At 46.2% G+C, this 72,089-nt stretch overlaps 1 protein-coding gene across 3 annotated transcripts; it reads right to left on the bottom strand.

The window, feature by feature from the left end:
* Positions 1–14,354: 14,354 nt before the first annotated feature.
* Positions 14,355–51,146, bottom strand: Rubcnl (rubicon like autophagy enhancer). 3 transcript variants are annotated; one of them, XM_052732745.1, is made up of 15 exons: positions 50,961–51,146; positions 45,542–45,575; positions 39,666–40,301; positions 36,280–36,362; positions 35,232–35,442; positions 29,973–30,074; positions 29,512–29,572; positions 26,788–26,920; positions 25,241–25,386; positions 23,727–23,791; positions 19,026–19,264; positions 18,129–18,190; positions 17,315–17,468; positions 16,814–16,904; positions 14,355–14,950 (listed from the first exon to the last, which is right to left on the bottom strand). In XM_052732745.1, the coding sequence occupies exons 1-15, from the start codon at positions 51,003–51,005 to the stop codon at positions 14,838–14,840; spliced, it is 2,175 nt and encodes a 724-aa protein (XP_052588705.1). In that variant the 5' UTR covers positions 51,006–51,146; the 3' UTR covers positions 14,355–14,837. The 3 variants fall into 3 exon arrangements, with proteins under 3 accessions (XP_052588705.1, XP_052588708.1, XP_052588706.1); XM_052732748.1 differs by lacking the exon at positions 45,542–45,575 and having other exon boundaries at positions 50,961–51,091; XM_052732746.1 differs by lacking the exons at positions 45,542–45,575; positions 50,961–51,146 and adding an exon at positions 41,980–42,143.
* Positions 51,147–72,089: the final 20,943 nt, after the last annotated feature.

Below are 72,089 nucleotides of genomic sequence, written 5' to 3' on the forward strand. Positions count from 1 at the left end.
CTGGCCCTCCGTCCAGCAAATGTCCCTCTGTTGGCAGCCCGTGCGCCTTCCCACGGCCTCTCCTGTCTCTTTGTCTTTGAAGTTACAGAGGGGCATGTCTGGTGTGAAGTTGGAGTTACTAAGCTTGGGAATTCAGTACGAATCCTCAAACTGAAGCTGTGCACTATTCTTTTCTAGAAACTTCTCAGCCATTGGCTCTCCTTGCTTTTCTGTATGTTCTAGAACTCCTGTTGTGATGTGAAGCCTCTTTGATCTTCTTCCATCCATTTGTCTTGGTGGACCACACTCTAGGATTTCCTCACGTTTGTCTCCCTCTATCCCAGCTGTGTCTAAGATGGCAGTTATCCCACACGGTCAATTTTTAGAGTGGCCCTTTGGATTCTGTTTGATTCTTGTTGACTTTGTTTTTCACATCATCCATTCTCTTGTTATGATCTATTAAACTAGCCTCCATAAACGTGCTCACTCTGGAGATTCGGTTGTCTTGGTTTTCACGTTCTCCTCAAGCTAATCTTCTCTGTTGACTCTTTCTTAGGGATGACTTCCTCTTTGTACTATTCATTTCTTTTAGTTGTAATTATTTTGGATGGACAATGCTTTTTCCCAGGATAACCCCAGGAGCCCTGGGTTCTGGAAAGCTTCCATTTGCTCTGGTGAGAACGGTAGTGTTTTCAGTGGCTCTGGGTAAAGCCTCTGCTTTATTCCTTGGCTTGAGTTTCCCAGTCTTTGTAAATAAGATACATTCAGACACCATGTACGAGGTTTGTATTTGCATGGGTGATTTTTCCCATGTGTTCATAAATATGATAATGTCTCTCCCAACTTCCTCAAGCAAGTGGACATTTATTTATTTATTTTTATTTTTTATTTTTGGTTTTTTGAGACAGGATTTCTCTGTGTAGTTTTGGTGCCTGTTCCCGGATCTTACTCTGTAGACCAGGCTGGCCTCGAACTCACAGAGATTCACCTGACTCTGCCTCCGGAGTGCTGGGGTTAAGGGTGTGCACCACCACCACCACCACCACCACCACCACCACCACCACCGCCGCCGCCGCCGCCGCCTGGCCTGCAAGTGGACATATTTTTAAAATATGTGTCAGACCCCCACCCTAGATTTCCTATCTTAATGTAAAATTCAGATAAAGATCTTGAGGTGTAAAATGCTGTTATTCCATGAGCTTCACCTCCATCCTCCAGGCACCTCCTTCACTGTTCTAAAGTTTGATTAGAGCCAAAGACTTTAACTATAATTCCTGGTCTTTAGTGCCTTGGAAATGTCATGAGGTACAAGATCCTCTAATTAAATTCAGTTTGTCACACACCATAGGAAAACGGGGAAGCAGGACAGGGACTAGCATCCCTGAGGTGATTTTATGTGTCAACATGGCTAACCTGGATCGAGTTTTCCAGAACAGTTCTAGTCAGGGTTTGCCTGTAGGAGAAGCTTCCATGAATACTGTTGGAGGTCAGACCCAGGGCAGCCAGAGCTACATAGTGAGATCCTGTCTCAGAAAACAACAACAACAACAAAATCAAAACAAACAAGCAAGCAAAAGACCACACCAAACTTTCTCCCTCTGAAGTTTAATTGCTAGATATTTGACATCTCAGCCAGTTGCTCCAACAAGGTGGTGAGGGGTGGGTTGGGAGGGGGCTGCCTCCCCAGCTCTTTCCTGGGGTAGGTGACCTTTGCCTCTCAGCCTTCCTGCTCCTTGAGTGGGCTGATTCCTCTGTGGCCTGCTGGGCCGGTTTTTATGTGGCAACAAGTGTTACCAGCGTCTCCCCTTCATTTCAGCCATAGACTAATATTAGTACATTTGGTGGCTTTTTCTTTGTAGAGATGGAGCTGCCCTCCCCCACCCCCAGCCCCACCCCAGACACTGTTGCTAGGGTTGTTTTTCCTGTAGCTCTGTTGTTCTGAGAGCCACTTAGCTCAGGTCCATATCTGACCTCCTGAACGGACTACTACTCTCTTCCAGCTCGAAAATTCCAGGGTTGCAGCAGTTTACAAAAGATCAGCAAAAGGCCACCTGCTAAGCTTTGCAATGGACGGTTAGGAACATCCAAGACAAGTCTGTGTCACTGGTGCCCTCTTCTGGACACATCCGATGTTTACAGTAGTCACAATGGGGAAATGACAGAAACCACACTTGGAAGCTGACTAGGGTTCAATTGAGGATTGCTAGGGGTGGCTGCTGCTCTCCAGGCTTCAGACATTTGACCCTCAAAAGATCCATATGTGTAGATGGTTGCTACCACCAGCCAAAATAAGGCTCCTGAGGAACCAGAGGCCTAAGGGACTTGCCCACAGTCATAGGTCTGAGGCCACTGAGTGAGCCTGAACTCAGCCATGGAGATTTGGAGCATAGAACCACTCTGCTGTTTTATCGAGGGTAATACTTTTTAAAAGATGTTTAAAGTGAAATTATCTGACCACCATGTCTCAATAATGGTTCACCATCAAGAGACAGCTGCAGAGACTGGAGCTGGCTCACTTGATAAAGGGGACCTGAGTTCAGGTCCCCAGACACCCACTTTGAAAGCCACATGCCTGTGATCCCAGCCCTAGGGAGGCACCAAGAGGAGGATCCCTGAAGCTTGCTCACCAGTCAGCCTAACCAAACCAGTGAGGACCAGATTCAGTGAGAGACCCTGTCACAAAATATAAAGTGAAAAGTGATACAGAATGACTCCTGAAGTCATGTCATCCTCTGGCCTCCATGCACACACATGTGCAAACACACACACACACACACACACACACACACACACACACACACACACACACACTCAGTGTAGCTCCGTGTGATGTCAAGATTATAAGTATGTGCCAGGGAGGCGTTCTGGGAGGCAAGACGTTTGAGAGATGCTCGACTAAAAATAATTTACTAAGCTGGGCAGTGGTGGCACATGACTTTAACCCCAGCACTCGGGAGGCAGAGCCAAGCAGATCTCTGTGAGTTTGAGGCTCAGCTGTAGCTGGAGTTTTCCAGTCCTGCCTGGCCCACGGTCAGGACAAATCTCTCTCACCCGCCAGTCCCACAGCCGCTCAGACCCAACTGAGTAAACACACAGAGACTTATATTGCTTACAAACTGTATGACCATGGCTCAGGCTTCTTTTTATCTAGTTCTTATATCTTAAATTAACCCATTTCTATTAGTCTATAAGTTGCCACGTGGCTTGTGGCTTACCAGTACCTTACATCTTACTTGTCATGGCACCAGCTGGCAGCATCTCTCTCCTCAGCCTTCCACTTCCCAGAATTCTCTTCTCTGCTTGTCCCGCCTATACTTCCTGCCTGGCTACTGGCCGATCAGCATTTTATTTATACAGAGTGATATCCACAGCACTCAGCCTGGTCTACAGAGCGAGATCCAGGACAGGCACCAAAGCTACACAGATAAATCCTGTCGCAAAAAAACAAAACAAAATTACTAATGATAGCTCTCCATTTATTATGCTAATGTTAATTAAGAAAGAGTATTCAAATAAGCAGGAAGCCATTGACCTGAGGCTGTCTTCATAATTTGAGTTCTACATAACAATCTGTAGCCTCAATATGTAAACATCCTAAATGTAAATTATGAATTATATATAATTAGTAGGTCAGCCGATCATAAGCTGCAAGCTTCAGCCACAGAAAGTCCCCAGATGAAACCATGCTAAATCAGCAAGCTTCAGCCAATCACAGAAAGTCCCCAGATGAAACCATGCTAAATCAGGCAAGCATGGAGTCACATCCAACCAGGCCATTTCTCACCTTTGACGCTGGCTGCCCATGCTGCCCAGTGGCCCGCTGAACCAGTTCAGGCTCCGAGTGCTGCCTGAGGCATGAACTGCTCAACACGTTTATTTTCCTAGAAGTTTTAATGGACCTGTATTAGCCAAAGCTACTGGCTGAGGGCTTCTCCCTGCACCCGCTGTTTAGCACACTAGTATTTCGAATCAGAGCATCTGCTGTGGGAGCATTGGACAGCACCCGTGTCCTCCACTTGCCAGAAGCCAGCAGCAGCCTCCGTGGTTGAAAACCCTGCTTTACCCCATGGAGCTCTGCTCTTCGTGAGCCAACTGACAGGCAGATGTGTGTCACAGGGGACTCACATCTGCACAGACTGGTCATGCCTTCCTCCTCTAGGTGAGGAAATAGTCCCATGAAACAACAGCCCTGAGTGATGCAAGCCATGCTTTCCAAATCACCTCTGGCCTTCGGCCTTTGGCCCTGCCCTAGCTGCTTTGGTAACACTGAGGCTGGAGGAGGGAACAGCTCTGCAGACAGTCAGCTCCACAAAGCCTGTCTTTAGTCAGTGATGTTCTTCACAGATAGTCAGACGCATCCTTTCTTTCTCTGTCTCTCCGCCACTCCCACTGAAGACACTTTGACACCCATTAAAGACACTGGCACACACGTGGAGCTCAGAGGCCAGCCTGTGGGAGTTGAATCTCTCCTGGCATGGGGGCCTAGAGGTCATGCTGAGGTCATCGGGATGGGTGCTCTCTCTTTGGCTGTCAGGGGAGAGTCAGACTGAGGTGGGCAGGATGGGGCCACCAAGGCAGGAGAAAAAACAACTACTATAGAGACTCTTTCCCAAATGCTCGCACTTCGAGGACACAACGGGCAACTTTTAAGACATGCTATGTCTCTTGGTCTCTCTATTAGTTAACTTTCTATCACTGTTTAAAATTAAAAAAAAAAAAACCTGGGTTAAGTCACTCTAAAAGAGAAAGGTTGCAGCCGGGCGGTGGTGGCGCACGCCTTTAATCCCAGCACTCGGGAGGCAGAGGCAGGAGGATGTTAGTGAGTTCGAGGCCAGCCTGGTCTACAGAACGAGATCCAGGAAAGGCACCAAAACTACACAGAGAAACCCTATCTTGAAACCCCCCCCACCGAGAGAGAGAGAGAGAGAGAGAGAGAGAGAGAGAGAGAGAGAGAGAGAGAGAGAGAGAGATTGAAGGTGGCTTTGGGTCCATACCTTGTGACTTCAGTCCACAATTCATCAGTCATTGGGGGACTTGGAGAGAAGCAATACATCATGGTGACAGAGGCATGTGGTCCCAGTAGTCAGGAAGCAGAGAGAGAGAGAGAGAGAGAGAGAGAGAGAGAGAGAGAGAGAGAGAGAGAATTGACTGCCTTCAAGGGAGAGCCCCTAATGATACAGTTCCCTTTTGTAAGGGCCTGCTGCCTGGCGACTCTCTACCACCTCTCAACTGTACCACAGGCTGGCAATCAAGCCTTTAGCACATAGGCTTTGGGAGACATTTAAGATCCAAATCATAACACTCTCCCAAGATTTTAGAATTGCTTTCAGAGAGAGCAGTTGATTACAGAAAACCCACACATAAAGATATTTGTATAACGTTAACTTTCTGCTGATACTAACTAGCCTTTAATGGCGGGCCTTCAAATTTTGGAAAGGGGAGGTTTAAAGGTCATATTTGGGGTGCTTTTCTCTGTGCCTCAGATCTTTATAACATGCAGGGACTCGTGACTCTCTGGTAGGAAAGTGGGGAGGGTGAAGGTTTCTGGCCCCGTTCTCCACACTGAAATGTAATGGTCAAATATATAACCTGTACGGAACGGTCCCAAACAAGGAAGAAAAGATGGCACCAGCCACTGTTGTTGGAGTGTCGCAGGGTTCCAGGAAGAGGGGCTGACGGGAATGGTTTTCACAGGCTGCGTGGAAGTACCTCAGAATGGTAACCGCCAGCACACCTGTCCCGTGCTGGAGGCTGCCCCAAAAGGAACTTGCCACTGGGGAAAAGGTGGGTACCTGAGCCCCCAACAACCATCCCAGGCTTCCTCTCTGAGTCTGCTTGCCTCTCTCTTCTACACTTCGCAGGCTCCTGGGCAGCTGCACAATGAAGCAGTGGCTATCAGAAGTCAGGCACTCAGCGAGTTCAAAGCCTTCACACTCCTTCTCAGCGTTATACTAGGAAAGGACCCCAATATTGCTGTTAGAGGACCCCCAGCCCCATTTACAGGAATGGTATTCTCTTCTGAGTCACCAGTTATCAATTTAGACACCATGGTAAAATGCCTGCTGCATTAGCGTGAGGATCCAATTACAGATCCTCAGCACACACCTATGAGGCGTGCACAAAAGTGTGTACCTCTAATCCCGGCACTGGAAAGGGTCCCTTGGTCTTGCTGGCCAGCCAGTCTAGTTAATTATCAAGCTCCAGGCTCTATGGCAGAACCTGTCTCCAAAAACAAGATAGAAAGAGTATAGGAAGATTCCCTATGTCAACCTCTGGCCTCTACATGCACACACATGTGTCGAAACACAACTGCATACACAGGCATACATCACACACACAGATACACACAGGCATAGACTCCACACAGAGACACACACAAGTTAATTGTGACCAGTACGAGGAGACATGCGAGACAGAGTGTGGTCCCACTGTGTGTACCACGTATCCTACTATGACCAGTGTCAGAGGTGGGGATCAGGGGCCCACGGCAGAAGAAGCTGACGCGCTCAGCGCCTGCCCCCATGGCCGACTTCTTCCATCTAGAACTCGCCTCTTGCAGGTCCAGCTGCTGTCTGTCAGCACCACCAGCTGGCTACCAAGTAGTCGAGCTCTGTGCCTACAGGAGCGCTTCACTTTCAAACCTTAACAGAGGTGATTTGCCCAGGGCCTTCAGAGGTCAGGGGACGCACCCTCGTGTCACAGTCCTGGAGTCCGTAACGAGCAAAGAGAACAGGAAAAGAGTTCAGATCCAGTAACTGGCGGCTGCTGTCAACCCTTCCCCCAAAGGCCTCTTTAGGTGCCTGGCAATAGTACTTGCTCAATAAACTTCATTAATTCCTTCTTCGTGTTAAAATGTACTTCAGGTGAGTGGGACTGGGGACCAGAAAATGATAATAGGGACAGGGTGGCAAAAGGGACACTTTCCTCAGTGAACAGCTGGAAGCTCTCTGAGGTCCCGGAATACGGCAGGGAAGTTACAGGGTGGAAGACCGTTTTGTAGGGTTGGCGATTGAATGCACCTCCCCCCCCCCCCCCCCCCCCCGGTTGTTTTAGCATCTCTGGGCCCCAGCTTCCTGTTCCGGCTGAAGAGAACATTGTAGACACATCCACAGGCGTTTAGGATGTTAGTCCCTGCCCTTAGGTCTACCTACGCCTGTGTGCCTGCTGAACATCAGTCAGCCCGACACTGCCCACGGACAGCCTTATTGAGGTCATCGCCAGAGTGGGAGAAGGCAGAGAATCGCTGTTTCATTGTCAAAAAAAAATGAGGACCTGTGTTAAAAAGTAGTTTCTCAACTGGTTTGAAAGGGGAAATCACAGTTCCCTTTTCTTATCCCACTAGCAACCAGCGGAGTTCTTTTCTGAGTGGTGCTGTGGCATGCAGACACAAACAGAAATTGAGAACTCGGCATGCAGAGGAGACAGGGGCCCTGCGTCCTCAAGTGTGTGGGCAGCTCTCCTTGCTGGGAAGGGGTGCGGGATGCCCTGGTCCCTGCACTTCTTCATGCCTCTCTGTGTCTCCTCTCATCCCTAGATCTCTCCATCCTACCTCATCCCACCCGTTTCCTGCTGCTGTGGTCTGCAGGTCTGGCCTTGCGAGCCAGCAATCAGGCTTTTCCTGGGATCCAGAAAGCTGAGGCCTTTGCTATGGCCTTTCTCCTGCTAATCCCCTCCTCACAGGTGAGAGGCAAAGGTTATGGGGCCATGTTCGCCCACAACGCCACTCCTCTTTAGGATGCTATGGGTACCTGGGAACCCAGAATTCCCTGGAATATGGTTCCAAGCCTCCCTCTAAAGCCGTTCAAGACTTTTCCCCGGTCTAGTCTCCTAAAGGCAAGCTGTGCTGTCTCCCTGAGTCCCAAGGGGGACTGTGAGATAGAGCCAGTGTGCAAGGAGGAGGGAGCTAGTGTCAGCCCAGGGCAAGCTGTGCCTGGGTCATCGTTCCCGAGCAGAGCAGGAGAGTTTGAGACCCGAAGCTGCTCTCTCGGGTGCCAATGAAGGTATGTTCATAAAGTAGGAGGAGAATACTTCAGTTTTATACCTACAGTCTGTGGGCCCATGTTTGTTCTCTTTTTAAAAGAAATATATTTATGGGGGCTGGAGAGCTGGCTCAGCACTTAAGAATGCTTGCTGCTCTTAAAGAGCCTGGGTTTGGTTCCCAGCACTCATATAGTGACTCACAACCATCCTTTAACTTCAATTCCAGAGGATCTGATGCACCAGACATGCATATGGTACACACACACACACACACACACATGCAAGCAAGGCAGCCTGCCTCCACCTTCCCAGTGACGAGACTGTAAGTGTACGTAAGCAGTTTAGCAAGTGCGCCGTCTCCCCAGCCCCTAACATCACTTTTAAAAACACTGTTGACCTGTGGTTTGTCTTTTTGCTGCGTTTTAGGGGGTCCCTTCAGCTTTACACTAAAATGAAATGTCTCATTTACCTGGCCCTGGTTCTTCCTGCCTCTCCAAGGGTCCCCTCCTCTCCCTTTCTTAGCCCTACTGTATGTAGGCTTTCCTCATGTCAGCTGGTGTCCTCAATCCGCCCGGCGCCCAGTCCCTTCTCTGTCTTCCTGGAGCAAAGCTGTGTCCCTCAGAGGCCGTCATCTCATTGTGCCGTGTGGAGTGCAAACACACCCGTCACATCATCGTTCTGTGTGGCATGCAAACACCTCTCTGCCACTGCACTGCCTGCCTCGGGCTTTCCTTTGCAGCCCCCCCACCCACACACACACACCGTGTCCTTTGGCAAAGCAGACTGCCGTTCCCACCTCAAGGCATCTGGGTTGTTGGCCCTCTCGGGGAGCCTCGTCTCTTCACACCTCTCCAATATGGAGTCTGATTAGCCTTCGGGGATCACCCTCCACTCAAAAGTGGGAGGCATCGCTCTAGCAGCATTTTGACAGCACCTCGGTGTTAGACACGTCTGCAGATCTCTCGCCCCTGTTCTCCCCCTGTCAGCTCACCAGAAAACCCCAAGTGCTCTATGGCAGGGCCTGCACTTTACTCTCACCCAGGATTGGACAGCAGCTTAATGCCAGCGCCGGCCTCTCCAACCCTTCCCTAGTCCCCCATAGACATCTGGTTCACTCCACAGCCTCTGCCTCAGATCTGTCCTCACAGAGAATTCTCTCTCCTCTCTCTCTCCATTTGTTGGCTATCCCAGTGATGCCTCAGACTTGATTGAAAACAGCGTTCTCTTCTAGACTGGCTTATTTCCCAGGGTCACACAGAACAAACTCCTCGTCGATATCTCTATCCTGCATCTACAGAGTGGCCTGCTCAGTGCTGTTGATAGATAATGATGCCCAAGCATGGCATTCTGCCTTCTTCTCTTCTATCCCATCCCCCAGCTTCCTGGTGAGGCTAGGAGGGGAAGTATGGTTGGAATTCCGGCCAGTCTCTCAGACTGCAGTCCAGGGTTCACTCTGGGGCAGCCTGGGGAAGTCCTGGGCTTTTAATGTCCTCTCCAGAACTCATGTGGAGCTTTAGCTGCCATTGTGGACCTTGCTGAGAGGAGGGAGCTCTGAGAGGTTACGTATGTCCTGAGGGCTCTACTTCATGAAGGGACATGTTACTGAGAGACCAGGAGGTAGGTAGACAGATAGGGAGAGAGGCCATGGGTTGGTGATAAAGGTGGCTTCTTCCTCACCATCCTGACTTGAGACAAAAGCCTGGCAGCTTCTGCTTCCCACCAGCAGGCCCCAGCTGATGGACTGGCTCAACAAGTTCAAGGCCTAGTCCAGGACATGTCAACAACAGTGTGGGCCCATCAGCCATCCTATTTTCAAATTGACTAACCTTAAAGTAGGGGAGGGAGACTCTTCAGATACTTCAAAACCCCCAGGCCTTGAGAGGAGACTGGGTTTTCTGCTTCGGAGTCCAGCGCAGAGGGTCTTTCTCTGTGTGTCTGCTGTGTGCATGTTTCCTAACCCCAATAAATGCCTTCCTGTAACTGTTGATTCTGTTGGCAGTGCTCAAGATTTCTCTGCTGCTGCCTGCTGCATTTCAGAGTTCTCCTACCTTTTAATTCTTTAACTGGCAGAGACAATGAACCCGACCAGGAGCCCTTGACTGTATTATTTCTAGACTGTATGACGATTCTCACAGGAGTGGATTGGTCGTCCCAGGAGTGCATTCCTGATAAAAGTGTGAATCTGGCCTTGCTTCCTCTCTCACACACGTGTCCACTCGTCCTTCCAACGTGCTTGATGCTGGAGAAGTGTCTCATCAGATGCTGGCACCATGCTCTTGGACTTCCAGTCTCAAGAATCATGAACCAACTAAACGTATTTTATGTATAAAGTACGCACCCATTGGTATTCTCTCACAGCTACAGAAAGCAAGCTAACACATTCAGGAGGAGGTGGCCTCACTGTCCCATACCAGTCTGACCTCAGCCCTGTGTGGACCACAGAGAAGGGAAGATTTGTTTAATGTTAGATGTGATTTCTTTTCCATCCGACAATTAATATGGACCCATAGACCTTCAATGTAAGGTAATATAGTTTCACCATGCTTCAAACCACTCTTTTCCAAATTCAAGGCTAGCCCTGACAGCTGGAGGGCAAGCAGCTGACCCCAGTGCTTACGAGGAGAGAAAATAAGAGAAGCAGTGTTCCACGCCACTGCTCTGTGCTCTGGGTCTTGTCTGTGGCTAGTGTGAATCTTTGGCCATCTTTTCCTTTCAGAGTTTATTTGCTGTGACTTGACAGCTGAGTGTTGGGTATACACCACCGGATAAGGCCTCTCCCATGCCTGGAACTGTGGCTATTTTTCCACAGATGCTACTTGCCCATCATTGAACCTTCAGGACCACCTCAAATAGCAGATGTATTCACTCGCCAATGTTGCTGTGACAGCCACAAACTTGGTAGTTTAAAACAACAGGATGTTATTCTCTCATAGTTCTGAATTCCAGAAAGTAGTAGTGAGCTGTGTTGTCCACTGTGGGACCTTCCAACAGCTTGGAGGCTCCATCCCATGTCTCTTCCAGCTTCTGGTGACTGCTCACAACCCTCGGCTTGCAGGTGCATCCCTTTGCCCTTTTGTGTCCACAGCTTTGCCCACATTTCTTTCCTCTTCTAAGGATATCAGCCATTGGGTCAAAGTTCATCTTTACCCTGCTCTAACTTGACTGATTACATCTACAAAGACCTTAGTTCCAAATACATCATCAGTGTCTAGAGTTTAGACTCCTTCATATTTGGGGGGCCCAAATCAACCCACAGTTGTAGATATTGATCCAATGCTTCTACTGCAAATCGTAAACTGAGATTCAAGGTAACTTACCCAGAGATTAATAACATACATGGTACCTAATTATCGGCTTACATCTAATTATCACTTATTGTGCCTTGCCTGTGATAGGACCCCTGCTGGGTGCTTCCTTCTCAAGCCTAATCCTCATGTAATCTTCATGCCTACCCAGGTCACTCAGCTAGAAGCAGCAGGTGCAGGACTTGATGTAAAGTCCTGGCCAGGTCCCACAGCAGAATGTCTCTGGGAAGGCCCACCCTCCTCACTCCACATCTGTTGCCTCAAGGTGGCACCGTTCTCTGCCTGCATGTGAGAATCATGACTGTAAGTGACTGGAATTGTTACTGGAATTGTCCAAGTGCCAGAAGTCAGTACAACTGGATGCCTCTCGGTGGGTGATGGTCTGATGGGAAATATAAATGTTTCTCTTCTTTCCAGCAAGTCAAGCTGAGGAAGAAGCACCCAGTGAGTAAACCCCATTAAACATCAATGCCACAATTCATGACATCCCTGTAGGGGGTGCCAGGAGACTAGGATCACTTCTCCATTCTAATTGCTGCCTCACTGGGCAAGACCCTAAGCAAGCATGCTGAGGAGGAACCAAGAGCTTGGAATTGCTACAGATGAGTGATTGGAATGATCTCATTCTTCTTCAAAGTGAGAAATGAAAGGGAACATTTCCTGGGAACAATGTTCTTCCTCAATATCAACCATGACATCACATGGGGAGACGGCTCAGACAGTAAGGCACTCCCCTGGGCAGCACAGGGGCCCAGAGTCCATCCCCACATGGAAATGCCAGGTTGGTGGTGAGCTGTTGTAATTCCAGCTCTGGGAAGGCAGAGACAAGAGGGTCCCGGAGCTTGCTTCCAAGCCAATGAGAGACCCTGTCTCAAAGGAGGTGGATGGCGCTTGTGAGATTACACCCACGCTGTTCTCTGGCCTCCACAAGCACATTCACACAAAGGCACATACATCTACATGCATGTGTGCACACATACTCACACACAGACACACTAAAAAATGTGTGGGACAGTAAGGCATCTCAACAAGTTAAGGCTCTTGCTGACAAGCTTGAGGACCTGAGTTTGATCTCTGGGATCCATTTGACAGAGGGAGGGAACTGACTCTTGCACACTATCCACTGACACACACTTGTGCTCACACACCCATGAACATACATGAACACACATGAACACACACACACACACACACACACACACACACACACACACGCACCCAAGTATAAATAAATGTAATTTAAAATGTAAATACACATACATGCCAGTCTTACAAACACAATGACTCTGAGCCCAGAACCTACATGTAATGGCTGAGGCCCAGTAGTTCCCTCAGCTCAACACAGGGGAATAATGAAGGAACACTTTACCTCATGCCACAAATACCAACCCCATCTCTACCACCCATTGCCTATGAGGGTCCAGAGAAGTTGTTTCCTCTCCTCTGAGCCTCAGTTTCCTTACCTGTATAATGGGGGTGTCAGCATTCACCTTAAAATACTGTTGAGTGAGGAAACCGCATATGCCTCTCACCCTTGATGACAAGGAGAGAATGTGAGCTACGGACAAGTTTGGAGTTTAATCTTATCTCTCCTGTGTACCCATATTTCTACTTAAAGGGGACCTTGCTTAAATACAAGTGTGAGCAGAGCCCTCCCAGAACCACAAAAGAGAAAACAGCTGGCAGAATGTCCAGACATAGGGGGACACTCTGTGTTTCAGCCTGCTCAGTATCATCTCACTGAAAGTCAATCTCCTTTCCCTACCCCTGACACAGATGGTGGGGGACACTGGTGGGTGGAGCTGGGGACACCTGTGGCACTTTGCTGCCTGCCTTGGCTGTTTGAGAAGCTCAGCGTGGAGCACATGAGTGCTAGGCAATATGATACCCAAGTACTATTGATAACCAGCCTGAAGATATTCTAGGAAGGGACCTGGCATTAAGTCTCCTCAAGTAGAAGAAGGTATGCAGGAGAGAGAAGGGGAAACCGGGCTCACCAGTCCCAGGAAAGTGTGTAACTCTGAGAATTATTAGGAAAAGAATTTCACTGGTTTCTTGATCCACGGAACTTGGTCATTAGTGTGTACATGCCAAGTGCCCCCACCCTCACCCCAGGTTCAAGTGTTTGAACACTTGGTCCTTACTTTGGAGTTTTGGGATCTTTGGAGACAGTGTGGCTGGCAAAGGTATGTCACTGGGGTGGGCCTCTGGAGGTCTACCCTTGCCTTGGCTCTAGGCTAGCTCTCTGCTTCCTGCCTGTTTCGTGTGAAGGAGTCTGTGCCATGTGTTCCTCTGTGACGTCTGCTGTCCCTTCCCTGCCCTAACAGACTGAAACCACTAGGAACGATGGTTTCCTCCCTTCCATTGGCTCTGCAGGCATTTTTTTCACAGGTGGAGAAAAGTCACTCCCATGCATCTTAATGGATGTCACGATTTTAAGGTTGTGACTGAGAACAGTCTGTGTGCTAAGAATGCTTTTTTTGCTAGGTGTAGTGGCATATACCTCTAGTCCCAGCCCTCAGGACCTAGAGGATGGGAGGCAAGTTCAAAGTCAGCCAGGGCTTCGTTGGAAGACCCTGTCTCACAAAACAAAAACCAAACAAATAAAAAAGAACATTTTATCCAAACTTACTTGTTTCATTCTCTTTCAGATTAAAAAAAAAAAAAGTACAGGTGCATGTGACCTAGGCTGGCCTCTGATTTTTTTGTTAGCATAGCAAGTCCTAATCTTTGCCTCTACTCCCTAAATGCTGGGATTACAGGTGCATGCCACCATGTTCAGCTTTCAGATTCTCTGTGTCCTGTTCTTTTTACACCCATGAAGTTTGACCATGAAGGGCTAGAATGGAGTTATGCCCTTTTGGCTCCCTAGGTGTAGCATGGACTTTGAAGACTAGCAGGAACAGAGACAGGCTGAATGTACGCGCCTGAAACAGTGCCACCTAGAGGCAACTTCTCCAAATGACCTCTCACCAGGACCTTGGTGGGTGGCAGAAACAGTCATCTAAAAATGAACAGGAGGGCAGAGTGGGCATGCATTCCACGCAAACCGTGGAATAAATAAATCAGGAGACTGACACAATCACGAAATAACATTCCAAAGGAGTCTTTTTCTTGAAGGAAGAAAAGTTTGGCCAAACAGAATTCTCATTACACTTTCTTCCCTTACTGCGCCAATCCATTCCACAAGCAACTTTGAAGGAAGAGGAACCAGTGCTTCACCTTGTCAGTTACAGTTCCTAAAAAAATAGGTACTACGTTTAGCTAAAAACAGCTGTCCTGCTACAACTTAAATGTAAAAAAAATTCTTTAAAGACAACCAGTAGCAGCCAAAAAAAAAAAAAGTCAAACATTTGTAAATAAAATCTTAGCAACAAACTTAACACCTAGTAACAAAACTTCCACACTCCTTGAGAACATTAAATATATACAAGAGGGGGGAATTGAGCCATCTTTTTCTTACTATAAAAATACTTAGTATCTGAAACAATGTCACCAGGAGCAGACACAAATTGACACAATTTGGTATCATCATAAAGTGCTTCAAACAAACGAAAGCTCCGGCGGGGGCCATCATGTCCCTGCAGAGGGCAACCTCTCCAAATGTTGTCTCCGGGCTGTGATCCTGGCACAGCGGGGGCATCTCGAAGACTGGAAACACTGTTTGTGAAAGCAAGCCCTGCACCCTGCAAGAAAGAGGACCAGTCGTCAGCAAACGGGCTTCCTAATTTCTCACATACACATGGATGCTTGCTCCCATGGGGGTGGGGGGGAAGAAGGGGGGTCCAGAACATAGCATCTTACAGGAAAAAAAAAAAAAACCCAACCATGCGAAAACTCTCAGAACTACCAGTTACTCAACTGCTCTTGACCATGAAGCCCAGAAGCCTGGTGGATGTGGTTGATGCCACACACCTCCAGATCAGCTCCCCAAGTCTTAACTTGGTGGCCGATGGCTCTTGCGAGGTGACATTGATTCTCTTGAAATGTCTCTAAAGGGACAGAGCTGCCTCATTCAAAGTCAAGCTCTTTTCTTAGCAGCAGCCTGTATTGAGTGACGAGTTGCTGTGGAGTTTGAAGACCCGGTCACCTCTGTGAGTGGGAACAATGCTGAAATGCTACCCCCCCCCCCATTGCTACCCAGAGCTCCATGAGATGGCCCAGGGCTTCTTGTAGCCCAGCACTATTCAATATTGCCCATGTCCAGGTCTGCTGCTTTCACAGCCCCATGGGCCTGGAAATCCCAGGTTCAGTTCTCTTTTCTGGCGACCCTATCTTGCAAGACTAGAGAACCCAAAAAAAGAGACCATGTTCACATAAAAGATGAAGGCAGGGTTCTCCACCAAAATCCCTCCCATGCAACAGAATTTAGAGAGCATGGGTTCCCTGAACAGCCCATCTGTAAAGAGACAAATAATTGGACCTAGTTTGTAGCTTAGGTCAAGTATTTGCCACACAAACGTGAGGACCTGAGTTCAATCCCCCAGAGCTCACATACAAAGTTGGGTGTGGTGGCACATGCCTGAAACTCAGTGTCGAGAGAACAGAGACAGGAGGATTGCAGGGACTAAGGGCCAGCCTAGCATAATTGGGGAGTTCTAGGCTAGTGGTAGGCCCTCTCTCAAAAATAAAGATGGATTGTGCCTGAAAAATGACACCCAAGGTTGACTTCTGGCCTCCACACACATGCACACACACTGGCCCACATACGTGAATGCACATACACACACACACACACACACACACACACACACACACAGTCACACAAAAGCCAGTAGCAAATGTTTTAGGCCTTGAGAGCCATTTGGTCTCTGTGCTGGTTTGAATAGGTATGGCTCCTAGACTCATGTGACTGAATTCTTGGCCCATAGGGAGTGGCACTATTAGGAGGTGTAGGTTTGTCAGAATAATTGTAGGCTTGTTGGAGGAAGTGTGTCACCGTGGCAGTGGGCTTTGAGGTCTCCTGTACTCAAGCTATGCCTAGTATGGCACACAGACTCCTTCTCCTGCCTGTGGATCAAGATATAGAACTCTCAGCTCCTTCTCCAGCACCATGTCTGCCTGCACGCTGCCATGCTTCCCTCCATGATGACAATGGACTAAACCTCTTAACCTGTAAGCCAGCCCCAATGAAATGTTTTCCTTTATAAAAGTTGTTGTGGTCATGGTGTCTCTTCACAGCAGTAGGAACCCAAACTAAGACAGTCTCTGTAACAGCAGGTCCACTCCACCACTGTGGCTTAAACACAGAGATAACCGTTCAGTGCTGGGTGGAACTGTAATCTAGTTAAAACCGGTGGCGACAACAGGTCAAACTGGGACCATCCTCTCCATCCAACACCCCAAGAAATAGCATTCTTTATCCCTATACTGCAAAATATGCCTCGCTGTGGGCCCCAAACTCTACTGCCTCCAGTCCACCCCCAAGGACACACTGCATCACTGCACTTTACAGAGATAACTGTGCTTAAGTGACTGAGGCGTCTTTCAGTGGAAGTTGGCATTGTTAAGCGATTGTGGAGCTGACATTACAAATGTAATTAAAGTACCTGAACATCTTGTGCAAGTCGTGGTCTGAAACGGGAAGATGACAGTTGTGCTCTGGCAAAACTCACAAATGAAGCCCTTCCCCTGGCACAGCTGCAAAAGAAGGTACCTAAGGTCACAGGTGACACTGCTTCTCGTGCTGGGGAAACTGGGTACCATTTAAACAGAACCATAGAGGCATCGACTTTTCAATGTCTAGGATTTTAGCCCCTAGAAGAACAGAATCAGAATAACAACAACAACAACAACGAAAACCACATTCCATAATGGCTGCTTCAGGGCAGAATGGGCTCTGACAGAGAATAGACATTCAAAGGAAGAAGCTACAGGGTCCCGTCTTGCGTCCCAGCAGGGTGACTTTGGTTAGCTAATGCAGGGCTATGATTCAATGCTCTCCCTGCTCAGGGCTGTGAAAGTTAAAAGTGATTAAGAGTCAAGTGAGAAACGTCTCCCTCCCCAGATCCTGCCACTGGGAAGGGAACCTGTCCCAAGTGATCCCTTACCTCACAGCTGGCCACATGGGCAAGAGAAGATTTCAGGATGTCCTTAAGCAAGGGTGCCAACAGTCCTTTCTTGGTCCTGAGGAGGTCTTCCATGGAGAACAGATGGCATTCGTCGGTCAAATGGCCGGGAACCTGCTCAAACTCCTTCAGGACACTGCAGGAGAACAAACAGTTCCCTGAGTCACCTACACTTTTTTCCTACTAAAAAGCTCTCTTGGGGCCGGGAACGATAGCTCAGCCACTAAAATGCTTGCTTTGCAAGAAGAGGACCAGAGTCCAGATCTCCAGCACCTACACAGAAAACTGGGCACTGTAGTGCATGCCTGTAATCCCAGTGATGGGGAGGCAGAGATTGGGGGGATCCCCAGAGCTCACTGGCGCTTGCCAATTGGTAAGTGAGCTCCAGGCCAAGTGAAAGACTATGTCTCACAAAATAAGGGGGAGAGCTATTGACAAGACACTTACCATCAGCCTCTGGGCTCCACATGAACGCAAACACATGTGCACACGCATGCACACAAACACACACAAAAATCTCTATCCATGAATTCATGTTTCAACCTTTCCTGGCCATTTCCTTTAGATAATGTGTCTGTGATGTAAATTTAACTACTATCCTATTATTGAATGCCTAGTAGGTTTCTATGTTATTTCTTATTTTAAATTTATATCTTAACTAAATTTCTTTCCTTCTCTTTAAGAACATCCCTAGGATAAGCTTTGAGAAGTAGTTTCTGGAAGCCATGATCTCACTCAGAGTGACATGCATCCTGCCTCTACATGCGGAGGATTTAGTAGGCCATGGGAATCATACCTGTCAGCAAACCTGCAAGTCTTCAACAGCTTCTTGATATGAAACAGTTGCTCTTGGATGTCCTAAGGCAAGAAGCCAACCAGAGGGAATGAGATGTGTGGCCACTGGCGATGTGCATGGCAAACCTTATAGTTATTTGAAATAATATGCTGGCAAGCAAAATCAACTTTCAAGCAAATGGCCCCTTCAGCAAGGGCTCAAACTGAATTCTTGGATCCACAAGTCCTGAATAGGCACAGGTTTTGTGGAGCCTTGGAAGAGCCCACATAAGTGAGAGACCATTCACTCCACAGTCTATCTGCCTTCTGGAGGGTCTGGAGACACTCTGAAACTAGAGTGACATGTAGAATATTATTTTAAGGTGTGTAGCTTTTGTTTACGTCACATTTGCTTAACTCTGTGAAGCTGTGTTACTGTGCCTGTCTAAAACACCTGATGGTCTAATAAAGAGCTGAACAGCCAATAGTGGGGCAAGAGAAAGGACAGGCGGGGCTGGCAGACAGAGAGGATAAATAGGAGGAGAAATCTGGGAGAAGGGAGAGATCTAGAAGCCAGAGAAGGAGGAAGACTCCAGGGGCTAGCACTCAGCTACCCAGCTACACAGCAAGCCATGGAGTAGGAAACAAAGAAAGGTATACAAGAATAGAAAAGGAAAAGTCTGGTGGCAAAAGGTTCACGGGATAATTTAAAGTTAAGAAAAGCTGGCTAGAAACAAGCCAAACTAAGGCCGGGCATTCATAATTAAGAATAAGCCTCTGTGTGTGTGATTTATTTGGGAGCTGGGTGGAAGGGCCCCCCAAAAGAGCAGAAATAAACAACAATAGTGACATGCATTTCCTACCATGGGACATCTCTCTTCCTACACTTGTTTCCTCCCCCGTGGAGGCATCAGCTCACCTTCACTCTGTCCAGTTCCTTGGCTTTTGCATAGAGCTCATGGTGCCCACCTAGCAGGTTGAAGACAGGTTGGTACCATATGCTGTCCAGTAGCCATTTAGAGAAATTGCTGACTTGGTACCTCCTGAAGTCCCACATCATCAGGATCCTCGCAGGGATGCAGGACTCTGCAGATGAGTGGCAGCTGTCACAGAAGTACTTCCCCGTATACTCACAATACCGGAGCCGTTTCACAAACTCTGTAGAAGGCAGGAGAGTGAGACCACGTTCGTGATGCGGGGGATCCGCCCTAGGCCACCTCCCCATTCCTACGCAAGCTTCAGTCTCAGATCACTGTTCACGGGGGGGGGGGGGGGGGGGGGGGGGGGGGGGGGGGGGGGGGGGGGGGCGCCAGAGCCAGATTCAGCTGCCAGGCAGCATAGCTGTGACATGGACGTGGGGATTTCACTTATGGCCATTCGTGAGTTTGCTGTGGTGAGATAGATGCTGGAGAAACAGAATCCCCTCCCCCCACAAACCCTCTCGGACTTGGAAAATGGGTGCCTCAAACTGCAGTGCAGTGAGAGCATTCCGTGTAGGGTCTGGGAATCTGGCGGAGCACACAGATGCCACCTGCTACTGACAGGCACTCCAGCGGCAGCTCAGAGTCTCTTCGGCTAACAAATGCGGCACAGAGGGTTCAGGGATGGCCCACAGACAAAAAGCACATTCTAAAGCAGTGTGTGCACAGTGTGAGGATGTAGCCTTCAAAAGGATTTCCTTATAAATCGGGAAGGGGGCAGAGAGACAGGAGAGAGAGAGAGAGAGAGAGAGAGAGAGAGAGAGAGAGAGAGAGAGAGAGAGAGAGAGAGAGAGAGAATACCTAGACCCCCAGAATGCTAACAATGCGCATCTCTGCAGTGTGGAGAAAAGTATTTGTTTCTTGCACTTTTGAATCTGCTAAAACAAACACGTGGTGCTTCTGAAATCTCTCTGATAAAATATTTTGATGCACAAAAGATGTAGGGATGAAGGTAACAATGCTGCACCCTCACTACCTGGGCTAAGAAGGAAAACGACCCAGCGGAAGTCTCCCGTGCAGCCGTTCCTCAGCATTAGCGTCCGACATGAACCAAGTCTGGCGTTTATCAATCCTGCTTTGACTTGAGTCTCTTTGTAAATGAGATAACACAAGGTGTAATTCCAGTTCGTATGTCTGTTAGACTCGTGGTGAGAAAGAACAACGTAATAGATGGGAAGGGGGTGACTGCACTCCCTAGCACAATGTAGATAATGATGACCATTCTCCAAACAATGCCTCGAAGAATAGGCAGGGATCAGTCTTCACTGGGCACTTAGCCTGTTCCCCAAGCTGGCTATGGCTTAATATATGTCATTCTATGCTTGTAATTCCATGACTTAGGAACTTATGATCCCTCTTTCATTAAGGAAAACACAGGACAGTGAAGACAAGCGTCACAGTCAGGACACACAGGCAGTGAGCAGGCAAGCTCAGTTGAAATCCAGTGTAGCCAGCATATCCTGCTTCTCCTTGGGTTCAGGTGCTGAAGGGGAAGGACCAATGTCTCTGCACTTGCTGGGTTATCCTGAGGGGAGAGGTATGCTAAATCTCCAACAAACCAAAAGAACAAAAAATGATAGTACTCAGGACAGGTGTAATATACTATACTATACTATATAAAAATTGTAGTACTCAGCATGTCACCTGAAGGACAGGTGTAGTATACTATACTATATAAGAAGCAGAGTACTCAGCGCAGCACCTGACCTGGGAACCTGCATCCCTGATCAGACTTGCCATGATGGGAAGAGACAGGACACAAGGAGCCCGTGATTTCCTCCTAATGTAACCCTAACTTTAGCCTTTCCCTAACATCTAAGCCCCCAGCAGCTCAGTGTCCATTCACTCATTCACCAAGCTTCATTGAATGCCCACTGTGCTAGCATCAGTATAGAATGAATGATGTCACCGCTCTTCCTAAGACCATTAAGACAGAAAAAAATGGAAGGTTCCTAAACCAGTGGCGCTCAGCCAGGGTGGTTTTTACCCTCTGGGGACATTTGCAAGTATCTGGAGCCATTTTAATTGTCCTGTTTGAGGGGCTGCAGGGCATCATATAATTCTGCCCCAAACTCTCAAATCCATGACCCCCCCCCCAAGTCATCAGAGCTGGAGTTCAGAAACCCCCTCCAACAACTATTTTCTGTCTCATGGAGTCATTGACATGGAAAATAATTCTAGAATTGGGTTGTCCAACAAAACCTTCTGAAGACATGGAAATGAACTGCTGTCCAACACAGCTGCCATGACATGGGCCAAGTGTGACTAAGAAACTGAGTTTAAATTGTAATTAACTTTGATTTCATGATGCCACATGGGCACACAGTGCAGTTCTTGAATAAAGCTGACTAGAGAGAAATAGTGACTAGATGCACTATGCAAAATCAAATTGGAAAGTGAGTCATACATGATGATGCCTTGCAGGCAGTAGGGAGAGTGGACCTGAGGAGAGAATAGTGGGAATTGCTGTTGCTATTTTGTTGTGTAACTGCTTATAATCCTTACTTTTAGAATATGAGTAAGGGGTTCTCTTCGTTGGGGTTTCTATTGCTGTGATGAAACACCATGACCAAAAAGCAAGTTTGGGTTGGGGGGAAGGGTTCATTTGGCTTACACTTCCACATTGCAGTCAATCATTGAGGGAAACCAGGACAGGAACTCAAGCAGGGCTAGAACTTGGAGGCAGGAGCTGATGCAGAGGTCATGGAAGGATGCTGCTTACTGGCTTGCTCCTCATGGCTTGCTCAGCCTGATCTCTTATAGAAGCCAGGACCATTAGCCCAGGGGTGGCACCACCCACAATGGGTTGGGTCTTCCCCCATCAATAACTAATTAAGAAAATGCCATACAGCCAGAACTTATGGAGATATTTCTCAGTTAAGGTTCCCTCCTTTCAAATAACTCAGGTTTGAGTGTCAAGTTGACATAAGACTAGCCAGGATAGGGATAGAGGGTAAAATGGCCTGTATGTGAGACTGGAGGGGGCTGAGGAAGAATGTAAACATAATGTGGACTTTTGGACTGAACTCTGAAACAGATAAAGGCTATGGGCAGCAACAACCTCCTAAAATCTGGTAAAGTCTGAAATTAAGCTGAGGGGATTGAGCCAACATTAACATCTCAGATGTAATGATTGCCCTGTGATTGACATTGACAGAAGCTGGGGAAGAGGGCTTGGGAGCTCTTCACACTGTTTCTCAAACTTTTCTGTGAGTCTAAATGAGCTCAGAATTCCAAGTGAAAACAGTAGAATTGGACAAAGTTTTCAGGAAAAGCGCTAAATCGCTTCTATAGCTGACATCAGCCAAACCTGGGCTGTACCTATGCTGCAGTGTTTTCCTCTCCTCTGTCTTCTTTCTGGTTGCCACAGTCCCTTTGCCTGTGCTGAGCACCCCACATCCTGAGACGATCTCTTCTTTAGGAAACCTCTCATTCCCCCTCCATCTCCATCTCAGACCAAGTCTCTCCACTGTAAATTCCACAGCGGTCTCGCCTTCCCCATTTCCTATCTTGCCCTCCAATCTGGGAAGCAGATTTTGTGAGGGCAGGTTCTGCAAGATTCCCTGCTGGACTGACAGCATGTCAATGAACTAAGGAAGGTACTCAAGGATTGGGGGAGTCCGTCTATGTAGTTTCCGACTCATGCATTTGACATTGTGTATAACGTTAGGCTGTACAGATTAACTAACAGACCTGCTTCTTGCTGGACTAGCTGGGAAACTGAGTCATTTAAGGAAGATCGCTGTGACTATGGTACAGTAACATGAAGTGAGATAGAAGAAGCCCTGCCTGATTCTGCTTTCACTTGTAATCTCTTGAAATAGACATCCTTGCTGGAGAGTAAGCAATGCCCAGCTGAAAATCCCACACGGGGAAGACTAGTTTGCAGGATCTTGGCCAGCCCAGAAATGAGTCACCATGTCCTCTGTCAGAGAAGTCTGGCCAGGAGCCATTTGTTGACTCTGTGGGTGTGTCTGGAGGACTGTCTATGAAAGCACAGCCCTAGAGGCTGAAGATGAAGAATGAACAAAACCAACAATGTCTCTGCCTTCATGGAACTTACTTCTGGTGATGGAGACAAATAATAATCTGTAAATAAAACAGAGTGTTGTAGGGATGGATGCCATGCTGAGAGTAAACAATGTGGAGGATGATCGCATGAAACACACACACACACACACACACACACACACACACACACACATATACACACACACACACACACACCTGTCTGTGGCCAGATGGGCACATTCCACAGGGCAACCAGAGAAGACTCGGGGAAAAAAGGAAGAGGAGGGGGAGATGAAGAAGAGGGGGAGAGGAAGAAGAGGAGTGGGGAGAAGGTAAAGATATGAAGGAGCCAAGAGTCATAGGGAAGTTTACAGGGAGGGCATTCTAGGGAGAGGAAACAACAGGTTCAAATGCCTGCCGGGAATGGTTGGGTTCTCCAAGTGCCCACTGGGGAAGCAGCCAGGATGCTGGTCCTCCTAGCTCCTGGCTAGTCATGCAGCTTTGTAGGTCATGATGGCCTCCAGGAGTCCTTCACAACATGCTCACACCAAAACAATACACAGTCCAGCTCTGCTGATCTTCACTCTGCCATCAGGTTAACAAGCAAACAGTGCAGGACCCATACTTACTGGGCTGTATTGGAGTCCCACATCCAGCACAGAAGAAATTCTGGGCCACGACTGCGATGTCCCTCCTGAGGACAGAAAATGGCAGCTGTTACACATTTCAGAGCGGGTCAGTGCAGCACTTTTCATTGATAGAAAAGCAGTTGACATCATGGTGTGTTCTTTGGCTTGGGGTCCTTAATTTTGTCATTTTTTTTTCTCATTTTGTGAAAATTCTATACTTATCTAATATGGTCTCCTAATTGAAACCCCTGGGCTTTATGAAGCTAGGACCCTAAAAAAAATCTCAGTTGTCCCCAAATTAGAAGTCAGTATCACAAAGAACTCTCCTATTATAGAGTCCTTGGGGACTGGCTTCCCACTGCCCGTGAACAGAAGCCACTAAAGTACACTAAAGCCAAGGAAACACAACACAGTCCGACATGCTTGGAAAGGTCACGGGTGAGTAAATACAATACACACTGGAGTAAGAGATGAGGCAAGACACATTTATCAAATGCTCCTGCGGAGAGGGTTCTGGGAGCAGCTGTGCCCCAGTTTCAACAGTGACCTAGAATTATGGGCAAAGTGGTAAATTTAAATGTTTATTGTAGTCTAAGGTCAACAAAAATTGCCAAGGTTAAAAAAAAATGTGTTAAATCTCCATCCATATGTCTTACAGAGGATTCTGGGAAATTTGAGAGAAAAGATATCCTGTGCAATGAAAGTGACCTGTCCCAGTGCCTTGAGGGCAAGTTCTGCCCCAGCAGTCGAAGCACCCTTCCTGGGATCCACTGAGTCTGAGAGCAAAGACCGTAAGCAAGGATATGGTGCATGAGAGACCTCCATGGAGCAGCGAACATTGCTCCATAGCCCTGAAGTTTGCATGAGAGACCAAGAGAACAGAAAAACTGCACGTGGCTAAAATATGTTGCCTGTAACCTTTATCTGTAATCCATTCCATACTCTCAGAACAAATTACAATTAAACTACTATGTACACACCATATGTATGGCCACATAGACACACACACTACATAGGTTTAGTCCCTTCTTGTATAATTTTAGCTGTCTCAGGGCGTCTGTGATTTTACAGAATAAAGATTTTACTTATGTTCTGTTACATTTCTCAACTACAGACAATCTCCTTAAGATTAAATTCTTCTTTTAAAACTTTTATGCATTCATTGTTCTTTTAATTGCACACTAGCTAATCTGGAAAATAGAATGGTCTCATCATTTTAAATCATTGTATTTGGGTTTTGTTTCAGAAATAGCCCCTTAAAGTCCTCTTTAGGCCTATTTAATCTACAAGGGCTATGTAATGTTCATAATTGGGGAGGGAGAGTTACACTTTTAACGTATGTGAATACTTATGTACCTTCCTGCAAAGCTCACAATCGAGTGCCAAAACTAAGCCAGACACACATTCTCCTTTGTCCCTCAAGACACTGTTTTTTTCTTCTTCTGCTTTCATAGGTAGGACCCATCACATGTTCCAAGTAGAACCTAAGATTTGAGGCAGCACCCCACACTTACTTGATTGGCGTGTGAACAGTAAGTATGATTTGAAATCGAGAGGGTACCCAGTCTTCAGCCCCTGGGACCTTAGACTTGGGCATGATTCCCTGTGTTGCATCCACACTGGAGTCAAAGTCTTCCCCAGCATTCTCTTCATTCCCAACCTACAGGACACATGAGAGGGTTCAGGGGTAACCTCAGGAAGCACATTTCAGGAGTTTAATTGAAAAGAACTCTCAAGTGTGTTTTCCATTAAAATTTACCACCAGAAATTGGAACTGGTTTTAGCTGATCTTGGCACATGTCCTCTACTTTCCAGCTGAGCCCCTGCCCCGCCTCCATTTTTTTTTGAATGAATGTGTGTGTGGTGCCTGTGCAGGCCAGAAGATCGTGTCAGATCCCCTGGAACTGGAGTTCCCTGCCTTGGGAGCAGCCTGGTGTAGGTGCTGGGAACTCACATTGTAAGACAGCAGCGCTCTTCCCACTGAGCCTGCCTCTTTTAGGATTTTTAGCTCATTTGTTTCCAGACTTCCCACATGGTGAGAAAGGCTCTGTGACCTGGGATTCTTCATGACAGAAGCAGCCCCCCCGGGGACTAAAGCAGCAGCCAATCAGAGCCTTGCCATGGTCTTGCTGCAGAACCCTAGCTTACAAAGCTGAACAGCTTACTGTAAAATCTTACATTTTCCTGTTGTCATTGAAAATCCAGACGCCTCCAATCAGCCTTCTGAAACCTCCACTGTTTGGCCATCATCATTGGAGCCTGTTCCCAGGACCCCCACCCCACCCCCACTCGCACTGTCCACCACACCTAAGTCTCTGCTCATCTGGGCTCCAGACCCCTCCATTTGTGTGCCAATGGCCCTTGCTAAGATCACTTCCCCACAGGGTCTAGCTGCCCCAGCACCGTTTGGCTAACACCTGGCTCAGGATCTAAGCTCTCCAGTCAGCTTTCCTAAGTTCCTCTGGTAGAATTAGACGCCTGCCCACCCTGGCCCTTCCAGAGTGGGGTTTTTCAACCCTTCCTTTAGCATTTACTATCACCAGGGCGCTCCATGGTCTCTGAGGACAGTATATCCGGCAAGCAGAGTCTTGTGTGCTTTCACATCTGTCAGTCAGCAGTGGCACCTGCTTCACCACTGCCCTGCCCTGCCCACTGCCCTGCCCTGACCACTGCCCTGCCCTGACCACTGCCCTGCTAAGGTCTGGGCCCAGCACTGTAAAATAAGAGTAAGAAGGAGGGAAAATGAGAACACCACCCCAGGATATTTGGGAGCATCGCAACATTTTAGCAAGCCTGTAATCCTAGCACAAGGGAGGTGGGGTAAGAGGATTCTGTAAGTTAGAGACTCCCCTGGGCTACATAGCAAGACCTTTTCTCAAAACAATAACAACATAGTGTGAATTGTTAGGCATATTCCCTGAGGTTTAATGGGTGCTCACGTTCATTTTGAGACCTCCTAGACACCTAGGAACCCTACAAGGAAACATAAATATTTGAATCAAGCAGGCCAAGCGAGAAATTAAGAATGTTTCATTCTACATCAGCTGGCTTCCATACTTACTCCTGAGCTGGCTGCTGTCAGGGAGCCTGGCAGCCGAGAATTGACTTCTGACAGCACCTGGCACTTCCAGAACCCTCGAAGCAACTCTCTGGCTAACAGCCCAGCAGGACTGACGTCTGACTCACACGTTGCACTGAAACATGAAAGAAACAAAACGCTGGACCACTGTGCATAGGGAGTAGAGTCAGGGTCTTTGGGGTTTCGACTGTGTGTTGAGAAAACTGTGTGAGACAGTCAGTTATTAGCTGGGCATCCAAAGCAATAACAGTTCATCTGTGATCAGCAGACAGAGTCTCTCATTTAGTAAGGGGACTGAGACCTGGGGTAGGGTGAAAAGAGCACTGGATTTAAAGTCAGAAAACCAGAGTTCAAATCCTTCTTCTGATGTTTAATAGCATTGTGAGGCTGACCCATCCTTTAATCTCAGCACTGGGGTGACAGAGGCAGGGGGATCTCTGTGAGTTTAAGGCCAGTCTAGTCTACCCAGCAAGTTCCAAGACAGCTATAGCTACATAGTGAGACCCTGTCAAAGGGGTTGGGAGCACTGTGACATCCATTTATAAGCCTTAGCTTCCATGTCTCTAAAACAGGGTTACAAATAAGTGCACAGGGCTGGAGTGATGGCTCAGCAGTTAAGGGCACTTGTTGCTCTTGCAGAGAACCAGGATTTGGTTCCAACACCTACATGGTAGCTCACAACCATCCATAGCTCCAGTTCCAAGGGGTCAAATCCCCTCTTGTGACCTCCATGGGCATGCAGCATGCACATGGTACACATACATACATGCAGGCAAAACACTCACAAAATAAAATAAACCTAAGTTTGTTTTAAATAAATGCACAAATATATATGTAAAACTTGTCTGGCCTCCCTGTGAGGTAAAATGAAGACATATACTTTGCAGAATATCTATACATTGTATGAAGATGTGTTGCTGTGATTGGTGTAATAAAAAGCTGAATGACCAATAGCTAGGCAGGAGAGGATAGACGGGACTTCCGAGGCAGAGAGAGCAAGTCAGAGGGATGAATCTATGCTTGCAGGAGACGAAAGGAAGACACTGAAGAGGTTGGGCATAGTAGAGAGTAGAGATAACCAAGCCATGTGGCAGAACATAGATTAATAAAAGTAGGTTAATTTAAGTTATAAGAGCTAGTTGGAAAAAAAAGCTTAAGCTAAGGCCAAGCTTTCATAATTAATAAGTCTCTGTGGGCTGGTAGTCCCAACAAGAAAGCTTACTACACATATCCAATAGCCTTTCACACACTATAACACACAGTTATTTGGGGGTGCTGTGCCTTGAATATGGGCAGTGTCCTCCAAAGGTCCGGATGTTAACAGATTGGCTCCCAGGGAGATGATTGAAGCTTGGGGAGGTGGAACTTAGCAGGGGGTCTGTAGGTCATTGGGGGCAGTAACTACAAAGGATGGTGGGAACATTCCCTCTTACCCTTGATCCTGCCATGGTATTCCCAAGACACACTGCCCTCACTGTCAATGACACTATCATGTCTTTGAGTTTCCAAAGGCAAGTAAACCTTTTCTCTCTGTAAGTTCATCGTCTCCGGTATCTTCTCATAGTAACCGAAGCTGCTACTATGGAGATGACTGACTGAACTCTAGGTGACCGTCCTGTCTAATCCTAGTTCTCCTGTTGCTGTGACAAAAATGACAAAAGTAACTGAAGGGGCCCAACACCCAGGCACATAAAAAATGCAAATAAGTAAGCTGCAGAAAAACTAACTTAAGGGAGAAAGGATTTATTTTACTTTTTCTAATTTTAAATCTCTTTTTGTTTTGTTTTGCTTTTTGTTTTTGTTTTTGTTTTTTGAGACAGGGTTTCTCTGTGTGGCCCTGGCTGTCTTGGAACTTGCTCTGTAGACCAGGCTGGCCTCAAACTCACAAAGATCCACCTGCCTCTGGCTCCCGAGTGCTGGGATTGAAGACGTGCAGCACCACCGCCTGGCTAAAATTTTTGGTATTAGAACACTTCTCCCTTCCCTTTCCACCCCCCCCTCACTTACTTACTAAACCCCAACAACAATCTATTAACATTTGTCCTTAGACGTGTAGTCTTTGCCTCTCATCAGGGAAACTTCTCTTTGCAACAGATGGAGGCTACAGAAAACCACAACCAATCAGAATGCAGAGTTGTGGAGCCCAATCTCAATGGAGACACCTACAAACACCCCGCACCCAAGGCTCCAGAAACCTTGCAGAAGAGGGGGCGGGAAAATCATTAGAGCCACAGGACTGGGGAGTTTGCTGTGAGACTCTATCTCCTAGGAATGTCAGAAAGGACTTCTTTAGCTCACTCTTCAAGGGACAGTCCACCATGGTAGAGAAGTCAAGGCATTGAGACTTTGAAGTGGCTCGTCACACTACACGAGCAATCAGAAGAGAGCAATGAATACATGCATGCTAGCTCAGCTCTTTCTCCGTTTATGTGGTCCAGGTTACCTGCCCAGAGGATGGTCCCACCCATAATTAAAATGGGCCTTCCCACATCAATTAACATAGTCAAGATAATCCCCATAGGCCAAATAAGGGGCCCTACTCTCTGGTGGTTCTGGATTCTTCTAACCTGACAATTAACTCTAAACATCATGGACCCCGCCTGTGGCTAACATGGCCACAATATCAGGTATCAGTGGCATAGTGTACATGGTGGCTTCAAAGAAACCCCCAAGGGTCCATGTGTGTAAGCACAAGAAGACATGTACCTCTTTAAAGAGTTGCAGGGGCGTCTGCTGCCTTCTGTGACGTCATTACATTCCCCAAGTTCTGTGGGAAAATGAAAGAAAGGGTACCAGGGTCATTCAGCCTGTCTCACTCAGTTAATTTTATAAGAATACAAAACATAGGTCCCTGCATTTAGGGAACCTGCAGTGGCTGATTACCTACAGACAACAGTGTGAGGCTCCAGTTAACGACCAGGGATGGGATTTTTATATGAACTTCATCAAAACCACACAGCAGATGTAATGAATATCTGCCTTTTTGTTCAGAGCGTACCAGTGAGATGAACAATTATCAAGATGATAGGGACTAGGAAACAGCTTCTCCTTCTCTGCATCCTGGGAGAGGTCTTCCCAAACATCCCGGACATGGCCTTGTATGTGCTGTTTGCTGGTAGGTGTGTGGGATGTGAGGGAGTTGGAAGCAAGGAAGTTCTAAATCTCACCTAACATAACCAATTCATCCAAGTCTTGCTTGCAGGCCTCTCTCGCCACAGGAAAGGGAGAAAGTGTCTCAGCCACTGGGCTGACCTGAAGCACAGCACAACCTGAAGAAGAGGAAGAAGAAGGAAAAAAAAAAGCAAGAGGCACTTGGTCATCAGGAAGTGAGAGTGGAGGCTGGAGAGATGGGTCAGTTGGCAAAGCATTCCCTGTACAAGCACAAGGACCCAAGTTCAGCTCCCAGAACCGACAGAAAAAGCTGATGGTGATAGCTTGAGCTTGTCATTCTAATACTGAGGGGGAGCGGGGAGCAGGTGGATCTTGGGAGCTCACTGGAGTCAGTGAGTTCATCAGAGAGTTCCGGGCCAAGTGAGAGAGGTATTCTGAAAAAACAAAACCAAAACCAAAACCAAGAGGACAGTTCCTGACACTCAAAATTGTCCTATAACCTACTTACACACACACACACACACACACACACACACACGTTTAAACACATATGCATGAATACCATAACAAGTAAACAGCTCAAGAGTAGGACACCTGCAGGGTGGTGGTGACGGCGGCGCATGCCTTTAATCTCAGCGCTTGGGAGGCAGAGGCAGGTGGCTATCTGAGTTCAAGGCCAGCCTGGTCTACAGAGTGAGTTCCATGACACCCAGGGATATGCAGAGAAACCTTATCTTGAAAAACAAAACCAAAACAAACAAATAAAAATAAGAGTAGAACACCCGCCCCCCCACCCCAGGCATGCACAAGGCCCTGGGCTCAATCACAGTATTGCAAGGAAAAAAATGACATCGGGTGTGAGGATAGCCACCTACAGTATCAGCACTTGGGAGGTAACAGCTGGAGAATTGCACATTCCAATTAAGCCAGTCTGGTATATAGTAAGACACTTTTGAAAGAAGAAGAAATGGAGGAGGACTGTGAGGAAGAGGAGGGAGGAAAGGTAGAGGAAGAAGAGGAAGAAGAAGAGAAAAAGGGAAAGAACAGCGTAGCTCCCAACTGACAGAAATTTGGGGGTGAACAGGAATAAAGCTGCAGCTTCAAGGACTAAAAGCTGCAGGAAGTTAATTTAGGATCTCTCATTCACTATAATGAGGTGAAGCAGCCTGATGCAATCTGTCCATTTTTAGATACGTTTGAAATTTTCCCATTATAATACAAAGTTTAAAATAAAACTAAATACAAAGGCAAAATAAAAATAAAAATAAAAAATAAATAAAAAAGCCAACCTGGCCATGAAATACATAGTACAGGACATAGAATCATGCTGGGTTGAGTCGTGTCCACCTAGAGCGTGTGGATGTGGCCTCATTTGGCAATAGAATCTTTACAGACAGAAAGCAGAGTCAAGCCACAGCCTCCCCCACCCCAGAAGGGGGTTGTGATGAATTAGTAGATGTGTAGACGTGTTAAGTTAGAGGTTTACTATGCCCACCTCGAAGCTGGAGATACGATGCACAGGAAACAGAGAAAAATGAAGTGTCTTTAAGCCATCCAGGAAGAGTGTTAAATCAGAGGATCTGGGGCAAGTTTGACAGGTACAGAAAGACACTTGAAAGAGAGCTCAGGACTGAAAACACAGGTCTCTCAGAGGTAGCCACCTAGAGGAAGCAAGTGATGGAGACAAAAATCTGCCAGAAAGTAAATATGGGGGATGGGGCTGAAGACAGGGCTTGCATGAAGAAACAAAGTGTGAAAGCTAATATCCATTGCCAGCTTCTGCTGGGAGCTGCCGGCAGCAATGGCTTTACCAGAGGCTATGGGAGTATACAGCAGGTGACAACTAGTGTTCAACAGATCGACACACCAGACGAATAACTCTCTGATGGGAAGCCCCACTGGCAAGGACCGTGGGGTCACTGACTGCAAATGACCAGTTGCTCCTGTCTGTAATTTACCTCATGTGCCACTACATTTCTTCCCTAAGAACTGCTATGGGTGTTTTCCCACTGCTTGTATGTTTAGCTCATGTATGTATTCCATCTATTGGGCACACTTACAGCTGTGGATGGTCAGGAAGATGATTTCTGCTTAAGCTGTACAATTCTGACGACTAGAAATACTACTGGAATATTTTTCATAACTGACATAGGAAAGTGACAGTATTCTCAGTCACAAAGACAGCTACTTTTAGACTTCAGAACAAATTTAAAACAGACTAGCTGCCCCTGCAGAGAATACACAAAGACAAATTCCCAGGTGTTTGTTGCTGAATCAAGGTCAGACTTGAAGCAACTTTGGCAGAAAAAACCCTCTGCAGTAATGGACTTTCTGCATGTAATCCCAGCCTCAGTTTATGTTATGAGACTCAGGGTTCAGCCAACTATTATTGTTAAGTCCTGAATTTTAATGTCACTTTCTGTCTGGGAAAGAGCTACACGCACAGTCAAGTATTACTCACTGGCCTGTCAATGTGACCTCCCTAGTCTGAGAAAAACTGTGTGACTTATCATGTGTTATGAGAATGGGTGAGACCCTGAAAATGTAGCATATAATATTGTCCAGAGTTTGGCTGTTTGCTTCAAGCCGCAGAAAAACATAATGGAATTCAGCTACTATCACAAAAGCTACTACTTGGAAAAGTCAAGGACTTCTCCTAAGGTCAAGCCTTGGCTTAAGAAGTCTTGGTGATATTTTAGCTCATATATATATATAAAAGCTGGTTCCTAAAATGATTTTCTTGCATGCTTCCAAGAACTCCTAACAGTGTATTTATCTAAAATGCCTATCAAGCATCCAAGGCCATATGAAACCACACCTGTCTCCTAGGTCAGGTGGATATTTCTTGTGCAATTTAGGGTAAGACCCTCCTTTCTTAAACAACCTTACTAATAGACCCCTAACTTCTTACCTCACCACTTCTAGGAATGTAGACTGAGCACATAGATCCCCTTCTTGATATACTAACTGGTCATTAGCACTCAGTTGACCTCCTCTTTTACCACTCCCATTTTGGGTTGTAAAAGAAGGCCTGACGGTCACTACGTGAGGAAAATTCTTACCTGCCTTTATGACCCCATAGAATTCAAGCCTGGTGACCTTGCTAGGCCAGAGATTTGCTATTGCTTGGGTTTATAACTGGATTCCTGAGAGACTTAGAACTGAGAGAATAAGGAGACAGAAAAGAGAAAAGAGAATGGAGGAACTAGATGGGTAAGAACTGGAGAGGAACAAACTGAGATGGGGAAAAACTAGATTGAAGGGCAAGAAGAGAGTACTAGAGGAACGAGATGGAAGATGAGGAAGAGCCAGATGGGGAAGAACAAGATGAGAGAGAAGGAGATGGGAGAGGAGCTAAGATGGGAAAGAACAAGATGGATGAGAACCTAGATGGGGCAGAACTAAGATGAGAGAATTAAGATAGAACTTAGAGGACAGCAGATTAATGTAGGGAGACATCAAGCAAGAAAGGAGCTAGGCATGAGAGCAGAATAGAAACTGTGTAGAGAAAAAACTGACACAGAATAATAAAGTGTAAGGACTAAGGAGTTTTGTGTACATAGATTCATTTCTTTTCATCAAAGATTAATTATCAGCTGGTTGTAGATTCTTCCTGGACCCTGGGAGGGGACTATTAGGGGCTGGACCCCCATAGTCTCCAATAGCTGTTGAAAAGTGAGTAGGGGACTGGAGAGATGGCTCAGAGGTTAAGAGCACTGCTTGCTCTTCCAAAGGTCCTGAGTTCAATTCCCAGCAACCACATGGTGGCTCACAACCATCTGTAATGAGATCTGGTGCCCTCTTCTGGCATGCAGTGATATGTGCAGCCAGAACACTGTATACGTAATAAATAAATAAATCTTTAAAAAAAAAAAGAAAAAAGAAAAGTGAGTGAGTATGTGAGTGTGGGTGTGCAGAGTGAGTTGGGGAGAGAGGATGAGTAGCTAGGCAGGAGAGAGATCAAGAGAGATTTGCAGAGAGGATTTTACTTCATCAAGATGAAGTAAAAGAGAAAGCTGCCATTAGAAAGTGTGTGTTTTCCTCATTTACCCCTCAGATAGAAAAAGATAGAAAAAGAGAGCCCTCACTGCATTTGTTTTTTGTTGTTTTTGTTTTGTTTTGTTTTAGTTTTGGGGTTTTTTGTTTTGTTTTGTTTTGTTTTTTTGCATACCCTGGTGCCACCTGGAGGCTGGCCCTCCAATCTCAGTTAGTGATAAACTTTGGTGCCCTTTCCTCCAGAAGGAACTTCCTGGGTTCCCAGCTGCCCTTGACTAGTGACTGGGCTGGACTCTCACCTCTGCAAGGTGCTCGCCCTCTTGCTTCCTTGGCCACAGCTTTACACTTCTCCTCTGGGGAAAGAATGTGTGGTAGTTTGAATGTAATTGCCCCTATATTCTCACAGAGAGTGGCACTATTAGGAGGTGTGACCTTGTTGAAGTAGGTGTGGCTTTATTGGAGGAAGTGTGTCACTGTGGGGGTGGGCTTTGAGGTCTCCTATGCTCAAGATACCACACAGTATCACAGTCCATTTTCTGTTGCCCTCTGATCGAGATGTAGCCAGCACCATGTCTGCCTGCATGCTGCCATGCTCCCTACCATTATGATAATGAACTGAACCTCTGAAACTGTAAGCCACCCCAATTCAATGTTTTCCTTATAAAAGTTGCTATGGTCACAGTGTCTCTTCACAGCAATAGAAACCCTAACTAAAAAAGTATCCTGCCACCACTGAGCCCCATCACCGAGTACATGGCAGGTTCATTGTTTGCTAAATGAAAGAGGACCACTAAGCAAGGGAAAAAATGTGGAAGGAAAGCTAGGAGAATGCTGTGTGCTAGAAAATGAAGGGAGACAGATGATAGCAGCGACCAGGAAAAGGCAGAATGAAATCCAAGGGGAAAAAAAAAAACAAGAAATGCATCATTGGCCAAAAGGTGGAGCATGAGCATCAATCACAAGGCAAAACAGCAGCCTTGGGGGAGATCATCCACATGTGAAAAGTGACATTATCACCAACAATGTATACACTAAAGACCCTCAAAACCAAGTCACTGAAAATAACACACACACACACACACACACACACACACACACACACACACACATACACACACACACACACACCTCAAAATGTTCTAAGTTAGTTTCAGATTTTGAATTGTCACATTCATGGATAACCTGGAGTGCATGTGGTCAATGGGCCATGAATTGAACACGTCTTCAAAGGACTAAACAATGTCCCTCCTTCAGGACTGGACAGAGGACAGACAGCATGCATGGATTTCACTCAGCATTCAAGCACTTGCCCAACTTGCCTTCATAGCCACTGTCTGAAGAAGTGGAGGACCCTGGCTCCTGCTTGGTGGGGGTATACAAGATCACTTCAGCATTGGTCTGACCATTCCCACGAGACCCACTGGCTTCCTCTGTGCTCCAGATTTCTGGTTGCTGTTGACTCAGGAGGTTGCATTTCATATTCTCCAATGTGGAGATTATCATGTCTGCAGCATAAAAGTGGACATTTTCCTGCAAGGAAAAAAAAGTCAGTTCAAATAGGAGCACAATCAACTTTCCTTTGGAGTATGGATCAGGTTTCAAAAGTGGAGAAGTGCCACTTAAATGCCACGAATGCAGATAAACATAACTGTTGGTTTAACATAACTATGACATAACACACATCCAGAGACACAGATACACCAAATGGAATTCATTTTCAGGACTGGAGATTGAACTTAACACGGCATATGCTAGGTAAGCACTCTACTACTGAACCCCATCCCCAGCCCCCAAGTTGAATGTCTTATGCTAGAATACTCTCAGTAGGTAGGGCCCAGCATCTGACATAGTTTGTTAGTCATGGACAACTGAGCACACAGCACCTGCAAGAAATTCTCCATCAAATCCTGAAAAGAACCCTTTGACTGTACCTCTGATTTGGGATGTCTTTCTGTACGCTATAAAAATGTGTTGTTCCCATTGGTTAATAAATAAAGCTGCTTTGGCCTATAGCAAGGCAAGATAGAGCCAGGCAGGAAATCCAAACAGATACAGGAGAAGATGGGTGGAATCTGGGAGAAGCCAGCCAGCCACCCAAGAAACAAGATGCCAGTAGGCTGATAATGCCACAGCCACACGACAATAAGATTAATAGAAATAGGTTGATTTAAGTTGTAGGCACCAGCTAGTAACAAGCCTGGGCTATCAGCTAAACATTTAAAATTAATATAAGCCTCTGAGTGATATTTGGAAATGGCTGCAGGACACAGCAGGACAGAGAAACTTTGGATGACAGGTTTCCATACTCATATCCAAGAAATGCAACCAAAAGACTCAGACTCTCAGTGGTTGAGAAGATACACTCACCTTTTCCACATCAATGGGCACCATGAATGTCTCTAGTGGGAAGAAATTCCAAGAATGGTTTCTTCTGCTGCTCCGAGCAGCACCTGTCAACACAGTGAGTCATTAAAAATGGAGAAAGGAGGCCTGGGGACATGGCTCAGTCAATAAAGTGCTTGCTATGCAGGCTTGAGGACCCCAGTTCAGTCTCCTTTTGCATCAGGCACTTGTAATCTCAGGCCTGGAGAAGTGGAGACAGGAGTATCCCTAGGCTTGGTAGCCAGCCAGTTTAGACACCTCAGTGAGCTCCAGGTTCAGTGAGACACTCTGTCTCCAAAAGAAGGGGGTGTGGAGAGTGATTGAGGCCACCTGACATTAACCTCTGGTCTCCACATACACAGGTGAACACACAGCACAAAAGAAAACACACACACACACACACACACACACACACACACACACACTCGCATGAGTGCACATACTGGGGAAAACAAATTCAAAGATTATCTAAGCACACAAAGGCAATTGTAGAGTACAAGTCTTCAACACCGTTAAGAGGGGGGAAAAAAGGTACAGTTCTGGAAAGATGTGGGTGACAGAAGAGGAAAGAGCCTTCTGATGACAAGGCCCTAACTGTCAATCATTTCTACAGGAAACTAACGGAGTCACTGAGAGGTATCTGCCGAAAACCACGGGAAAAGAGGGAGCAGTGGAGCAGAGATGGTGGGAAGATGAATAGGTCATGGGAAATACCCAGAGAGATGGGAAGGTGGCCTGAATTACAGGATTACTTCCCCCAGCTCACAGCAATTGGCCCCAAACTTCCTGTTACACACACAAAGTCATCTGACAACAGATAGTTCTCTAGTCAAGCCAACGTCGACGGCACTGGATCACTCATTCTTGCATCCTCACCCACTCCTTACTGGCAAGGGGCACCTAAGAGAGTACTTCTGATCACATAACTGCTAACTGCAGCCTTGGAAGGAAGTGAAATTTCGTGGCAGCCAGAGGAGCTGAGGTTTCCTGCCCTGCTGAATTAGAACAAGATTCTGCAAACGTCCTGGCAGCTGTGGGTTCTCAGATGCCAGACACATGCAGGCAGTGTCATCCTGATGCCTCACGTTGAACAAAGTAAGTCGGACATGGAAAACCGAAAACTTCCTGGCTGGGGTTGGTAAACATTTTTGGGGTAGGATGTGAGGGCCATTCACCATCTCTGCCATTGTAACTAAAAGACCACTATTGATGAAAGAGACTAAACTGCTGAATTGTCTTTTTTAAACAAAAACAGGAAGCTGGCAGGCTTTGTCCCTAGGTCATAGGTGCAGACCTGAGTGTACAGGAAAAAGCAAGATCCAGAAGAACGGTGCCCAGCCCGTTATGCCTTGATCACAAATTCTCCCATGCCTTGAGTTGGGATTATTACCTGTTACGACATAAGGAGATAGAGACTATAAGATATTTTGTAAACATGTAGGTCCTGTTCAAACAATTGGGCCCAGAGGGTTGTTTCTCCAGCCTCAGGAAATGCTTCCCTCAGCTGCCATTAGAGATGTGGGGGGTCCTAGAAAAGCCCATGTCTTAGTGGCCAGTGTCCTTTCTGCTGCTCCACACTAAAGGAAGAGAACCCGGTCACTTCTGAGCTTCTCTTTCTTTCTCTCTTTCTTTTTCTTTCTTTCTTTCTTTCTCTCTTTCTTTCTTTCTTTCTTTCTTTCTTTCTTTCTTTCTTTCTCTCTTTCTTTCTTTCTTTCTCTCTCTCTCTCTCTCTCTCTCTCTCTCTCTCTCTCTCTCTCTTTCTTTCTTTCTTTCTTTTTTCAAGACAGGGTTTCTCTGTGTAGATTTGGGCCTGTACTGGAACTTGCTATATAAACCAGACTAGCCTCGAACTCACAGAGATCCGCCACCACCAGAATGAATCTCTTCACCAAGCTCAAGAGAGTCTTGTCAGGTATGATGGCTCACACTTGTGATCTCAGCACTCAGGAAATAGAAATGAGAGGACTGCCATGAGTCTAAGACCAACCTGGGCCATAGAGAGCCTATCTCAAAAACAAAACAGATAGAACACCTGAAAACACTGAGTGGCTTTTAAAGGTACTGATAAGGATTGCTGGAAAACCCTGCCTTTGGACAAAAGGGGCCGCAGTCCTTGTCTTTGCTTTGGGGTTGATTTTGTCCCATTGTTTTTCTAGGATAAAGACAAAGATACAAAAGTAATGCTAAGTTGTAGAACTACTTCTTGTACAAGGCTACGACAAATGGGTTTGAGCCTCAAAGGTCATCATCAGTCAGGGGCTGCTTATGACTTGTTACCATGATGGTTTATGTGGAGAAAGACTTCCTCCAGGAGGCAATCTAAGAGCAAACTCATCTCTCACTTAGCAACCTCCAAATCTGCAAGCCGCTCTTTATCCTGAGAACTAACCACCTGGGTGGACAAGAGAAAATAGAGGCGGCCTGTTCTGAGGGCGTTTTGCTCAAATTTGGTTGTCTCAAAATTTGCCTTTGAAAGACAGGAAGAAATAAATACACACATAGGCTGAGAACAGGCAAGTGACAGCTTTTAAAATTATTTTGCAGCAAACAACAACAGAATGCTTTCCAGGCTATTTGAAGCAGGGCTCTAAACTGACAGCATGGATAGAATATAATTAATCCTTCAAAATCAAGTAAAGCCAACTAGCTGAGTCTTGCCTGTTACTTTGTGTGGACTAATTCACTCAAAGATTTTCTATTTAAGAACACATACGCTACTTCACAGCAAGGGTAGCCCTTGTTTTTGCACCAATAGGTTTTACACAGCCTTTGCGGGGGGGGGGGGGGGGGGGGGGGGGGGGGGGGGGGATTGTGGCTACTATCTTCAAATTTGCTTTTTCTCAGTTGTCTGTGCTGGAACTATAACGAGGGGACGTGGCCATCACCTGCAGGAGCACTACTTACTATATAGCAAATTCCTTTCAAGTCTGCAAATGCCTTCCCCACCCACAGTGGGTTGAGTGTTTCTAAGGTCTTCCCTGCAGACAAGCTAATAAGCCCAAAGACTGCTTCTGGAACTGCACACCCTGCAAACAAAGCCTTGGGTGTTTTCACGTCTGTCAGCCAGGAGTGACCCCCTGCTTCACCACTGGCCCTCTGTGCCAAGGTCTGGGCCCAGCACTCTAACTATGCTGAGCTAAAATGATGACCTAGCCCTCTGTGGAAGGAGGAGATGATATCTGATCCACCTGTGGTGACCATCCCAGGGCATGGGCTGTGGTAACATTAAAATGAGCTCATGCATTGACTCCTAATCAAAGTAGAAGGCCATGAACTTCATTTCTCATAGCAAAGACAATAGGCAGACTTTTGAGCCAGCCCAGACAGACACAGGATGGAGAAGAGTAAAGGAAGTCACCAGATAGAGTTACCGTCATCTGCAGAAGCTGTCAAATGGGAAGACTCAAAACGGGCACTGTCCTCCTTAGGGGATGGGGAAGTGGCCACAGTCTGGGGGTTTTTGAGCAGAGATTTGTGCTGAGGATGAACCTCTTGCTCTTCTGTAGCCATGGAGAGGTCACCATTCTTGCCCCCAGAGCCACGAGCAATGGTGTTGCAGAGGGCATCAGCAATATTCTCAGACAATGGCGTCTCAGCTAGGGAGTCCCCGTGGGACAGCAGTGAAAGGCCCACGGGAGAGAGAGTGTCTACCACCAAGTGTTTCCCACTGTTCTGCACTGTTGGTCTCTGGGGGCGTAAGTCTTGTAGCGGCTGCTCCACACATGGTGGGTTGATCCAGGAGGCTTTGTGCCTCATGAGCCTCATGTCTAATTGGCAAGGAGGGTGGTCAGTGTCCAGGAGCCTGGGCAGACCGTCAGTGTCCTCAAAGGCACAGCTGGTCGTTTCACAGGGATCCACAGGAGAATCTTGCTGGCCTGTGAATGGGGACACCATCCTTCCAGGTGTGGAGTGAATGGGTTCAAAACATCTCTCTCGAGTGGCTGCTGTGCCATCTGGCGTGGTCCTTGAACTCATCACATGGTCAGCTGGAGGTCTGAAGAGTTTATCTGCAGTGAGCAAGAATCATTCCAAATAAATGAGAGTTCAGTTGTATTTTTGGTTATATATTATTGTCAATAAGCAAAAAAAATTATCATTTTCCTTTATAGCTCACATTAACTTCTCCTTGCATTTTCGAGCCAAAAACAAATGACTAAACCAGACAAACAAAACAAACAAATAACAAAAAACAGCGGTAAGCCTAGAGAGTTTGACGTAGGGATAAGAAACATTTTTGCAAGTGTGAACTTAATTGAAGAAACTACAAAGACAAACTAATAACGCAAAATAGCAATATACCAAAGGTATTATGATAAAATTACCCATCAAATCAAAAATGGGAATGCCACATAAAAGTAAAGACACTTTTATATCACTTTATTTGGAGTTCATTCTAGCCTTACAGCAAAGTAAGGGAGCACTCAAACGAAAGAAGACAACCACTAAGACCCTGGTGCATGCAGCTTGTGTCAACTCGAATATTCATGACATCTATAGGAATTCAGTATTAGTTTCTAATATTTTTAAATGATGCATGATTCTAGAATCCATCTTTAAAATGGTTCTGAGTTTGGCTGGAGTGAATGTGATGATGGTTAAAATGTTGATCTGCACAGTGAGAAGATCTCCCCAGGCTCAGCAAACATTTCTTTTTCCTGTCCACCTTTGAGAACAAGGTAGCAGAAAGTCTATCCAGGTCAGCCTTCACACAGATGCAATCCATCTGGGCAAATTCAGCTCAAATGAAGAGTGCCACAGCACTTGGGATTAGCTTTATGTTTTTGTGCCCAAATACCAGAGAGAAAAGCAGCTTAAGGATTTACTTGTTCAGGTTTTCAGAAAGTTCAGTCCTTGGTCACAGAACTCATGTTACTGGGTGTAGTGACCCAGTACATCATGGCTGTGGGAGTGTATGGCAAAGTCAGAAACAAGAAGGGGCCTGAGTAAGACATGCCCTTCACAGCATACCTCCAATGTCTTGCTTCTTCCAACCACCCCCACCTTCCCATAGTCTACTCAAATTTTTAATCTATCAGGGGGTTAACCCATGGATTAGGTCAGAACTGAATCCTCTCTGAAGACTCTGTCACAGACACACTGGAGGTTTGTCCTGTTCAATCCAGTCGACAGGCAAGACTATCACATACGAGTGTGACTGAATATGAGGTTTACAGTTGACTCCAGAGTGTTAGACATCACCATGCTGTGTGGAGCTCACTCTCACATGCACATTGCTATCTCACATTCCCTCAACTCCAGGCAAGTTTATCACGTTACCTACTTGATGTTTTCCCAGTGACCTCAACTCAATATGCCCAAATCAGACTCTAAAGCCCCCCTGCCCGGAATCTGTTCCTCTCCTACTTTCCCTATCCCGGGAAGTACATTTCTCAGTCACCTGAGCCCAAGATTTAGGAGCCATGTGTGACTCTATGCTCTCCTAACTCTCCATTTTTAATCACTCAGCAATTTAGAGCCAGCGTGTTCGTCGAAGCCACTGTCTTCTCCCACGTGGACACCCACCTATGACTTCACAGTGAAGAGTGGCTCCCCTCCTTCCGCCCTTACCCATCCACAACCCCAGGCATTCAGAGAGATCCTTTATAGACCCAAACTGCATCTCATTCCCCCAGTCAAACCCCAGTGGCTTCCCATCAAATCAAGAGTAAAACCCACACTCCTTACCTTGGCCTTAAGGCTTGACATGGGCCCTGGCCCTGAAGACCTCTCATTTATCTTTTTCTCTGTCAGCCCCAACAACACAAGAAGCTCTTGGACCCTGAATTTTCACCACCCTAAGGGTGCAGTTCACCTGCTGCTTGAAAGTCTCTTCCCCCAAGTGAACGCAGCCTGGCTCTCTCATGTCATGCGTGCCTTAGTTTTGAATTACTTCCTCAAGGAAGTCTTTCCTAACTAAAGGCAGTTCCCTGGTCCCCCCTACTCTGCCACTCTGTTCAGTTTTCGTCACAGAAACATCACTTCCTGATTCTTTTCCAGCTCCTTCCAATGAGTCTTCCTCTGCCCCCAACTATATGCTTCATGACAGCAAGGGCTTTGTCTGTTCTCGGCCACATCATATCCCCCGTGTCTTCAGTTGCATGTAAGAGCTTAATAAATGCTTATGGAATAGATGAATGTAACCAGCAAATTGGAAATAAAGTCCAGATAAACACCTTCTTTAGTAGATGTGGTTGTTCAATTACTGGGACATAATTATTTTAACAAGAATAGAAATGAACACATGCCTCCTAAAGATATGAAACTTTTCTTGCTCATCATGGACATCGACAAGAAACAAATTCAAATGCACCAAAAGAAACTACATATGAAAGTTTTTCTTAAAAGTCTTTAGATTTCCTTGATTTGAAAGCCCTGTATTCTAGGTCACGTATTTTGGAGTAATGCAGATGAAGGATACATTGTGTGTGTGTGTGTGTATGTGTGTGTGTGTGTGTGTGTGTGTGTGTGTGTGTGTGTGTGTGTTGCATTTTTAAATGTAGTTACCTATTGATGGACATTTAAATTGATTATGTATGTTGGCTATAGTGAATAGCCACGATAAACATAGGACTACATATGTCTCTGGTGTGATAATTTCACTTCTTTTGGATATTTATCCATAAGTGAGACTCCTACACCATTTGGTAGATCTGTTTACAACATTGGCTGACACTCCATTGTGTTCCCATAATAGCACTGACTACACTGTTACATTACCACCAACAGCATACAAGGTCCTCTTTCTCCACATCCTCACAAATAAAATTCATTATGACACATTTCCTGCTGTGTTACTAAACACATCCAGTAGTAAGCAAATGTGGTTGAAAATAAGAAAATCTTCAACCACGGCATGCGACCAAGTTCATGAACATTTCCCTCCAGCCTCTTCAGTCTCTCTCCGGGTCTACTTCCCTTCAGACTCTGACTTCAAACAAAGATTCACAGCCCCAAGTATGCTAACAGACTCTGAATCTATCATATCAAACTGAAAACATTAAGATGCTCTGTGGTGGTATTGTGTTCCCCAAAATATTGTGCACCCTAATAAACTTATCTGGGGTCAGAGACAGAACAGCCACTAGATACAAAGGCTAGAAAATGGTGGCACTCACACTTTTAATCCTAGCACTCCAGAGGTAGAAATCCCTCTGGATCTCTGTGAGTTCAAGGCCACAATGGAAACGGCTAGGCATGGTGACACACACCTTTAATCCCAGGGAGTGGTGGTAGAAAGCAGAAAGGTATATAAGGTGTGAGGACTAGAAACTAGAAGCATTTGGCTGGTTAAGTTTTTAGGTTTTGAGCAGCACAGTTCAGCTGAGAGCCATTCGGATATGAGGACACAGAGGCTTCCAGTCTGAGGAAACAAGACCAGCTGAGAAGTTGGCCAGGTGAGGTTAGCTGTGGCTTGTTCTGTCTCTCTGATCATCCAACATTTCACCCCAATACCTGGCCCGGATTTGTTTTTATTAATAAGAACTTTTAAGATTCCTGTTACAATGCTCAGCAATATGGCCCCAAGCTTCTAGATAGCATCTAGGATCAGAGTAAAGGGAGGTTTTCAAAGGTCAAAGCTTTACTGTAACAGTGAACCTTCTTATAGCAAGGTCAGCAGGAAGGACACAGCATCTTATTGCAGTGGTTGCTGGGTGACGTCACCGGGGCTCCCCTCTGGTCCTCTCTTTACTGAAAAGAGGTTTGCCAATAGTTCTGTAGGCTTGCTGTCAAAGGCACGAGGAAGAAGGACAGACAGCCATTAACAGTAATAGGTGTGGTGGCACAATGAGGGGACAGCCCTGAGACATGGATCAGAGGACACTGGATGTGCACCTGAAGGGCCACAGAGTTACCTCAGAGTCACAAGTGACCCACTTCCTACGGCCGTTACATGGTTCCCACTTCCCACTCTCGGTTTGCTTAAGTGAAAACTCACATGAGCTCAGGTGCCAATGTATCAGTTTGAGAAATGAAATGGGACCGTGAGGGGACTTGCCCCAAGTTTTACTTTGGTAATCAGCAGAAGCAGGACAAAATGAAAGTCTGACACCTGAGCCAAAGGTCCTTCCATGAGGATTCACATGGCGTACCGGCTGACGTCAACAGGAAACTCTCAGTTCCCTTGGCAATGTGACCTTAAAGACTTTCCTATCAGATTCATTTGAAAATGCAGGATTAGGAAGCTGGGAGCGGTGACTTGTGTCTAGGATTTCAGTATTTGGGAGGCTACAGCAGGAGGATCTTGAATTACGGGATCAGTTGAGCTACTAACAGGCTCAAGGCCAGTGTGGGCTACACAGTGAGATACTGTCTCAAACAACAACAAAAAAAAGGACAATTAAGAACTGAAGCACAGCCGGGCAGTGGTGGCGCACGCTTTTAATCCCAGCACTCGGGAGGCAGAGGCAGGCGGATCTCTGTGAGTTCGAGGCCAGCCTGGACTAGGAAAAGGCGCAAAGTTACACAAAGAAATCCTGTCTTAAAAAACCAAAAAAAAAAAAAAAAAAAAAAAAAAAAAGAAGAAGAACTGAAGCACTCCCTGGGCTTGGCGGATACTTGCAATCCCAGCTACTCAAGAGGTTGATGATTCTAAGCTGACTGACAGCCTGGGTGATGTGTCAAGATTGTGTCTCAAAATAAAATTTCAAGGGGCTGTGCATGTAGCTCGGTGGTATAGCACTTGCCCAGCAAACACACAGGGCACACTTCATTCTCCACATGCTTTCATTTATATGCTCATACATTCTCTACTTTAATATTCTACATAATTATAAAGGATATGTAAAAATAACACATTATTTTTGCTTTTCAATGAATCTTCTTGTGCCCTGAAAATATCCTGCATTTAGGATATGACTGTTCAAGTACTATTCTATATTCAATATATATTCAATGTATATTCTATATTCAATAGAATCTACCTGTAATGCCAACTTCCAAGTGGCAGAGGCAGGAGGGGAATCCTGAGTCTTAGGCCAACCTGAGGTATGTGCTATGTAGCAAGACCCTGTCTCAAAAAAAACCCAACTAAACAAACAAACATACAAATCAACCAACATGAAACCAGAAATACACATGAACATAATTAAAAAACTAAGTAAGACATTGAAAAATATGTATTAGCCCAGAAACATTTGAGTTGATACTTGTACTTGAAAGATGTCTGGATTTCCACACATGAGCAAAATAAAATGAGGAGCCATGTTGGAAAATATTTGGCACATCGTCAAAGTCAACACAAACCTACCATTTGATCGAGGAACTCCATGACAGGTACATACCTATGAGGAATGGAAAAGGGTGGTCAACAGGATTCGCACTTGAACGTAAGAGCAACACTTACTCATCGCAGACAAAAAGAGGAAACACCTCAAATGTCTGCCAACCAATGAATACATAGACAAAGGGTCTTATAACCATAGTGTGAAATAGTTCTTAGTCATAATTAAAAATGAAAACTGTTGTTAGTAAGCCCAGTAAAGGAAGTCAGACACAAAAGGCATTTCCCGTTCCTAAGTGTTTATAGAAGATGTCCAGGACAGGTGAGTCTACACAGCAGGGGATCAGCAGCTCTTACAATGGAGGAGAGGGGAAAGCTGCTGCCTAAAGAGTAACAGGCTTGCTTCTGAGGTAAGGAACGTGTTCTAAAAGCAGCCACAGTAAGGACATCCACTAGAGTTCGTTGACTTATACGGGAAACAAGAGTCATGTGGCAGCTGAATTTTATATTGATCTCAGCAATGCTATTTTTGTATATTTATAAGTGTCCTTCTCCCTTCAAGAAGACCTGGGGATACCAGGGAGCTGGTGGATCAGAGTGGCGTCCGAGGAACACCAACTGCAAGGCTGCAGAGGTACTGACGTGGTAGAAGACAGCAGGAAAGAGAAGTAGAACATCTAAAGGGAAGGATGAATAAGTGAGCCTAAAATAGTGTGCAGAGGGAGGGAAGTAAAAGTGAACTCACCACAGCAGCTCTGTCTAGAAAAGAAATAAATTAAACTTAAAAAAAAAGGATGGTGAGGAAAACATCACCTATAGATGGCTTCTGGACAGCTGTCACAGACCCTGTCTCTTGAGTACCCTACATGCTTAGACATGTACCCTGTCTTTCAAACAGCACCCCAGAGGCCGAGTCTGTGACCTGGTTAACAAAGAGGCAACAAGGCCCCGGTGTTAAGCACTGTGATGTATTTGGTTAGGTGCCTATCGTTTAGAAGTACATACATAAAGACTCAGAAGTAACAGGATTTCTTGTATTGCTTTAAAATACTACCAGAAGGGATGGATGTGGAAGAAAGATATTATTAGGCACACTGATAACTGCTGGGATTGGCAGAAGAGAGCATTATTCATTACACTATTCTACTTTCAAGTGGAAATTTTCTGTAAGAAAATCTTATAAGTAAAGAAATTTGAAAAAGAATCTCAACATTTGCTACATCTATGTCTTATGACCTCTGTGACACCCCTATCCTATCTGGAACACTCCACTCCTCTATCACTTCAGCATCTGGGTCTTTATGCAGATACTACACGAGGTGACCTTTTAATCACCTAGGTGTGTGCTATCCCCTTTTCCCACCCACTTTTTCTCTACAGCAGTTTTCTTCTGACATCTTCTCCCTCATCAGTTCATAGTACAACATTCAGTTTGTGCCTTGAACTGCTCTAAATTTTCTACACACACACACACACACACACACACACACACACACACACACACACACTTTGATTAGGGTATAATCTGTCAAGATATTTCAGATTGTTACCAACCCAGCCAATCCACAATAAAAATAAACTCTCTTGCTTTCCAAATAGCAGCAAAGGGGCCAGAGGCTGAGAGCAAGATGCAGACTATTAAAAAGTCAAGATGAGTAAGAAACATTTGGTGTGGGGACAAACCTGGAAGTCCTTTAATGGGAAGACGCCACAGAAATGTGGACAGTTGACATAAAATTAACTCGAGTGAGTTCCAAAGAAAGGAAGAAGAGGGAAAGGAGGGGGAAGAAAGGGTGCAGGGGAGTGGGGAGCCAGCCCAGACCTCCAAACAAACAGAAACCCTCCTCTTTAGCCTCACAGTCCACTAGAAGATGTTAACAGGGTTATCTCTTGGAGAAGGCGCACACAAGCCCAAAAAAGCTGTTTTTCGATGGGTAGACCCAGGAGACCCAGGCCAAACTAATGTAGCCCTTAGTATTTCAGACCCACAGGTGAAGGGAAGACGTTTAAACCTCATGACCCAAACTCCTCCCAGAAGAACAGTACTTATCACGTGCTACCTCAGCCATGTGATGGTGTATGCATTTACTTCTCTGACACTAAATCTCTACAAGACTTTAAAGTGAGAGTGAGCAACCAAAGGCTCCTGTTTTTATACAGGTCACGTGACAATTCAGATCATTTGGCAATTCAGCCATATTTGTATGTTTTTAAATAACAGTCCATGTCTCCTTAGCCATCCCAAAGGCTATCTTTTAAAAACTAATTCCCAAATGAAGAAAGAGAAGAGAAGGATACCACATCGATTTTCAGAGCTCAGATGTTCTCAGATCCACTAGAATGTGTTGCAATAAAAAAAAAAAGCCAAAGAACATAAGGAAAAATAGCCTGACTACAGTTTTCATCACTTGACATCAACTAGAGAAAAGCACCCACTCACACCTCTGCCCTCTGTGTTCTTCCAGTTCCCCACAACACCACACACACACACACACACACACACACACACACACACACACCACACCACACCACACCACGTTGGAAGGTTAATGTACACTTCCCTCTTTTAATAAATATAAAGCCAAAGATGCAATCATTTTTTTTAAAGAGAAGAAGATTTTTACCCTACGGGTGAATCATGCTGGGTGTGTGGTTTCATGTTCTATTCATTTACCATTACCCAGCTGCCAGATTGACAAAAACACCCAAATCTAAAACCTCCTTTTCCCCCTAAGAAGGATTTTTCCTTCTCAATTTGTACTTCATGTTCTGATAGACCTAGAGCGTCTACTCAATATGAGAATACTAGTATTATTACTTAATGGATCAGAACACTGAAAGTGAGGACCACAAAGCCATCCAATGGCTCTTTGGAGAACTGCAGCCTGGAACCCTGCTCCAGAGCCTCCATTCTCAACCCACAGCTCCCCTCTATGTATGGAATAAAACCCAGGGCAGAGAGCATACACGCACTCACATGCACACTCACACACGCACTCACACACCTCCCAGGCAGTAAGGTGATTTTAAGACACTTATGAGCTCTATGACCTTGACCAAGGCACAGAATCTCTCTGCGCTCCATTTCCATTTCCAGTTTGCTGTGAGAACTCACTGAGTTGTAGCGTGTGAGCCTCAGTCTGGCACATTGTGTTCTCTAAGTCAACTTTGCTATCACTGGCATCCCTGCTGCAGAGCAATTCCCAGTTCCCCAGAAGACGGATGGCTAGGAGCCCTTCTTTTATTCCCCATCCTCTGATTCTTCCTTCAGGTCCCTCCTCGGGTTTGTACTAAATGTACAAACCAACCAGAGCTCTTTTGGGGGCACAATGGAAAGATGTAATAGGATCGACAGGCACCAGCGTCACTGGGATTTATTCCCTCTGGAAGCCCGGGCATGCTTATTTAAGAAGAACTGCTCAGATGTTAACAGTCACACAGGACACTACACCAATCTCACTGCATCAGCAATATGAATCTATTGTTAGTGACGAGGGAAACTATTCAAATCTGTCCGTTGTATTCTGTGTGTGCATTGAGATGAGCCAGGACATGGACCAGTAGGCTGTTCACTCTTTTTAGCACTTGACTTACTTCTCACTATCAAATAAAGTTGTTTCTACTTGAATATTTGCCCATGGCTCCCACAGACTCTTTCCTATGTAAAATCAAACAAACAAGGGGGCTGGAGAAATGGCTCAGTAGTTAAGAGCACTTATTGCTCTTGCAGAGGACCCAGGTTCAAGTCCCAGCACCCACATGGTGGCTCACAACCATCCATAGCTGTGGGGTCCGAGGCCTTCTAGTGATCTCCTGAGGCACCAGGGACACACATGACGCACAGATAAACATGCAGACAAAACACTAAAACATAAACTAATTTTTTTTAAAAAAAGAGCGTGGAATAAAAACTGACCACCTCTAGGCCTCAGGTTCCATGACCCTCAAATTTCCTCAGTGTTCCTCGCACCCCTCCCGACCCTATACAGACCCTAAGGAACTGAGTGAGAAGACATAGTTCCTATTATCTGGTAGGAAGGGCTGTGAGGAGCAATGTCAGGTGGTAAGGCAGCCAAAGGGGAACTGAGTGCTGAGGGGATGCAGATGCAGAAACAGGCATGCTTTGACCCTTGCCACAGGGAGTTACAAAAACATGAAGTTTGCATAAAACTTCGCTGGCTATGCCGCTGTGGGCAGGAGCTGTGCGCCCAGCGCTTGTCACTCACTGCAAAGGCCCCCCTGAATGCTTGCCTTTGCCAGGATACCTCACTCCCTGCGGCTCGTTTATCTTTCAAACTCTCTGGGAAGTGAAACCCAGGCTCTCTCCGCCTCACCAAGGAAGTGCCTTGACAAATATTTGGCCTTGAGATGGTCTGAGGAACCCCAAGTTTGCTAACTGTTTCCCAGTCCTTTGCTCTCTCACACCCCAACTTCAGCTGAAGGATCTCGCACTTGGCACCGGGACTCTCGGTAGGGGCAGCTCCAGAATACATGTTTCTTTTTGATCCTAAGCTCTCATTTAGGGTAATAACCCTTTCTCAAGCATTCTCAGTCCCACAGGGAATCCTCTGAAATTCTGCACTGGTGTCAGCAGGTGGGCCGGGTCGGAATCGCCCCAGTTCCAAGAAAGCAGGTAGATGGACTTCAGGTGGAGTGTGCTTGTTTATGTGGCAAAAAAAATGTTTTTCTGCCACCTCGAGAAGTCCAGGGCAGTTGGGTGTGAGGATAGGGTTCTCACAGTTCATGTAAGGGCCTATAGAGAACTGAGAAGGCCCAGGGGGCCACCTGGGTTCAGGCGCTTTACGGCCTCCAGGGACTACGCCTGGCCAACTGTACCTCCTCTCCTGGCCTTTCCCCTTCTCAAAAGAGCACTCGTTTTGCAAAAATCACACCGCAAAAGTCCCCTTCTCCCCCTAGAAACACATTACCACAGCCCCCAAGTAGCCACGACACTGTCCTGACCACCTCCAGGACCACGGGTTATCTATGGGAGGCCTCCTGCGCTCCTCTCTCATCCTCATAGTGCCCCGCCTCCCGCGGCCGGCCCGCCAGGCTCCTGGCCGCCTTCAAGGGGTCACTGCGTTGCGGAACCTTGGGGACACGCAAAGAAGTCCGAGATGCAGCCAGGACGCTGCTGGGACGCGGGTCATCTTCGCTTCCCTCTGCCTGTGACGCCCACGATGTGAAAAGCCCCGGGAAAGCGAAGCCTGCGGCTGCATGCGTGAACGCGGGGACACTGGGACGTGCCACCGAGTGGGCGCCCTGGACCCGTGCCTCGAGCTTCATTCTGCCCTCGGACGCCACCGACCCGCCACACCCGGCTGAGATAAGCGCGAAACCAAACTGGCACAAATGAGCTCCCAGCCCCCAACTCCCAAGCAGCAGCTTCCCCACTCCGATGTGTCAGCGCTGAAGTCAGCGAGCCTCCCGTGGGACCGTGGCTTACCCGCGCCTCCTGGCCGTTATAGCCACCTAAGAGCCACCTTGCCATGTGGCCGCGGTAGGTCTGGATCACCTCGTCGGTGTGCGGCCAACAGCTCCGAGGTTCTGATGGTGCAGAGAGAAGCTGCCAACGAATACAGAAAGTTTTCACCAATAGAAACAACCTAAGTCCTCTTGGCTCAGCTTCACGTGCAACCACCCTCAGCCCCTCTAGGTGGCGCTGGGTGCTCTCTGGGGGAAAGGATTGGGACCCTTAATCCTGAAGACTGTCCCAGCATCCCATGGCTTGCTTCTTGGCTTCTCTGCAAAACCGACCTCCATCACTCCAGATGGCTCTTTGACTATGTCCGTTATCATTTCCAGGTCATGGAGCAAATGCAATGAAATTCTGGATTCTTTGTCTAGCATCTCTGAAACATCCCCAGTGCCTGGTACATCCTGGTTTGGAGCGGTTTAACCTTAACTAGTTGCTGACTCTTCAGAGGAGGTTAGAAGCCAATAAGTCAAAGTCAGCTGAATACCAGCTGCCAGTCATTGCCCTCCCTCCCCCTTTCCTTGTGGCTAGTTTGTTTGGGAGTTACACTGGGTTAGACCTGGAAAAATTCCGTGTCAACTAAACACCTACTGGGGGAAACTTACATTAAAAAGTCAGAAAGTGGAGCAGATGCGGAGGCAGGAGGAATGTAACTTTGGTGCCAGCCTGGGCTACATAGCAAGACTATTTCAAGAAAAGTCAATAAGCAAACTGTGTAAATTAGTGCTAATATTTGTTGCTCATGTGCCTTTAATTGTTTTAAGCAGCCTTAAAAACACCCCTGACTGCAACAAATCATCAATCCTGCTTCAAGGATAAGGGGGTCTGTGGCTTACAAAGTTGTTTAATAACTCCTCTGAGGCCACACAGCTAGATAGCACAGATAGACTTTTAAGGTAGGTGTGTCTGGCAGCAGATCCTAAGTTCAATTTCTATGGAGCATGAAATAGGCAGATGAATAAGGTAAAGGGGACCGTGTGAGAATCTTGTTTCAGGGATATCTGAAAGGAAAGAAGTCACGGGCTGGGACAGGAGGGAGAATCTTAGCAACAGCGAATGTCATGCAGAACAAATTGGTGTTTAGGTTTGACTCTGAGACGTCTCCCGCAGACTTGTTTTTTGAAAGCTTGTTCTCCAGTGGCTGGTGATATTTTGGGGAGATTCTGGAGCCTTTAGGAAGTAGAGCTGAGCTGGAGGAAGCAGGTCACTAAAAAAAAGATTTTCAAGTTTGCAGCCCAGCCCCAATTCCACAGCTTTCCGCTTCCTGGTCCACTCCCAGACAAACGAGCCTTTGCCTCCACCTCGCTGGCAGACGGAGTTGTGCCTGCCATCCTGACCTCTGCCGACTGAAACCCCTCTGAAACTGTGAGCCAAAACAAGCCTTTCCACCCTGGAGTTAATTCTTCCAGGTACACCACTAATCAAAGAATAAAAGCAAATGTTCTGGAAGATGGCGGTGAGGCTCGGTAGTAGAGATGTGTGCCCTGAGTTCAGTCCCCGGCACTGGAAGAAGACAGTTATCAAATGGCAGACCAAATGAAGTCCCAGCTAGGAAAAGGATTCTTGGGCTAGGGATATACAGGTCAGTGGCAGAGTGCTGGAATGCATAAGGCCCACAGTCCTAAGTTTTCTCATAGGTGACAAGGAAGTTTTGAACAAACATTATAGGAGTTTTGATCTATGATGTCGCCTTTACCAAATTTGCCATTTGGCTGACCTCCTGTGAGAGTACCTTACCAAATCTGAATGTGCATATTCTAGCTCATTGGGTCAAACGCTTGCCTTACAAGCCTTAAAACCTGAGTTCCATTTCCAACCCCTATGCTGGGGGTGAGGGGGCTGGGCATGGTGTCACTTGTGGTCCAGAACTGGCAGGTCAGAGACAGGTAGACACCTAAGACTCCCTAGCCAGCCATCCCTGCCTACTTGGCAAGTTCTAGGCTACTGAGAGTCCATCTTTATAAGCAAGGTGAATAGCACTTGCAGAGGGATGACTGCAGAAGTTGTCCTCTGGTCTCTACATGTACCAACACACACTCACACACACACACACACACACACACACACACACACACACACACACTCACTCACACATGTGCACACATACACAAAGAATATACATTATTTCCCTTTTAATCACAACAGAGGTCTGCATTTTGAAAGAGAATCTTGAGAACTAAGAGGAAGTTTTAAGGACACATCATTCAACCTGGAAACACTCTCCGGAAGTCTTCCACGTTCCCTCTGTGAAAGAACTTTCCCAGCATTAAATATAAGGACTGGGGTTCCTGAGGCTGCCTAGGTGACTGGCCAGTTCTCAGTCACCAGTTACTACAACTGAGCATCACCCAGGTGAAGCATAAGGATCACGTGTTTTCCCCCCCTGATTCCTGAAGAAGGCCAATGGCAAGGAGGTCCAAGACTAGCATGAAAGACATAAATGTCAAGGACAGTTTAGCCCTTTAGCCAGTGAGCATTAGGTGAGCACACACACAAAGCTTTTCTGTGGCCAGAACATCCTCATTGTCGCAAGAGAGTTAGAGCCTGGTGGTGGCTGCCCTGCAAAACCTAGCCAGGCTTCACAAGAAGCCATTGTGCTGTGAGCAGAGCTTTGACCCTGCCTTTGAACTCAGCTGACAGGGTCAGGAAAGAGGAAACCAGTCTCTACAAAACAGGAAGGAAATGGGAGGAAACAAACTCCATAATAAGCCGATGGAGCCTAACGATGTCATCCCCATGCAGAAGTCAGGGTAGGGAGGCTGACCCTGTACCGGAGAGACACCAAGACGTGTGGCGAGGGACAAGGCCAGCAAGGGAAGCTGCATTCAGCTGCTCAGTTCCTTTTCTTCTTGCCAGCCTGTCTTAAACAGCCATTACCTACAAAAGGACAGATCCATGTTTACACAAGAAACCTAGAACAAATCCATAGAGACAGAAGAATAAAGATCACCAGGGGCATGAGGGATGGAAAAGGGGGAGTTACTATTATTTTGTGAGTACGAAATTTCTGCTTAGGATGATAGGCATGTGGGACTGGATTGTAGTGACGATTGTCCAACACCGTAAATGGACTCAATGTGACTAAAAAGGGTTGAAATAGATAGTTTGGTATATTTTACCACAATGAAAACATACACACACACATATTTATTAAAATCCATTATCACAGTACAATATCCCTTTGGACTAAAAGCTCAAGGGAATGCCATATGTCTGAGAACACTTGGAGACTCTTTCCCTGAGTTTTAACAAATCTTTCATTATTTGCTCCTATTAGAAGTACCAGGGCTGGGCCTCTGGGTTGTCATTCTGTCCCATCAGGAAGGTGTTATCAATCTTTTGGGGATTGTTTTGTTTGTTTTAAGATGGTTTCACTCTACCCAGGCTGGCCTTGACCTCTTAGGCTCATAAAATCCTCTTGCCTGGTCATCCTTAGTAGTAGGAGGGTGGGCCTCCATAGACTCAGGTGTTTGAACTCTTGGCCTGTAGGGAGTGGCATTATTAGGAGATGTGGCCTTGTTGGACTGAGTGTGGCCTTGTAGAAGAAGTGAAATGCTCTGGAGGTGGGCTTTGAAGTCTCCTATGCTCAAGCTACACCCAGTGTGGCCCACAGACTCCTTCTGCTATCTGCAGATCAAGACGTAGAACTCAGCTCCTTCTCCAGCACCATGTCTCCTTGTACGCTGCCATGTCCCAACTTGATGATAATGGACTAAACCTCTGAACTATAAGCCAGCCCATTGAGATGTTTTCTTTTACAGGAGTTGCTATGTTCATGATGTCTCTTCACGGCAGTAGAAATCCTAAAACAGTGGGACTGAAGGCACACACCATACCACTAGCCTGTCAGTCACCGCTCTGTGTACTTCCCCTGCTCCTAAGTGCCGTGGAGTACAAGGGAGCATGCTCAGAGACAGCCTACCCTGGAAGAGGTTCTTTGCCCAAGAGATGGAGACAGTTAACAAAAAGAGTGTGGACCCACCCCAAAGCACAACCACAGGTTCAGACCATCCCCAATCCCTAGGGCTGATTCCTGGAGGTGACAGAGCAAGGACCTTTTTGTCTGACTTATAACAAGCACCCCCCCTCTTCATTATATAGTTTCTATTTCTCCTCTCTAAAAGTATTTTTAGCTAGAGTAGTAGAGCCAGAAGCTGCACCTGTTTTGTGGTCTATTTTTATGATTAAATATGGTATACAGAAAAAAATGGGGTTCCACATGAGTGCAGCCCTAGTTTGCTATTAGAACTAAAAAAATATTACATAAAAAGTCCCAGGCAAGCCAGGACTACAGAGTAGGTAGATGTTGTCAAAAAAAAAAATGACAAGACCAGGTGGTGGGGGCACATACCTTTAATCCCAGCACTTGGGACGAAGAGCCAGGTGAATCTCTGTGAGTTCAAGGCCAGCCTGTTCTTCAAAGTGAGATCCAGGACAGGCACACAGAAAACTTGCCTCGAAAAACCAAAAAAAAAAAAAAAAAAAAAAAAAACCCAAAAGTAAAGAACTAGAACTAATGAGTTGGGGGTGTACCCTGGTGGTAGAGCACTTGCCTAGCATGTACAACACCCATTCACCGTCTTGCTTACTGTTTTTTGGGCCCAGGAGGAGGCCTTTCCTCATCCACTTTTTTTTCCTTGGATCTCCATCCACCACCACCACCACCCCGACCCTGACCCAGATCTAACACTGTACTTGATAGCATTTGGTTATTTCATGAATGTCTGTGACCTCTCACATCGTTTATGGGGTGTAGTCAGAGTGTACGGTTACAAAACATAAAGACGTTAAGCTGAGCTTATTCAAGCCCAGGAGCAGTTACTATGCCCAAAGTCCAGTCTTCCCATCAGCCTCTGAAGTCTTCTCTGGTGTGATATCAGATGCATTTTCATTTTCTCTTTCTCACCCCTGCCTCAGTGACTCTAAGAGCCACGACAGCCCTCACACCATGATCCTTGTCTTCCTTCCTTTGCATCCGGGTCACCAACCTCACCTTACATCCTCCACAAGTCCCTCCTGGTGCCTCATCCCTGGTGTCTCACTCACTCGGTCGTAGCCATCTGGTCTCACTTAGACCACTTCCCAAGACATTTCCATGTGGACTACATGGTAAGGAGGGGCTGAAACACATAGATAAAAGCTTCTGTGGCTGGGGTGAATTTTATTCAAGAGCTCTGGTGCAAGAAAAAAAAATCACATTACTTTTCTACCATTTCTTCTAAATCAAGTTAACTTGCTTTCCTTACTTGACTAAGTGTCAAGACATTATATCGGTGGTGTGTTGGGAGCAGGTACCTTCCTTAGAGCTTCCTAAGAGCTCCTGGGCACTTATGAACACTTTGGGGAAATTTTCTGCTCTTTTATCTGTCCTGATGTGTAGCGAGAGTTTTCCTGCCTGGCCCACAGTCAGGACAAATCTCTCTCACCTGCCAGTCCCACAGCCGCTCAGACCCAACCAAGTAAACACAGAGACTTATATTGCTTACAAACTGTATGGCCGTGGCAGGCCTCTTGCTAACTGTTCTTACAGCTTAAATTAATCCATTTCCATTAATCTATACCTTGCCATGTAGTTCGTGGCTTACCAGCATCTTCACATGCTGTTTCTCATCGTGGCGGCTGGCAGTGTCTCTCTGACTCAGCCTTCCACTTCCCAGCTTTATTCTCCTCCTTGTCCCGCCTATACTTCCTGCCTAGCCACTGGCCAATCCGTGATTTATTTATTGACCAATCAGCAACACACTTGACATACAGACCATCCCACAGCATGACTAAGTGTCAAGACATTATATCTGTGGTGTGTTGGGAGCAGGTACCTTCCTTAGAGCTTCCTAAGAGCTTCTGGGCATTTATGAACACTTTGGGGAAATTTTCTGATCTTTTATCTGTCCTGATGGGTACAGAAATTCCCATTTTCAAGATCAATATTAGTTTGTCCAGTTGCATGCTCTACAGTAAGCACAGGCATGGGGTGGGTGTCCTTCACCAGATCCTGGGGTTTTCTCACTAAGTATCTGTGGAGTAAGTCCCCCATTCCTCATTCACAGGCTTCACACTTCCCATCACAACATACAGATAGAAAAATATCTTTTTCTGACCTCCAATTAGAAGAGGTCCCATCCACACCCTCTCCATCCACCCATCCACACCACTCCATACCCTGCCAAACACAGGTGACTTCTGCCTTCCTCCATGTCGTATCATAGAGCCACAGTTACACTGAATCTGGAATCCTTTAACGACCTTGGGAGACTCAAAGCCCTGATTGGCTGAGGGAGGTGAGGGAAAAGTGCTTACCCTGAACTCGGAGGTTGCTAGAAAACAATAAAAACAAAAATGGAATCCTTAATCAATTATCAGCCATGACAAAATTCAAATGACTTCTTCAGTAAAATTGCTGCAGTTGTTCAAAATTCTAAAACACTGGTCTCCAGTCTGAGTAGAGCTGCATCTCTACAAAGTACATTATTAATTCAGCATTAGCTCCTCTTTATCAGTTCATCTCACCAACCACCACCATTCTTCAGCTTGATTCACCAAGCCAATCCTCTACTTAAAAATATATTTTCAGTGTCCATTTGCCTGCAGGGACAAAAGGCACCCACCAACAACAAGAGCACCCTCACCTATCCCACTTCCCATAGTTACACTTTTATAATAATCAGTAATTACCATTTGTGTTTATGTATCAGTCCCAAATTCCCTTTGACTCTATCAGAGCCTATGAGATGGAGCCAATACAATGGGCTCCAGGGATGTCCATATCCTAATTCTGGAACCTGTACTTGTAGTTCATGACTAGGAGCAATTAGAGCTGGAAATGGAATCAATTATTAGACTCTATGTCACTTCTTACTTCTGTTTCTCTTAATAATTCTAACAATCAAGAAATTGGTAAAAGTTACCACTCGGGCCCGGAACCAGGACTGCCAGGTAGCCCACCCGACACCCACCACGTCTATGAACTGCTGGAGCATGTGAAGGGGCCGGACCTGCAGATCCACAGCTACAGGATCTCCCTAACACAGGGCAACAATAGGATATCCAAGAGGAGCCTGAGTGAGAGCTCACTATCGACAGGGCAGTAGAAGCCAAGGCCTCAAACCAGACCAATGACTCATTGCAAAGAACACTTAAAAGTAAAGATGTATGGGCTAAAAGATATACTATGTGACTCACTGGACCACACTACAGCTTCCACACTGTTGTTTGGTTGGTTTGGTTTTTGAGTTTTGGTTTTGTTTTTCTTTAAATTTGGGGTTTTTTTTGGGGGGGAGGAAGGCTACAAGAGCAGAGGTAGGAAGGGAATGGGGAGATGAGTGGGATCAGATACATGATGTGAAATCCACAAAGAAGCAATAAAGGTTTTTTTTGTGTGTTTTTTTAAAAAAGAAATTGGTAAGAAGGCTGGAGAGATGGCCCAGCAGCTAAGAGTGCATACTAATACTTCAGAAGACATGAGTTCAGTTCCCAGTACCCACATCAGATGGCTTAAAAGCACCAGTAATTTTAGCTCTAGGGCATCTGACACCCTCTTCTGGCCTCCACTGGCACTGCTCTCTTGAGTCCGTATAACTGCCCCCCTACACCATATACATATAATAAAAATAAAATAAAAGCTTTTTAAAGAATTAAATTGGCAAGGATGAGCTGGGTGGACATGGTGGGGTTCATGTCTGTAATCTCAGCACTTGAAGGCTGAGGCAGGAAGAGTGTCATGCATCCAAGACCAGCCTGGATTACATAGTGAATTCCAGATCAATCAACCTGAGCTATAGAGTAAGACCGTGCCTCAAAAACAAACAAACAAAAAAAACTATGAAGAAGTTGGTAGCCAAACTGTATAAACACAAAAGCACAGTGAATTTGCGATGGTGATCCGAACTCTGTACTTGTAGAAAAAAGTACAGATTCCACTGACAGATCAGTTCGCAGTCTTAGCAGTCTGAAGGACTTCCTCCTAAGAGAGTGAACTTCATTTCCATCACTGTTTACAGCCTGCCTGGTGAGACAGCTTGTGACAGTCTGCTCGACACTGATGACACTGCATTTTGTGCAACACTCGGCACCAGGGCTCTGTGAAGAAAGAAAGGCGTGCAGAACAGACCCCAAAAAGCCATTGCCACACTTGGTCAGCTAAAAAGGGCTTGAGTGCTGATCTCAGGCAAAGGCAGAAGTGGCCAGGGGAAAAGAACTCTGCTTCCTGTGCTGGGTGGTGAGTGCTTTGTAGCTGGAGCTATGTGCTGACCACACTCACCAGGCTGCTTGGTGGAGGGGATTTTCCTTTTGTGCATCTGAGGTTTTATAGAAGTCCTATTAGTTAAACGAATGAAAGGCAGGTCGTTCAGCAGAAATTCATGTAAAACAGAGCAAAAGGAAAGCCTGGCTGCCTTGTGCCGCTACCCCAAGCTAAGCTCGGCTGGACTATAAGAAGGAAAAATGGGAAGAGAAGAGATGAGCATCTGAAGCCCTGGAATTGCAGCCTTGTGCCAAGAGCAGTGGGGCTGCTAAAGGGCTTGGAACCCCGGGTTATGAACAAGCTGAAAGCCTACTGGTAACGACTTGCACCCCCACACACATCCACCCTGCACCCCGCACCCCCAACCCCACCGGTAATTCAAAGTTCTTTAAGGACGTGCTTCCCAAACACCAATGGACGTAACATTATCTGGCAGCCTGCAATCCCCTTCAGTTGGTCTCAGGTGAAGCACTGCCCTGAGCAGCTTCAGGAGATGCTGAAGGCTTTTACTCCCAGCCTGTTCTCCAAGCATCAGACTTTTAGGGAGATGTGCTGGTTAGGTTATTTGTCAACTTGACCCAAGCTAGAGTCAACTGGGAAGAGGCAACCTCAAATGAGAAAATGCCTCCATCGGGTTGACCTGTAGGGCATTTTCTGGATGAATGATTGATGTGGGAGGGCCCAGTCTACTGGGGATGGTGCCACCCCTGGGCAGGTGGTCCTGGGTTGTTTAAGAAAGCAGGCTGAGAATGCCACAGGGAACAAGCTGGTATCAACATCCCTCTGGGGCCTCTGCTCCAGTTCCTGCCTCCAGGCTCCTGTCTTGAGTCTCTGCTCTGGCTTCCCTCAGAGATGGACTAGAAACTGTAAGCTGAAATAAACCCTTTCCTCCCCAAGTTGCTTTTGGTCACAGTCTTTACCGTCACAATAGAAAGCTAAGACAAGTGAGTGCTCGTGAGTATCCACCATTGATATCTCAGAGCTGTGAGACGGTGAGGATGTGGTAGACGGCTCGTACAAAGCTCTTTTTTAACCTCAAATATCTGTGGTTTTCTGGGGTGACCTAACTGCCCAGGCAGAGAGCGCTGTGACAATGTCGTTAGTCATTTATTCTGAGCACTTCGGTTGTTCCAGACCATTACTTAGACTCTGCACTTTCAGCTCAGAATTCTCAGTCTCATCTGCACTGTCTGTGTTCAGTTCTCAAACGGGTTCTGAAACTTTCTTTTTTCCTGTTGTCTTCAGTGAGACTAACAACCCCCCCACACACACACACACTTCTAGAGGTTGTTATCTGTCGACACAGAAAACACAGCTCTTAACTCACAAGGGATAAGAGACAATAATCATGGAGCCAAATTTGAGTGACTCTGACTGCGGAGCCAGGTTCCCTCCATGGCTTCACCTGAACATGTGTCGATACGCAGATTAACAGTGATGGACTAATTTAAGATATAAGAGCCAGCTAGCAAAAGGCTTGAGCCATGCAGTTATAATTAATATAAGCTTCTGTGTGTTTACCTGGGGACACGTGTGGGAGAGATTTGTCCCGACCGCCGGCCAGCGGGGACACAGGAAAACTTCCAGCTACATCCCTCAGATTCCATGTTCCAATGAGGAAAGAGTTTCTTGGAGTTTTTTTTATAGTAAAGGAACAAAGAGAGTTATAAACCAAGGCATTTTTTAAAATGGTAAAAAAACAGCAGAGAGGTGGTTACAGTGGGCAGAGGAGTCTCTCTCTCTAGGCTTCAGATGCTGTCTGATGACACACTTAGCTTTGGCCTGGGGACAGCCAGTGGTCTGCTAAGCTAAACCCCAAAAGGTTTCTATCTGTTGATCACAGAATGTCAGGTCTGACACGGAGGTGGGTGGGAAATGGCTATTGAGGAAGTCAAAGCTGGCTCGAGATGAAGTATAATGAAGCTTTAGATCTACGGTGTTCCAACCTCTCCCCATCAGTGCGGTGCTCATCGGTCTGCGGCTTCTTTCCTGCAGTTCTCGTTCACACACCAAACCAAGAGCATCGGATTCTCCAAGTGTGATCACTGGGCCTTGATTGGGGTACTTTAGGGATCTGAAGAGAGGCTACAGATCGAGGCATTAGACTCTTTCTTTTACATTGGTGCTGCAGTGAGAGAAAGGAGAGTCTAGCAGCTCTTGTGTGTGTCAGTACAGCATATGCGTGCACAAGTGTAAATGAGGGTGTGAACGCCGGACTGAGCCGATATCCGCACACAGAAGCACCCAAGATAGGTACCCGTTACTGTCCACGCACATTGTCTCAGTTAGGGTGCCTTTGGCTGTGATGAGACACCATGACCAAAAGCAGCTTAGGGAGGAAAGCGTTCATTTGGCTTACACATCCTGAGTCCCAGTCCACTGAGGGAAGCCAAGGCAGTTGGGGCAGGAACTCAGCCAGGGCAGGAACCCGGAGGCAGAAACTGAAGCAGAGGCCACGGAGGACTGCTGCTTACTGGCTTGCTCTCCATGACTTGCTCAGCCTGATTTCTTTTTTCTTTTTCTTTTTTTTTTCTTAATTAAATTTATTTAGTAATTTTTACATCCCAACCACAGTACCACAGTTTCCCCTTCCTCCTCTCCTCCCACTTCCTCCCCAACACCTCCCCTCTGCTCCCCACAACTACCTCCTCCAGTCCAGAAAGGGGCAGGTCTCCCATGGACACCAACAAAACATGACACATCAAGTCTCAACAGGACCAAGCACCCACCCCTGAATTAAGTCTGGGTAAGGCAGCCCAGCATGAGGAGTAGGTTCCCAAAAGCCAGCTAAAGCGTTAGGGACAGCCCTGCTCACATTGCCCTGAGTCCCGCAAGCAGACCAAGCCACACAACTGTCACACAAATGCAGAGGGCCTAGGTCAGTTCCATGCAGGCTCCCTGGTTGTCAGCTCGGACTCTTTGAGCTCCTATAAGCCCAGGTCAGCTGACTCCGGGTCCTCTCGTGATGTCCCTGACCCCTCTGGCTTGCATAACCCTTCCTCCCTCTCTTCTGCAGGATTCTCTGATGCCCAATGTTTGCCAGCCCACTTTTTATAGAACCAAGGACCACCAGCCTAGGGATGGCACCACCCACCGTGGGCTGGGCCTTTCCGTGTCAATCACTAATGAAGAAAATGCCTTCCAGGCTTGCCTACAGACCAATCTTATGGAGGCTTTTTTTTTTCAATTGAGGGTTCCTCCCTCAGATGACTTTAGCTTGGGTCAAGTTGACGTAAAACGAGCCAGGGCAGGCATACTTACCAGAGAGGCCACGGGTGTTAAGTAACCTGCAGAGCCCTGAGAACTGTTCTGGCACATGGTGGATGCTGAACATGGCGATAGCTTTCATGATGGTGATGATGATGATGATGATGATGAGGAGCAGAGAAGAGGAAGAGGAAGCAGAACAAGAGAAAGGGAAAGTGAAGGAAGAGCATGTGGTGGTGATTGGCTCAGAAGCCAGGGGAGAGTCTTATAAAGCTAATAACGGTGGCATGCCAGCTAGTGTTTAATAACTGACATCCAGAACCCCACTGGGTAAAGGATTTGACAAGATCGGCCCCTAGTCTCTCCAAGGCTGATATGCTGAGGGCATGAATACTGGGACACTGGTGTCTCTTTTGTGTCATACCCCTACCGATACTGAGTGTACCCCCATTGTTAAAATGGGAGCTTTGGTTTTATGTAATTACACGTGTGTTGCTGAAACAGAGTAGGTTTAATTTTAAAATATAGGGGTGGGTGGTAAGATTGCTCAGCTTGCTGCCAAGCCTAAGACCTGAGTTAGATCCTAGGATCCATGACAGAATTGGTTCCTAAATATTGTCCTCTGACCTTTACACAAAATGTGGCAGGTGTGTGCATGCACACTTAAACATAAATAAGAAATAAATTAATGTAAATTTTAAAAATAGGAAAACTGAGGCCAGGTGGTGGTGGTGCACGCCTTTAATTCCAGCACTCTGGAGGCAGAGCCAGGCTGATCTCTGTGGGTTCGAGGCCAGCCTGGTCTACAAAGTGAGTTCCAGGACAGGTTCCAAAGCTATACAGAGAAACCCTATCTTGAAAAACCAAAAAAAAAAAAAAAAAAAAAAAAAAGAGAGAAAAGAAAAACTTGCAAGATTTATATACATTCTCTATTATACAGGAGTGGTAACTCCAATTCCAGCCCTCAGGAAATGGAAGCAGAATCATTGTGAGTCAATGTCAGCCTGATCTACGCAGCAAGTTCCAATCCAGCCACGGCTATACAACAAGACCCTGTCTCAAAAAAGGTAAAAGAAATAGGTTCTGTAGTTCAGTTAATAACGTAACAAAAAAGATGTGCGAACACCTCAAGTATCAACCTTACCTCATCCTATACACAAAAAGTGATGTGAAATGGACCACAAAGCTAAATGGACAGACCAAAGAGTAAGTAAAATTCAACAAAATTCAGAGCAGAATGAACTCCTTTTTATTATTATGAGGTGAACAACGATTATGATTATGTAAGCAGCCACCCTTCAGCCGGCTCCCCAGTGGGAGGCAGACCTGAGTTCTTGTTGCTGAGGCTCCAGGGGACACTCACCAGCCATGTGACTCCTTTGGGTAAGATGCTTCTCTTTGGGCCTTAGTTCTCTTCTTTGAAAGCAGATGTGACCCCAGCAATACCTAGTACACAGAGCTGTCGGAAAGACCAACTGAGACCCACGACAGACACTCTAGACATAGCGGAAAAGATTAGCATTGGAAATAGGGGCCTCAACACTATCTGCAACTTAGTGGAATCTTTGTGTTGGCTGTGGTATGTATTTACTGGGGACTTACAATGAATCATGAATGATTACACTAATGGGATCGAGTAACACTTATATGCAAAACACACACACACACACACACACACACACACACACACACACACACACACCCTTTGATTTCAGAAGCACTAGAACCCTTCCAATTAATGATTAGTGACAAAGAGGGCAAAGGGAAGTCAGTCATGCTTTTAAGAATGTCCCTAAAAATACGACAGAATGGAAGCAACACAGGCCCTTGGACCTCAGAGCTCCTGACTGTTATCTGCACCATTTTGGGTCACGTGGCATCCCAGCTGCAGGACAGCTGACTTTCTTCAGCAGGTAAAACAGTTCTTGCCAAGCTTCAGTTCCCTGGTAATATCCAGCACCAGTAATATCCAGGACAAGGAGTTGATGTAAGGACCAAATGGAACACACACTAGATGTCTAGATCTTAGTACAGGTGCCAGGAGGCAGATGTCAGTCACTCGTGGACAGTCACAGCTCTCCTGAGGTAGAGCCGTATGCTGTGGGATGTTCTGTATGGCAAATGTGTTGCTGATTACTCAATAAATAAAACACTGATTGGCCAGTGGCTAGGCAGGAAGTGTAGGCGGGACAAGGAGGAGAATAAAGCTGGGAAGTGGAAGGCTGAGTCAGAGAGACACTGCCAGCCGCCATGATGACAAACAGCATGTGAAGATGCCGGTAAGCCACGAGCCATGTGGCAAGGTATAGATTAATGGAAATGGATTAATTTAAGCTGTAAGAACAGTTAGCAAGAGGCCTGCCACAGCCATACAGTTTGTAACCAATATAAGTCTCTGTGTTTACTTGGTTGGGTCTGATGGCTGTGGGACTGGTGGGTGAGAGAGATTTGTCCTGACTGTGGGCCAGGCAGGAAAACTCAAGCTACAGCCATAGTCTTCTATTACACTCCACACTTACTCTTTAAGGACCCAGCTCTCAGTGCTCCACATTCCATCAGACTCATGACCCTGGCATCTAAGCTGCACAGTGGTCCCCAAACCAATGGGCATCATATCATTGTAGAATCTAAGCAAAAACAAACTAAGATCCAAACTTGAAGCCAAGAGATCTTTTTATTACAGCTTCTCAATGATTGTCATAAGTAAAAAGTAACTGGGCTGAGTTTGATGGTACATGCCTTTAGTCTAAGCATTCAGGAGGCATCTCTGTGAGTTCCAGGCCATCCTGGTCTACATAATGAGTTTCAAGTCAGCCAGAGCTACATAGTAAGATCCTATCTCAAAAAGAAAAAAGACAGAAAGGTTATCAGGCCATTTTTTTCACTCTCTGGAATTAATATGAGTCTTCCACAAATATTCTATTCCCTAATAGTAGCTGATTTCTATACCTTATCAAGGACTCAAGGTAATTTATGACAGAAATGATATTTCTTCCTTTGACAGTACACAAGTTGTTTAAGATGTCTGAGCCTCAGTTTATCTGCTTGTTGCATATATGAGTGTCTATTTTAGTGAGGTAATTTTGAAGATTAAAATAATATAAATACATATTATAGCAATCATACTTAAATATGTGAAGCTTATTACCTATTAAAACACTGAGAATATTTCCATAACTTTTCCTAACTGTCAAAGAAGGAAGCAACACTCAATTATGTGACTTTTTAATGATGATTAAATGAGAAAATAAATTATGTGTGGTAGAACTTTTGATACATTGTAAGAGTTTGACAAATGTTATTTTCTTGAAAAAAACCTCTATAGTAGTTTGTTTTATAGGCTTAAACACACACACACACACACACACACACACACACACACACACACACACACACAACAGGGGGCAAATGTATGTCTGTGCAAGTTCCCATCCACCGTCAGCACTGAACCCAGTCAACAAGAACAATCTACACACTCTTCCTTGACCCTCTGCAGAATCCTCGGGATTCTGCAAAGTCCCATCCCCAGTCGGAGAGTCATCAATCTTATTGTGTAGATCAATTCTTTGTAATTCTTTGTAACCTAACCTTTTTTTCCTTTGTGGAAACTTCTGCTTGGTGGGAAGAAGATGGTTTCTATCTACCCTGTGTCCAAGGATTACTCCCTCCACTTCCAAATGGATTTGTAAACTGTATAATCATTGCTTGACTCATAAAGGCCTTTGTGGTGCCGTTCTCTTCTCCCCAAGTTGTTCCTCCAAGAAGCTTGTCATTTACCATCTGAATGAAGTCCAGTTGATTTCTGTCTATCACCCACCAGCTCTCGGCTCATTTCTCTTTTAGTGAGTCAGACAGCTTCATCTTTTTCCTTTTCACCTGACTCAGAGTTAAAAGTAGCCTGGTAATGTGTCCCAATAAATGTCTTTCTCTTTAAACAAACAGGCTTCTCTGTAGGTGCCTAAATGCAGCAACTGATCAAGACACGTTTGCTGGCCACATTCTTGGAGCTGAGGAACTGTGCACTGCGTCAAAACCACAAAGCAACAGGTAATGTAAAGAGGGGCATTAGTTCTCTGACCCTCCATCTGCTTGATCTGCAAACTACTTGACAGTGTATACTTGCCGAGCTGGTAAAGAGCTTGCTGTGCGAGCATGGTGAACTGAGTTCAGTTTTTCCAGCACTCATGGGCAAGGGGAGGGCAGATGTAGCAGGATTCACCCGCAACCTCAGCACAGGGAAGGCAGGAACAAGAGGATCCATGGGACTCCGTGAGCAGCCAGCCTAGTGAATTGGGAAGACCCGGGTTCAGCAGGAGCATGGGACAGGTGGTCACGCTCGCTGCATCTGCAGTTATAACACACTATACTGTCAAGTGCTAGTGCTGTTCACTTTCTCCTTTTCATTCAGTTCCTGACCCCAGGCTGGGGGATGCTGCCCAAAGCTAGAATGGGTCTTCCCGCCTCAATGAACTCAGTCTAGAAACTCCCTTACACACATGCCAAGAGGCTTGTCTCCTAGGTTATTCTTGATCCTGTCAAGGTGACCATTGAAATCAACCATCACAGGGAGGGGGCAGAGGAAGGACATCTGGTCACCTACTCTCTGCAAGCGTTTTCCTGTTGAGTGTGGCAGTCAAGGAGAGGACAGAAGAGAACACACTTGGCATGTTCCAGTAAGGTAATAAAATTCGTTCTGAAATTGATCCCTTCTCTTCCGACTCTTTGAAGAACATTCTGTTGTGTGCTAAGACCCTATCTCTGAATGGATTCTCTGGACAACTTTCAGCTGCTTTTTGTAGCCACCCCATCCATTAAGCGTGGAGCCACATCAAGATGCCCTCTCCAAGGCACCTAACTCTGACTGTTAGACTGGCTCCAATACCACAAGGTCATCACGAACTCAAGTGCTGTCTCCTCGAATAGTCATGCAAAGGTTAATCTTTTAAGTTCCCTCTTCCTCTGTCTTATTGGTGACAGAATGTCTGTCCACACAAGAGACAGAAAACAAAGACCATAGGAGTTGAAGGCAGAGGGAGAGGCATTCACTCATGACAATAAAAAGTATTTAGGCGAGAGCTGGTGATCTGAATGTACCCGTGAGGCTCCTTTGAAACACAAAAAGATCCCCACTCCATGCACACAAGTGCCCCTGCCCACAGCCCTTCAGACTCTAGCTGACCAAGACAACATGGGTCAGAGCCTGCTGATGGATGTTTTGTAACGACAGCACAGGTCACAAGCCACCCATCGTGGAGTATGAGTGAGAGCTGAACGCAAGATGGTTCAGCCACCGTGGAAGCTTCTAACTACAGTGCCTAAAGAGAAACGGGTGTCTGTTTCAGGATTGTGTTTTCTTTCTGTTTGTCTTGCTCTTTGTTTTTCTTTCATCCTCTGCCCCAGAATGACCATCCCTCTGTCAGTCAGTTCCAGGCAATGCCGCTGACTTGGAAAACCAACTATGAAACAAGAGCAACGAGAGGAATGACTTCCGGGCTCCCGTTCAACCCAGAAAAGACATCCAAGGACCACAAAGTCCTGCGGCACAAACAGAACACACAAATGGAACCAGAAGGTCCTGCTGGAAGCAAGAGGCACATTCCTCTTACTTTCTAAGACCCTGGAAATAGATTCTCGATAAGAATGCACTCTAAAATTTGAGTGCTATAATATGTGCTAGTTTGCTCATTTCTTTAGAACCCTACATAAAATTCTTTCTTTGCAAGGGACAAGTGGTTAACTGTTCCATACCGATCACTTTGCTCTAAAATTGGGCAACTCCAGCATTCTGAGTGTTTTAGTCTCTGTGCTTGATGTAAAAGCATCTTGTGTTCCTTGTTTGGTGGCATAGCCATGGACATTGAGGGGGAGATCAATCAGCACTCTCGAATCCTAAACTGGGCCTGCTTCTGAGCAGCCTGGAATAAATACAGTCTTTCTGGAAACTGCAGAAAGCCTGGAATGGGGTGGAGGGACAATTTAATTATTATGATTTTGCTAGGCCTGTGGTACAGGCAGAATGATCAAACAAAAAGTAAGATAAATAAATAAATGATTTTAAAGTTTTTTGAGAGCAAGCCTCATAATAAAATAACTAGAGCTGAAATCAGCAATGTAGGTGTTAGGGTTCAAGGCATGGTTCAGATAGAGCTTGCCTAACATGCACAGGACCGTGGGTGTCCTTTCCTGCATCTCAGAAAGGAGGACGGGAGGGAGGAAAAAGAAGAGAGGGAAAGAGGGAGACAGCAGGAAGAAAGAAGAGCGAGGAAAAGAGGAAGGGCTGCTAAAAGAGAAAAATCAAATGTAAGTGATGTGTTAGCTCATGCCTGTCATCTAGCACTTGGGAGGCTGAGTAAGGGATCATTGTGAGTTCAAGGCTGGCTTGGGGTATGTAGTAAGTTTCAAGTCAACCTGAGCAGCAATGTGAGACTCTACTTCAAATTTTAAAAATAATAAACAAAAGGGTAGACATAAAAATACATATGGTTTACTCTATTTACATTGCATTCAAAAGAGATAATCGCCAGCTCTATTTTTTGAGGGATGTATAGGACTATACACTATAAACACGGTACAGAAGGCAGAGCTTCCCACTGTGGGGCAGGGTTTGGACAGGCTGTGGCTGTGTAGAGGTGAGGACTGGGGAGGCTGTGGCAATCTCCTAGTATCTGAGACATAGCTACATGGGTGTGCTGTGGTCTGAAGGACTTAATCCCTAATGCAGCAGGTGGAATATTGGGCTTATTGGCAAGTGTTTAGGTCATGAGAGTTCTGCGTCATGACAGGATTAATAACTTGCCTTATGAAAAGGGCTCTCTGGAGCATGTTTGTTCTCTCCCTATCTGTCCTGTGAGGATGCAACAAGAAGGCCTGCCCTTACCAGTGGGTGCATGCTAGCCCCTGGACCTCAGACTTCCCATTCCCAGAGTGTGGGCCGCTACTTAAAAGTTCTTTAGAAATCAACCAGCCCCAGGTGAGTAGCAACCAGACAAAACAAGCTATTTGCTATGTAATTATTAAACAGTATACACATGCTTTATGGACTTTTTCTTGCAGTATGTCTTGTGTTGTAAGGGGTTTTGTTGTTGTTGTTGTTGCTTTTAGAATATGAGATGGAAACATTAATGAGCTCTAAGAAGACAAGCATTCTCTCCTGGATGAGATGGGATGATGCTTCTCGATATTTATGATCTACATACACTCTGGGGCTCGCCCAAGTGAGGCTCTTTGTCAGTTACTATTCTCCTCTCTGTGACAAAATAACAGACCAATGGAAGGGAGGAAGGCTTTATTACACCTCATAGCTGCAGGGGAATTCCAGTACTCCTGGAAAGGAAGACATGGTGGAGCCCACAGTGGCATTGATGCAGCAGAAGCATGTAGTGGCGGCTTGTTCACACATCAGATGGGACGCAGGGAAGGGAGTCATGCAGGGAAGGGTGGGCATAACCCTCACAGGCCCAGCCCGAGAGACTATGTCTGTCACTCAGGCCCCAGATCCTTGAGGCCCAAGCACCCATGCTGGAGACCAGATATTCAAAGCACAGGTTTGGAAGGTGTGTATGTCAAACCCCGGTGGGAACATCCCCTCTGCTTGTCACTTGGCTTGGCTTCTCTCATCATGGCCATACAAGATTGAACTTTCTCCATTTGTCTTTGTTAAGTAAATCATCGGTCATGTGGGTGGAAGTCCTTGTGTTTGTGTCCAGAGCTGAGCTGCTAGAGCAAAACACCACAATGCAGGTTGCTTAAAACAGCATAAATGTCTTTTCTCCAGTTCTGGAGGGGGAAAGTGTAAAATCAGGTACTGGGCAGGGTTGGCAAGTAAGCCACCATCATTCTCTGAGGGAGGATCTGCTCGGTGCCTCTATCCTAGTTTCTTATGGATGCCAATAGTATTGGATGATCCCTGGCTTCAGAAGACTCCAATTTCTGTCTCTAACTTCATATCACGTGGTCTTTGTGGAGGTTTGAATAATTTCTGGCCCCATAGACTCATATGTTTGCATGCTTAGTCTCAGTGATGAACTGTTTAGGAAGGATTAGGAGGTGTGGTCTTGTTGGAGGAGGTGTGTCTGGGATGGGTTTTGAGGTTTCGAAAGCCCCTGCTAGGTCCAATGTCTTTCTCTCTCTGCCTGCCGCCTGTGGATCAGGATGTTCACACATCAGATGGGATGCAGGGAAGGGAGCCATGCAAGGAAGGGAAGAAGCTCTCAGCTACTGCGCCAGTGCCATGCCTGTCTGCTTCCACCGTGATGACCATGGACTAACTCTTTAAAACTGTAAGCAAGGCCCCAGTTAAATGCTTTCTTTTATAAGAGCTGCCTTGGTCATGGAGTCTCTTCACAGCGATAGAACACTGACTAAGACAGTCTTCCTCTCTAATGTGTATCTCTATGTTCGTTCACATCTCTCCCTCTCTCTTCCTCCTCCTTTTTCTTATCCTCCTCCTTGATTTTCTCACCCCCCTCTTTTTTTCTGAAACCAAGTCTTGCTATGTAGTCCAGGATGGCCTCAGCCCCCATCCCATGGGTATTATAGGCATGTACCAGCATGCCTGGCTTCAACGTTCTCTTTAAGGACAGTTATCACTGAGTACACCCTAATGTAGCATGGCACTATCACAACTTGATTACATCAGTAAAAACTCTATTTCCAAATAAGGTCATGACCAAAAATGGGCTGGGTTAGGACTTCAGCATGTGGAGGTGGAGTCAATTCAACCCAGAATGTCGTCTAAAGGAGTGAGAGAAACCAGTGGCCTCGGGGTGGAGACCGATGGCCAGGGAAGGAGTCCTGTGTCCACTCCAGCCTGCTCCTGCCGCCCCTGCTTGGGTTTGTGTTAGTGGTACTTGTGGCATACTTCCCATCTGATAAGCACCTCATTTTTGTGGTACACCTCACACACCCACATTGCTGATTGTGAGGCTACACTTCTCGTCTTCGGAGAGATGAGAAACACTCTCTAGACCAGTTGGAGATTGTGCAACATCTCTCCTCTAGTCAAGGCCTCGAGCTTTGTTCTCTTAACTTTTTCCAGCTTCCACTCCAGCAGAACTTGTCCTTGTACCTCACTGCTGTGGGGTGGTGAGCACTAAGGACATCCTGTGCACACAGGGACAGATGGTTGTCCTGGCTCTCGCTGGATTTGCCTCTCCCTTCCAGTCTGCTTGCTGGTCTTGTGTCCTCTGTTGGCAGAGAGCAACAGTGTGATGTATTTACAGCTTTGTTAAGGCTGTGGGATGTTCCAGCTTATTTTTATCCAAGTCCAAAACTCTGATTTACTCAAGAAGTAGTGTGGTTTTATGATGTGGGTAAAATCAAAAGAAATGTTCTGCTCCTTGGAGCCACACCTAACTAGTCACACTGTGGTCTGAGAAAATCATAAACCTCAGGATAACACAGCTGATATCTGGAGTGGCCCTGCTTTGAACTGGGCTTGCACGTATATATGGAGCATCTGCTCCTAGCCCAGGGATCCTGAGAAGAGCCTGTACTGAGTTGTCTCCACTACCTCTCTCCTGCCCTTCCTTCTGCCACACCACAGTGGGGTCCCCACACTTGTGTAGAAAGGCTTTCTGAAGACTGTCAAGGCAATGGCATGGCCAGCTTTTAGAGACGGCACCCAGTAGACTGGATACCATTTAGAAGCCTGA

The sequence above is a fragment of the Peromyscus californicus genome, unplaced genomic scaffold (assembly GCF_007827085.1).
Source record: "Peromyscus californicus insignis strain IS unplaced genomic scaffold, ASM782708v3 Scaffold_12__1_contigs__length_115047231, whole genome shotgun sequence".
Lineage (NCBI taxonomy): Eukaryota > Metazoa > Chordata > Mammalia > Rodentia > Cricetidae > Peromyscus > Peromyscus californicus.

What these genes read in the sequence shown, in the direction of transcription:
- Rubcnl (XM_052732745.1), bottom strand. Translation starts at nt 51,005, where the DNA reads ATGGCAAGGTGGCTCTTAGGTGGCTATAACGGCCAGGAGGCGCGG. An exon ending in TGGAGTTCCTCGATCAAATG is followed by an intron (nt 40,302 to 45,541) that starts GTAGGTTTGTGT and finishes TGCTCACTGCAG; the next exon opens with ATAAACTCTTCAGACCTCCA. An exon ending in TGACAGCAGCCAGCTCAGGA is followed by an intron (nt 25,387 to 26,787) that starts GTAAGTATGGAA and finishes TGTGTCCTGTAG; the next exon opens with GTTGGGAATGAAGAGAATGC.